We start from the raw sequence: 72,089 nt of genomic DNA, 5'->3' as shown, positions 1-72,089 counted from the left end.
TTAACATTACTCTTAATCTTTTTCCATTTTTCTCTTTCTCCTTCTCACCTCGTACAGATTAATCATCTGAAAATATCTATACCAGTTTTAGTAATCTCGAATCCAGTACACTCTCTGTGCCCCTACTCGGCCTAAAACCAGACCTGGCGTGGTCCAAGAGGTGGGCAGATTCAAGAAATGAAGAAAATAATGGTGTCACCAGAGATTTCAAAAGCTTTGTGAGGAAAGGTAGAAGAGATATACGACAGAAATTAGAAAGAACAGATGGGTCCAGTGACAGTTTCTTCAAGAGAGGAATTACCGTAGCAGCTTTAAGCTCTGGTCGGACCAGCCCTGTCTGGGAGGAGTCATTGATAGCCACTGTGATCTCTGTCAGGAGATCAGGGGAGATCATTTTCATAACAGCTAATGGGACTGCATCGGAAAGTGCACACAACTTGATCTTTTAGATGGCAGCAAACACCATCTCTTCTGAGAACCTTGGAAAAGACCACCAACCACAGTGGTATGGTGTGTTACAGTATATATAGAGGACTTTTGTCTTCCAAAGATATGGATCAACAGCCTCTTTTATTGCTTGCAAGGTAGCTGGTGGGATTTTGTGTCCCACAGAAGTAGGCTGTGTGGTTACAGTATTGGTTTAGAAAGATGATGTGGAAGAAGACAGTCTACTACTTGCTAAGAAAGGCACAATCTTTCTGAGAGCATTGCAGTAGTTGGATTTGGTGTGGCCGCACATGGAGGTGGTCCCGTAGGAGTATTGTCCAGGTAGTCTGCAACTGAGTACAAAATTGCACTCAGTACATTTCACTTTTGCAGCTTTAGCCTTTGGTACATTCCCAACAGTGGTAACAAACTGCCACACCCATAATTCTCTCTGGGTGCTAGAGGGAGGCACTTCCTCTACCTCATCTTCTTGGTTCTCTTCATTGTCTTTGGAAATACTATGCTTTTTTTGTTGTGTGGGTCCTCCAGCTGGTGGTGGTGGTGACTCTTGGGGATGAGGGATGGCAATAGCTGATGCCATTTTTAAGATAAATATCAGTTTTGCTGATATTCTTACAAGTATCTGCTCTGTAGTAGATTTTTAATGGATAATGAGTAAGAATAGGTGCAGGAGCTGTGCAAGGGTACATGTTGAGCTTGTAAGTACCGAGATCAGTAGAAAATGCAGTTCTGAACTGTCCTCGAAGCAAGGACTGGAACATGAAGTGCAAAAGCGTTCATGGACACGTCATCATGCCGCGTGCCAGCGCATGGTCACATTGCACTGTCTGGTATGTCCACAATCGCAGAGGTCGACAGAAGCAAAAACAGTGGAAAAAGTATAAAAGTGTTAGAAATGATGCTAGAAGTTTTAAGGTGAAACATTGTAAATTGGACAAAATCGTTGCTACATTGGGGTAAGTATGGTATTAGTAAGTTGTATGAACATCGCATGCACTGGTAAAAACCCATGGAATTCTTTGAAAATAACTTTGTTAAGGAGACGTTATGGTTAAGTTGCACTAATTAAAACCTATGAAATTCAATTAAAAAACTTTGTTAAAGGGACATTATGGTTAATTTGCACTAATAAAAACCTTTGAAATTCAATGAAAAAACTAAAAATGCCTTTGTTAAATGTTATGGTTAAGTTGCTAAACCCATACGAAGACCACTTTTTCGGCGGCTTATACGTTTTCTCCCCGTGGACGAATCTTCGCCAAATTTTGGGGTGAGGTTTCGTCGAGTGGGGGCAAAGTTATAGGAGGGGTCCCAACATTTATTTTCTTTCATAGACTGAATGGTTAAAATCATTGCGCACGGCTACGGGTCGAACAGCTGGACGGATTTTAACCAAGTTTGGTGGAAATCCAACCAGTACTTTTGTTGCAAAGAACTGAAATGTACCTCTCAAAATATCAGTGATATCTGGCTCCGTTCAGTGGATCCATTTCCCTGTTCACTCCACAAACAAAAGTCTCATTGGCTTGCAGTATGCCATGATGTCGGGGAACATTGAATATAGCTGGTGGTTGGCTGTGGGGAAGCGTGCTGTGTGTCAACATTTTTGGGAAAGGCTGGCATGATGTATCGGAGGATAGTGCCACGCTGGAAGGGGTTGGAAAACATGGTTTGCAGGATCGGGTGGGTGAAAGAGGGGATGAAAAGTTTGGGGGAGTGAAAAGCGGAAAATATATATTTGTTTAGGTCAAAGAAGACGGTGGTGTGCGAAGGGTGTACACGAGCAATGCAGCAATTTGCGGGTAGCTCCGCAGGCAACAACCTTCTGTGGTGAATGCATGGACGCTCCATTGGGAATGCCGAGTGCATTGCAGATGATGCAAAGAAATTGACAATGTGTTGTGCTGTTGCCTAGGGATGCCGGTGCCTATGTTGACTTTGTGGATTTCCATTGTGTTATGGTGGTGGGTAGGGGTGTTAGTGGCAGTGGTACGTTTGTCAAGTATGGTATGTGGCACCATGGTCCCATGCATGCCTGCATTGCCTTGTAGTGGTTGTGGGCAAGGCCTAGGCTTTTGGGCGCATGGGCGGAGGCCCTAGGCCTCCGCATGTACCCAAGAGGCTAGGGCTTGGCCACAGCCTTGCTTCAGGGAAGGCAGTAAGACATTGCCTCATGGAAGGACTTTTTTACCATCACAGATCCATTTTGCGATATGGATCTTTTATGCCGCTACTCACATATATTTCATTGGCGGGTAGCTGCACAGGCAACTATCATTTTTTGGTGTGTGCAGGCAGACTCCACTGGGGATGGGGAGTGCATTGGAGACAACATGATGATATTTCCAGTCAGTGTACTATGTTTTATTGTGCCTGCAAAGACCCTACTGCCTTGTGTGTATGGCTAGGGCGCTTGGACCTAAAAGTCTGGCCACTGGTTGGAAGTAGGTTTCAGAATGTTGTCTTGGTTTGGTCCATTACTGTACCCATATGTACCTGTAGTCAGAAAAGCTACCTGGCTACATGTTCCCATACATGGCTCTATTGCCTTCTAATGGATGTGTCCAAGTAGTCCTAGGAAGCCTAGGCCTTGAGCACAACCCCCACAATGCAATGCAGCCATCTATGGGACTACTGTGATATTGGTATGTGGATTACATACATATGTATAAAGAGTGCATTCCCTTTGCCTTAGCTCATTTGGATAAGTTAGTATAACCATACCTTCTGACATCCTGCATACTTTTAAATATGTAAGGGTCCTAAGGTACTGAGCTTTGCAGATTTATTGTGGAGGACATGTTACAGTTGCAGTGGTGAGACATGTCACCATTTGCCTTTGAAATGGTGTGCCTGTGAACAGAGCCTTGCTTCAGGGAGTGCACTAAGAAATTGGAACATGAATGGGAGCACTGTGATAATGGTACCTCGATTGCACACATATGTATTCAGAGTGCATTTCATTTGCCTTCTCTAACTTTGGTAAATGATTATAACCATACCTTGTTCCATCCCACACACTTTTAAAAATGTGAATGTCATTAGGTACTCACCTTTGTAGAATCATTGTGGAGAACATGTTACGCTTGCTAGAGCAGCATTGATGAGATATGCCTCCATTTGCATTTGGAATGGTGTGGCCATGAACAGAGCCTTGCTTCAGGGAGTGTAGTAAGACATTGGGATCTGAAAGGATTTTTTTACTGTCACACTTTTGCGACATGGACCATGTACACAGCTACTGACATATAACTCATTGTTGGGTAGCTGCACAGGCAACTACCTTCAGAGCCCATTGGGGAAGGGGAGAGTATTGCACATAATAACGGGATATTTCCATTCAGTGTACTGTGTTGTGTTGGGCGTGGTAACCCCCTATTGCCTTGTGTGCATGGCTAGGACCCTTTGAACTAACAGTCTGGACACTGGTTGGAAGTAGGTTTCAGAATGTTGCCTTCTTTGGGTCCGTTCCTATACTGATATTTAAGTCCAGCGTACACGCTTGGAAATATGCATGTGTCCTGTGGGTGCTCACCATTACAGAATGGTTGTAGAGGACATTTTGCAGTTGGTACACCACCAGAGGTGGCGTGAAGTGCCTGCACTTGCATATGGTGTACGTCATTGGACTTGTTGCCGTTCACGGAATGACATGCCACCATTTGTGTTTGGTATGGTGTGCCCATGATAATACCCTGTGCTTTGAGAGTGAAGGAAGATATTGCGACATGACACGAGTTACTAAGCATTACACATTTAAAGTATGGATAATGTACAGACCGACCCACATACATATGCACTGGAACAAAATCATCAACACTGTTCAATTCCACCATATACAGGATGGCAGGCCACCTGACTGTTAGCTTTCTTTTTTTACGTACTTGTTAAGATGGCCAATGAACGTGGTTGGTGTTCCTATTGTGTGCAATTTTAATATGTGCATCACCTCCATTAACTATACGTGTGGTCGGCATACACCATCACAACAGTCAATGGCATAGCTGACTTTAGTTGTGGAGAGTCGTTGCTCACGGCGTGCACTTCAGGTATTTTGGTTATGTGCATGCCAAGCATAGCGCACTCTGTCATCTGAGCACCTAGCTCCGGAAAGGAACAACAAAAACAAAAAGCAAAAGCAGACATGTGCACACAGAGTGTACGGTTTCAGAAAATTCCCATACTTTACCAACAACACTGTGAATTGTGCTTTATGTTGCTACAGAATGTTCATGAGAACGTGTAAGGTGGCTGCAATCACCGCTCTTTTATTTCGGAAACAAAATCCAGTGTGCAATGCCGTCTGTGCACTTCTTTTGTCATCTAGCAAAGTGGTAAAATGATTACTTTGTGGTCATTGGTGGGCTGTGTAGAATAACACATTTTCTTTGCAAAGTAGACAAGGTAGCAGCTGGTGCCTCTGGGATGCCTTACATCATGAACGTTTGCAGGTTGGTTCGTATTGTTGGAACAGCAAATGAACATACAGGCCCATATCGGTCAGTCCAGATAATAGCAATTGAAAACACATTGCTTATGTTAATATTGCAATGCTTGGTCCACCACTCATCTGTTGGATAGAGGAAGGGGTGGCACATGCAGTAAGGTGCAAGGTATCTGAGATGAAAGAGGAATATCAATAATTTAATTAGCCTTTGTTAGTGGGGGCGAACAGGACCTGAGTTTGTGGAAAGGATGCCGTAATAGGTGGCTGTCTCGTGGACCATGTACTGTGTGTTATTGAGTAGCGTCATATGCTAACCCACTGCCTTGCTCTGTGTTTTGTAGGTGATACTGCTCCTTGTACGGCACCATGCAAGAAAAAGGTCTTTGAAACAGAATTGTATTTTATGACCGACAATAAAGGTCTGCAAGGACCAAAAGTCTAAATGCTACCACCAAAGGTTCAAACACCAAAAGTCTGAACCTTTGGTGGTAGCATTGCAGGTAAGTAAAAAAAAAGACTGCGGGGGTTGCGGGGGTGTCCCCTGCGCAACGCCCTGCTCACTATACTGTGTGGTATAGTGAGCGGGGTGTTGTGGGGGACACCCCCGCAGCACACCCACAAAAAAGAAAAAGAAAAACAGTGGCTGCAGGGCTGTCCCTCAACAGTCCGCTCACTGTATTTCACAGTGAAGTGAGCTGGGGTTCCGGGGGAAACCCCTGCAGCCCCCATAATATGTACATGTGTTTGCATGAGAAAGGTGCAAACTTTTGGTAGTTCGCACCTTTGTCATGCAAATGTTCCTACTGCAGCAAAATTAGCCATTATCGGATCACTTAGATCCTTTGAAACCTTGCCACCAGACGCTCCTTTCATGTGTTTCCTTTTTACAAAAAATGACAGTGCTAGCGAGTGTTGTTAGACCCATCGCACAATATCTCTGTGTGTTTCCAAATAAAAAAAAATAAAAAAACAAACCTCACGGGGGTCCCATCGGATTGCAGGAAATTGTAGTAGCTGGTTTGATAAAAAATGCAACTTTGAAATGTGACCTGTCGATGTTTTTTGTGCCAGTTGACTGCTGCGTGCACCTGTGGCCGTTATTACTCTCAATACAATGAGGGTGCGTAGAACTGGTAATTATTTGAAAGGGGATAGTAAGGGCAAAACAAGAAATGTAGCACTGCTCAAGTGAGCATAATGTGTGCCGTTTCATTGCACGAGTTACATTCCCTTGTCGTCTTGCCCTTTATGTCTGCATGTCTGGGCAAGAATGGCAACAAAATGAAGTACAATCACAGTTGCAATTTACGGGGAATGGTGGAGACATGCCACTGTAAGGGCGCGTGATTAATGCCATCACAAACTCTGTACAATGTACACAGAGAAAGTGTGCGGTAAAGTGAATTTATAATTATGCATACAGAACTTCAGCTTAATACATTTTAATCGTAATACACATGTGGTGTAACGCTGTACTTACATAACTTCGTCAAATTCCATGCTTGTATTGGGTGGGCGAAAAATTGCAGTGTATGGAATCATTGCAGACTCCTTTTGGGGCACATGGGCAGAGCAGCCTCACTGTAAATTATGTATACTTTGTTTCTACAATTACATACAATATCTGCCCTTGGAGCTAAGCATGATTCCCACTCAAGGCTGTTTTACAGTGAGCATTTGTCCTGTTGAAGGAGATGTATGTTAGGTTTCGCTTTCTGGAGATGATACTGGAAAAAAAATGATTCATCCAGCAATGTGTTCCATTGTAGCATTCATTTCCGAATGTTGGTAATGGTAGTGTCATTACGGTGAAGTTAGTACAACGTATAAGTAGAGATGATGGTGCTGTACACATTCTGCCCTGAATACACAGATGGCAACATACAGTCCCTAAGGAACATTTATATGCGCAGTGTGTTACGAGGCAATTTTGGATGATGGCAGAATTTGTGTGCGCTGCCTCAGCATACGTGGGTGACTGGGGCATCGTACGCAGTTTGGTGTCTTGCAGCATGAACATGTTTGGGGCTGTCATTGATCAAAGAAAGGAATTACTGAGTATGTCCTTCAAACATTGTAAAGAGGTGATGATGTTCAAACAGTGTTTCCATTATACGAAACAGAAGTTAAAAAATATAAGGACTAACGCAGTGTTTGAAACATGGCTGCTGAGCTATGTACCATGTGCTGCAGCATAATCTGTGTTGTATACCTTCTTTTGAAATGGTGTACATAACACTGAAGATGACCTAATGGCCTAAACCTTGCCAGTGGAATGTGAAGAACCAAATGTTGCAGCTGTTAGGACAGTTGCATAAGATATATGGATGCATTGATCAATTTGCATTGCTGTGATTGTGCAGATTATGGGGTAGGTTACTGTAGTGTAGAGCATTCAATGTGTCAACTTATTATAGGCTTCGGTGAACAGTGTACATAGGAAACAGGTTATCTATTGTGTGGAAGAAATGGCAGCCAATGTCAACTGCAGTGGCTAAGGGGTAGGTGGCTGTGTTAGGTGTGGGGGTTCTGGTACGTGGATAGATGTTTGTATGCAACGTTGTATAGTGCAGTGGCAGTTGCAGGCAGGGTTTACAATATTGAGTACATGGCTGAAGCCCCTACACTGTACTTGGTGTAGTGCCGCATATAGGGTGTAGACAGATTCTGCGTAGTGTAATGTAGGTGTGCAATTGCAAATTGTGGTATTGCTATGTGCATTGCAAAAATAAGTGCACACATTGCACTGTGGACATTGTATAGAAGTATGGTACCAATAATTGCATACTTACTGTTTGGATTCGGGAGGGCCTGTGCTGTTTTTTGTGTATGGAATGTGACATGCTGTGGTAATCGTTGCTCCATTATCTTTGGGAAAAGAGAACAGAACATGTTAGAGCAGGTATTTCGTTACTTTGCTGTCCACTTCATTGCATATATTTATTTACTTTGTGGTACTCATAACTAGTACTTTATAAGTACTATGCTTTAAACCAGTATACTGTGCGATGTGCGCAGTTCCTGTGTTTCTTTACATAATCATTGGGTCTGTGAAAGAAAAAGAAAATCCATGCTGGGTTAAAAAAAAAATAAAACTTCCAAATGTATTTGCTGCTATGATGCACAATGAATTACAGTAACGTCTGGAGTGGTTATAGCACGTTTTAAGATGTACACTTGAAGTAGGAGGAAATGTAATGCTTTACAATGTCTGCCCTATACATGGTGGTAGGATGGGTGGCGTTGTATAGCACTTGGTGTTTTGTAAATGTTTACCTGCTTTTGTGGCATTGTACTGTGCTACTGCAGAATTGTTACAGTAGTTACGTACCTGTTGGCGTACTGTAACTGCTCATACTTTTGAAGTGTTTGAGGATATGTTTGTAGCACAGTCATTGTTGAAGGTTGAGTTGGGTTGTTTTAATGCTATATTCTGGTTGCAGTTAGATACCAGGTGTTGTATTCTAACTGTTTACAGTGTCCCATTCCTAAATGGTACATTTACAAGCGTATGCATTCCTGTTGCTACTTTCACATCTGTGTACATTCTGAAGTGGTAGTCTACCATTATGGGTTTACGTAGTGATAATTGCATATGTCTTGAAGTTGTATGAGTATTCTTAGAGAGCTGGTGACTCATTTGCATACTTGGTAGTTTCAGAGGTTACTGAGGATAGTTTTGAACCCTCATACTTAGTACTTTTCCTTTTATGTATCCTGTGGAAAATACTGCTACTGTGATTTGTGTACATGTACTGTTTGTGTGAGTGTACTCATTGGCTTCATTGGGGATATACTTGTCCAAACACACACTTTAAGGCTTTCTATATGCTAAGTTGCTTTCGGTTGACAGTGTGGAAGGAATTTTTTTTGTGCAATTACGACGGTACTGGTTGATGCTGGGGAGTAAGGTGTAGTAGGTTTGTACTTCAATGACTACATTTTGGCTTCAAGAATATTAAGTAGGCATTTGCAAGATTTGCAGGTAATCTCTGCTTTGGAATGATGGAAGCATCATTGCATTCCCACCATGACCATTGCTTTCTAATATATGCAGTCTAGCGGGCTCCACTGGCTGTGTGAGTATATATGTAGCGTCAAGCGATTATCAGAATTGCATGTCGTACACAATATGCTATGGTTTGCATTTTGCACCAGTTACAGAAATGGAATGGAGTCACAGTTAGGAACTGATACATACACAAAGCATTTGTTAGGGACTAGTTCCTGAATGACTGGTTGCAGAGACTGCATGTATGTTTCCACATGTAGGAAAAATTTTATTTATGAGTATGTTTTTTCCTTTCCAGTATTTGTAGTAAGTACATTAGAAATTCCTGTGTATCTTCTTGTCGGTTTAAAGTGAATTTTACCATTCCAAAACAGTAGTCCAATTCTTGTCCTATTCCTGAGACACTTGGGCCTCATTACGAGTATAGTCATGTCGCTTTTAGCGGCATGGCTACCCCCATACTGGGTACCGGGTCTGGGTTCCAGAAATAGGGAATTACCAGGCCATGCCGACTTTAGCGGGCCCGGTAATTCCCATTCTTGGGACCCGGACCTGGTACATCCCCATTCCCATTTGAGCCCACATAGGGCTCAATGGGAATGGCGACGATGCTAACAACGGGCCTGTTAATGATGGGCTGGTTGTTATCATCCTGGTCTGCTAGCAGGTCCCCCAAAGGATGCCTGGTCTGACCAGGCATTCCAGAGTGGGACCTGCTGCAGACTCCGTAATAGGGTGGCCCGGAATGAACAGTGCCGGTCCCTTACTGGCACCATTCATTCCATGGCCGCCTTCCTCGTAATGAGGCCCACTGTAAATGTTGTCAGGATTACTTACTGAATTTCTGTGAAGGACGAGAATGTGCAAACACAACTGGTCTGCACCATTTTAATGAATGTGTTCGCAATTGCTGACATTTGGAATAGAACATTCAATGTTACATTTGCATAACAAATAACACCTGGTGTATTGGAAAATTTGAATGGACCAGGTACTTCTGTTTGTTTGTTTGTTTGTTTATTCACTTTTTATGCACACCAGACCTGTGGGTAGCAGGGCACAGCAATAAGAAGATACAAGGCTTACATAGTTACAAAATAGAATAATATGCAATAAACAATAGACATCTATAAATCATGCATAGTTACAAAATATACAATATACAAGGTATAATTTACCAGATATTATGCTAAGTAGTAACAGCAAGTGATAGGTGACATGGGTCGATTAGGGGTCAGTGGAGGTGAGTTGTTGGATTACATTTTTTCTGAAGTGTAGGTAGGGTTGGTCTACTCTCAAGTCTTGTGGCAGTAGATTCCAGATTTTGGCAGCCTTTACTGGGAAGCTATTTTCACCAATCGTGGTAAGTCCATAACTCGGTATTATCAGGCAGTTAGTGTTGCCAGCTCTGGTAGCTCTGAGGGAGATTCTCCTATGAAGTGTGTCTTAACTAGAGGCAGAGTTATTGAGGGCTTCATGGGTCAGAGATAGCATCTTTAGCTGTATTTCATTATCAGTAGACAGCCATTTGTGTTGGCGTCTGATGGAGGGGATATGGGTTATTTTATTTATGCCAAGTGCTGCTCTCAAAGCATTATTTTGTAGTGTTTGTAGTCTCTGAATGGTTGTTTTATTGGCTCCAGAGTATAGCGCAATTCTGGAGAGTATTAAAGCTCTGGCCAGGATTAAACAACTGTAATTGGAGAGGAATGGTTTACCAGCTCTTATCAGCTTGCAAGTGTAAGCCGTGGTGGAGGCCAAGGATTTTACCTGTTTGTCAAGTGAAAAGTGCAGTCAAGGTAGAATCCAATGGTTTTTACTTCCTTAGAAACTTGGATGATATTCCCATCAATGTTAAAGGAGGAGAATTCCTGGCCTATTTTTTGATGTTAGCGTGGTGCCCAAAATTATCAACTCAGTCTTATCATCGTTCAGACAGAGGCCATGAGTGGCCATCCATGCCTGGATGATAAGATATTCCTTGTTCACCAATTCCATGTCCTTACTATGATCCCCAGAAAGTGGGAGGAGGATCTGTGTATCATCTGCATGATTAGTGTAGGTGATACCTAGATGGTCCAGATCATAGAACAGGGGCTTGGTGAAGATGTTATATAGAGTTGGGGAGACACAGGAGCATTGCGGGACACTGCATGAGATAGGGGTGGGATCTGTGGCTGCTGAGGGAGAGAAGACTCTCATAGTTCTTTCACTCAGGAACGACTCAATCCATCTGATGGCCTCAGAGGAGAAATGAGCAGCAGAGTCCAGATGTCTACAGAGGACTTTGTGATCCACTAAATCAAAGGCCGCTGATAGATAGAGAAGTAGCAGAAGTACTGTCCTCCCTTTATCTCTCAGCTCGTCGATTTTGGATTTCAAATCAATTAAGGCAGTTTCTGTTCCATGTAAAGGGTGGAAGCCACATTGTCTCTTTCCTGGGAGTTTATGTAGTTCTAGATGTTTTTGAATCTGGTTTTAAGCAGCTTTGTCCAGTATTTTGAGTAGAAAAGATACTGTAGTGATGGGACAGTAATTGGTGGGATGAGAGGATCTAAAGTCTGCTTCTTGAGGAGAGGGAGCACTTTGATGGAAGGGTACACGGTTTCTTTGAAGAGGCACTTTTTTGTGTGTGGAGTTGGGTTTGTCTTTGTTACTCCTTTTGTCTGTGCTTTTGGTAGTTGATGTACTATGAGTTGATTTCAATTTCTTTGGTGGTGCTGTTGCCAAATCATTTACAACTTCTGATTGAATGAGACTTCTTTTCAAACCTTTGGGTTTCTGAGCAACAGGGTACATTTTCATATGTGGTGTGTACAGTGCACATAGTCTATTGTTCTCTATGATGCAAGGAATGTCTGTGCTGACTGCAGTTGCATCAAAATTAACTAGATACAGTCCTTTGAGTTTACATAGCTGAGAAAGAGCTATGTAACTCGCGGCTTCTTTAAAGACTGCCAATATCAATCAATGCTTGATCTAAGGTTAGACCATGTAATTTATGAATAGTTACTGCATAACCCTGCGACAAAAAAACCTGTTTTCTGCATGCATTCATGTCTTCGAAAAGAAGGAATCAAGCCGTTGTGCATCCTATATTTTTAACTTCTGAAAGTTTGTCAAACTAGATGTTCACAAACTGAATGTTTTGTGTCCCGTGCGTATATCTGGAAGCAAACAACTGTACTGCATTACCTAAACCTTGCTCTATGTCAAGGTTACGCTTTAGCATTACTCTACAGTTCACACATAGGGCCTCATTACACGGTAGGCGGTGAGCCATGGCGCTATTCGCGCCATGGCTCATGCCGGTAAAATACCGGCACTGCCTTGGCGGAAAGGGGATTTACCGCCCCATTCCAAGGTTGGAGGGGCGGTAAATCCCCCTTCCGCCATTGCCTTTCCCTATTCCCATTTCTGCCCCATAGGGCTCTATGGGAATGGGGAAGGCGCTAATTATGGCACCGCAATTTTGCGGTGCCGTAATTAGCTCCGAGGTCCCTCAGCGGCTTGGATTTTAACGCCTGCAAAAAGCAGGCCTTAAATCCCCCAACCCGCAAAGGGACCTCGTAATAAGGCGGTAGGGATTTACCGGTACCGGTATTTTACCGGTACCGGTCAATCCCTACCGCCATCCGTGTAATGAGTGTCATACTGTTCAAATTTTCTAAAAAAACAGCTTTGTTGGGGATAGAGTTTTCTAAGGTATTATTTAGTCGTGCTATGCCTTGTTGACACATATGTATTGTCATAGCGTGTACATCCAGTTTGTCTAGGGCATGAATTTCCACTAGTAGTTGTTTTTCTTTTTTCAGCATTGTTGCATTGAATTGTGCACAACATGCTAGAGTTGGCATTAAAGACATACAGGTGACATTTTGTGAGTTAATTGTTCCATGACATCAGTAGCACATGTGTTACGCCCGTACAGCTCATGGATGTGTCTAGTATTGAAGGTAGACTGTGCCTCCTTTGAGAGTACACCAATACGTATGTTTTTTTAAATGTTGGCATAGGTGAGGTCTGCAGACTGACGCATGTTTCGAATTAGCTCCCTGTATTGGAAATGTGGCCAGAGATTTACATTCCCAATGCTTCCAAGACATTTACTGCACATTTTGTGTCCTAAGATTTTGAAGATAGGTTCACATTTCACTGGTGTTAATTGAAGGAGATCTCTGAAAACAATTACATGTTTCCTTCAAAGAGTTCTTCATAGTCTGTTTTGAGGACCTCTTGCAATCTGAGGTAAATGAAAGCCAACAGTAGGTTGGACACCATGCTCACCTTATCTATTAGGAGCATTTTCATTTGATTCAAATCTCTGCGTAGCTCCATAGCAGATTCTGCTGAAAGTTTATAGTACTCAAATTTGGTTTTGTGCTCTACTGAAAGGAGTAGCAATCGGTGTAGAGTGACTCCACCTATGTTGTAGGCAGCCAAACCTGTAGGGGTGGTTACAACAGCTGAAAGATTGTTGTTTGTTAATTGTTGGAGGTATTTACTGATTATTTTTATTAAGAATGTTTTCCCTGGCAGAGCTTTACCACTTAGATACAGCAGTACAGGTTTGTAGTTGTCACAAGTGCAAGTTTTACTTTTGTTCTGTATAGCATGTTTAATTTTTTCACTTACTTCTAGAAAAATGGTACACTGCTCATTGTTTATTTGGGATTTCAGTACAGCCAACTCTTCTGCAGATTGTTCATACTGATACATGGTGGTGGTTATTTCTGTCATGGATAATTCTGCGTCATTTGCTATGAGTGGCTGTCCAAGTGGTTATTGGCTGCCTGTTACAGAAGGTTCACTGTTCTCAGAAGTGTCTACATTTAGTTGTGCTTAAAGTTCTTCATCTTGTTGACATTCATTGTCCAATATTGTTTTGTACTGTGTAAACTTGTCATCTGTAATTGTACTTTCACTTGCATTGAAAGCATATTCATAGGAGGCGTGGGTGACTAATAAATATTCTTCTTTTCTCTGTGGTTTGAAAAGTTGCAGTAAAGCCATGTACTACAGTTCTTTGTGTTGAGGAGTTTATAATGACAACTTCATATGATTAATTAGGCTGCATTTGGTAAGTTTCACTAGGTTGCCTTCACAACTTTCCACTCTGTATCTACCTTTTTCCTCATCTGGTTTAATGTTATTTTTATATAAGTAGTTTTGGGCTATCTGTTACAGGCACAGTGCTTCTAAAGTAATGTTCCTGTTCAGGTAGTATGTGTCCAATAAGTTGTTCTTCAAAATGTCCTGGCTGTTGGGATCAATTATGGATATTGTTTGTATGTGTTCGTACGATTTAAGTACTCTTTTTCTGGATGCAGCAGGACCAAGGCTTAGTCACACTGTGTTTTCAGATTTCCCATATAAGGCAGTGCCGGTTAAATGGTCTGCGGCTTCGTAGCAGCCACATTCTCTATGGGACAGTATTTTTTTGCCAAACCTGTACAATTTTTGTGCCAGTGTTTTGTCAGATGATATGCCATCCCAGAGGTCTTTGAGCTCTGTTTTCTCTGCTTTGGTTAAGTAGGCTGTGACATATCGTGCAACTGCAGTGGAATTGTCTGCAATGTACTGCACATCAACATTAGCATTTCATATTGCATTGTAATCATTGATGTACTTTGATGCTTCGCTCCTTTTTATGAATTATGTGTTCTTAGGAGATTTCCCTTTCACACTGCGTCGAACCAAAGACATACAGCTGTTTACTTGCCCTGTTGTTGAAAATGGTCTAGGGAAACCAAAGCGGCATTTGATGTAGTATTTGCCTCTGTTCTTATTTTTGCATCGACAATACTTGCCACCTTGTGTCTTTGGAACTGCAATATTTGTTCCTGTAGGTGCTATGTGGAGTTTCCGAAGGGATTTTGCGAGTGACATATTTGTGAATGAACTGCAAAACAGTTTCATCACTCCCTCACCAAATTTAGGAGCATTTTTAATCCACAAAATCATGTGACTGTGTGGTGCTCCTCTGGCTTGATATTCTTTTCTCCAAAAGAAGTGTTCCTCTTCACCGAGGGCAGGAAGTGCTTTATTGCAAATGAAGTGCAGCATGGCAAGGACGCGATGATGGAAGTACCGTGAAACATTTACTGGATCAAGAGAGCAAAGTTCTCCTGGTGTTTTCATTTCTACACCTGTTTTGTTTTTGTTTGCTATGTGTAGGAAAGTGGGCAAGTCTTCCCATCTATACCCTGCACAACTTAAAGTGACAAACCATGTGGGCGGCACAGGGTTGCGTAGCATACACCACACATCAGCGTGCCGTCAGAACCAGTACTCTTTCGTACCACACATGTTTGCCAAGAGATTTGTAATACTTGACTGTAAAACTTCGGCCTTCTCTTGCACCTTTTGAAGGAGCTGTGTAACAGACATGTTTTGAAAATGGGAACCTGTTTTCAATGTGTGGGCAACTCCATAACATAGCGTTGCCAGTTCACTTTTAAAGAGGAGGTGGAATATGTACTCCACGTTCTGTCTAAATCTAGGGTCTTCAAAATACATTTGTAAACAGTAGTATTCTAATAATTCCTTGAGGCATTACCATCCAATTGTACAGACACATTGCGGCACCCGTCAACCACAAGGATTCGTCACTGTAAGATGGCTGCCGCCACAATTTCAACTTGCTTTTTACACCTTAGTATCATTGGAGTAATGTGATTGGCTGCTCAATGCTTTTTAGCCAATCACAGAGTACCGACAGGTGAGAGCCGGCCCCCGAGAAAGGCAAACGGAAAAGCTTCTGCCTGACTGAGCCTGTGCCTTCATACATACCCATCCTGAGGTTGGAGCAGGAGCTCCCTCTCCCCCTTGGCTGCAGGAGTAGTCCACCCTTCCCTCAGGCACTGCTGTGCCCAAGGTAAGCCTGGAGGCATTACCATCCAATCGTATAGACACAGTGCAATTCCAGATCTGCAGCCGTAACTGCATCAGCTGTGCCCCACTCCCATTGTTGATATTTAACTTCACATGTATCATCTTATTTGAACGAGGGCTCACCCTCGCTATCCCGATGTTTACTACTGCGGCACCCATCAACCACGAGGATTCCCTCTGTAACATAGCTGCCGCCAAAATTTCAACTTGATTTTTACACCTTAGTAGCATTGGAGTCATGTGATTGGCCGCTTGAAAGCTTTTTAGCCAATCATAGGGTACCGGCAGGCGAGAGCTACCCCCCGAGAAAGGCAAACGGAAAAAGCTCTGCCTGACTGAGCCTGACTGGCAGTGCAGGCGGTGGGCCAGAAACTCTGCTTGTCCAAAGTGCCACCTATTAGGTAAAACTCAACCCACTTACAGTCTTGGCTCTACATCCTACTCACATCCACTCTGGGTACTACACTTGATCAAGGTACTATCTCACCGTTGCACGCTGTTCGCCACACTCCCAACCCATCGTGCCAACCTACAGGACTATACTAAGGCACCCAAACATATAGCACGTTGCCTTACTTCCCCTACCCCTATCAATGGTCAGAATCTCACTTCCAGTTGTCCTCCTGCATCACTCCCTTACCTATCCCTGCGCCCTCCCCTGCGCACTGTCAGACTCCAATAATGCACGGCTTCCAAGCGTGCCTTTAAATTGTATTCTCCATCTGTTTGTATGCATTTGCACGGCTTCCATGCATGCCTTTAAATTGTATTCTCCATCTGTTTTTATGCATCTGCACAGCTTCCAAGCATGCTTTTAAATTGTATTCTCCACCTGGTTTTATGCATTTGCATAGCTTCCAAGTGTGCCTTTAAATTGTATTCTCCATCCGTTTTTATGCATTTGCCCGGCTTCCATGCGTGCCTTTAAACTATATTCTCCATCTGTTTTTATGCATTTGCACGGCTTCCATGCATGCCTTTAAATTGTATTCTCCATCTGTTTTTATGCATTTGCACGGCTTCCATGCATGCTTTAAACTGTATTCTCCACCTGTTTTTATGCATTGGCACAGTTTCCAATCTTATTTTTTTATTTCAAACTGTTTCTCGACCATCTCATGTAACTAATTTATGATTTAAAACTCTGCACGACTAATCCCCTGCACATACTGTGCAACCCTCACCATCTTTACTATCTTACTAGCCATAGTTCACACAGATCGCACCACTCCTCTACATCATCCCCACCACCCACTTCTCTTTTCTGGCACATCTTACCTTAATTTCCACATTTCTCGCTTTACACTCAGTCACTAATATTTCTCACCAAACAACCATCACCACACATATCTACACGCCTACTCCCTCCTTCCCTACCACCTCAGTGATCCCTGCTACTCACCACTCAAACATTTGTAGACCCTCTCACACCAAAGAAGACTTATGGACCACACCAACGCACCATCCTAACTGCTCCCACAGATACTCTAGAGATACAACACGTACCTTACCGCTACACCTCACTAGCCTCCCCACACCTACTAGGCTCAGAAATCTCAGACTAGGTAACCACACTACTATCAACCACCCCCGTCACATCACTAGCCTAGCCACACCCAAAGAAAGATACACACATCCTAGTGACAGCGTGCCCACTCCCATCAAACCCTCCCCCGCTACCCTAAAGCCAGCCAAACCAAACCATGCCAAGACAAAACCGCGCAGCTTTCAGACCTCAAATATGCTCTGTTAATGCTTGCTCCCTTCCCACCCATGCACTGGAAATAAATGACCTCTTACTTAGTCAAGACCTAGACATTCTAGGTATCACAGACACCTGGTTGCATGAAGTCTCAGGCCCTTCCATCACCCTAGCCGTACCATCAGGCTACAACATCCTCAGACAGGACAGGACCTCCAAAATTGGAGGGGGGGTAGCATTTATCTACAAAGAAACCCTATCCATCAAGCCAATCCCTCACGTATGGGAGGGCAGCGTAGATATCCTATCAGTAAATCTATCGCTATCACCCAATAACACAATCAATATCCACCTATTATATCGACCTCCGGGACTATCGGTAGACTTCCAGGGAAACATCATCCACTTAATAAAGACACAAGATATCTACTTCTAGGGGACCTAAACTTAGGATGTTATGACCCTAATGACAAATGCACAACCGCCCTGGCAAAAGACCTCGCAGACTTAGAGGTTTCACCCAAAAAGTTCGAAGTCCCACCCACTCTAAAGGTTGAATCCTTGACTGGATCACCGACCACAACTGTCACTCCACCATGAATTCTAACCTTGCCTACCCATGGACAGACCACAATTGCATTCAATTCACTATCCCTACTACCCCTTACACCAAAATCACCATACCTGCCCCCCCCACACTAGCTAGAACCTGCAAGAGGCTTACCACAGAGAACATCTGACCTTATCTCAACATCCCCTGCTTATCACCGACATTCTCACAAGACCCCACAATCCTAGCTGATGTTTTCAGGGACACCCTCAGTAATGCAGTAAAAACTATAGCAACACTAGAATGTAAGAAAGAAAAAAGTCCTTTCACTCTAATTCATGGTTCACAGTTAAGCATCAAAACATGCAATCAATCAAACGACAGATGCAAAAAACTTGGCAATCTAACATAGTGACGCCTCCAAAGACAACTTCAAATCAGCTGCCCCGCAGTATAAACAAGCCATCTTCACTGCCAAATCGAACGCATTCAGTTTACGAATAGCGAATGCTAACTCACAAACTAAAGAACTATTCACCATCATTAAGGAACTCACAACAACTCCAAACAGCACTGATGAAATCATCAAGGATGAAGCTTGCTGCGCAAGTATTCAAGCTGCGATGCTGGACAAAATTGACCTCGTCCAAAACAAAATCCAGGCTCATCACAAAGCCTTACTAAGCCAGAACAGACCACCTCCTACATTGCCCGATCACAAAGAACACCATCTCCCCAAATTCTCTTTCAAGGACATTACGAACCTGAAGTCATAGACCTTCTGAAACACCTCAAACCTTCCACACGCAAGTGAGACATTTGCCCTCCTAAAATCATAAAAGATTGTGCTAAGGACCTTGCCCCTCTCCCCAAAGCTTTTAGCAACGCCTCATTCAAGAGAGGCATAGTCCCTGCCAGTCTCAAAGAGGCATGGGTATGTCCTTTCCTGAAAAAAACCCTCTCTAGATCCAACCTAACCTAACAACTCGAGGCCCAACACTACTTTCCGGTTTCTATTAGAAATATTGGACAAAGCGGTTCACAGCCTGATTCAACTACTCTGGAGAATAGTTCTATTCTGGGAAAAAACAATCAGGGTTCCGTGAAGGGCACAGCACAGAAACGGCCTTATTAGATCTAAAAAACCATATCACTCAAATCATAGATAAAGGCAAGCCTGCCCTACACCTCCTCGTAGACCTCTTGGCTTCCTTCGACATGGTAGACCACAAAACTCTTACCACCCACCTAACGCAAGCAGCACAATTCTCCAATCAAGCAACTTCCTTGGTCTCCTCCTTCTTAGAAGGCAGAGCTATGAAAGTTTTCTCGAACATAGCAAATGCAGCACCTACCACCATCCACTGCGGTGTCCAACAAGGTTCATGCACTGCCGCCCCACTATACAATCTCTTCACTAAGCCCATTTTTTGGTAAACTTGATGCTTTTGGTATTGCATATACCAACTATGCAGACGATGCTCAAGTACTCCTACCTCTAACAGGCTCATATGACAAAGACGCAGCAGCACTACAGCAAATCTACACTCCCATTCAACCCTGGATGGCTGAAAATGGCCTCTGTCTTAATGGAAATAAGACAGAGATCCTTATCCTCAGACAAAAATCCACCCTATCCAAGCTAGACAACCTCTACTCTGACTTTAACATAGACAATTCCATCATTCCCGTTCTATCTTCTGTAAAAACACTAGGAGTGCACATCAACGCTATGCTGTCCATGGATAAGCAAGTCAATGCCATTGCCTCAGCCTCAGTCCTAAGCATTAAACTCATCAATGCCAAAAAATCCTTCCTAACTCAGTCCAACCACCTCTCAATAGCAAGAGCCACCATAGGTGCAAAATTAGATTACTGCAATGCTCTCCTAGCAGGCACTTCTATAAAGAACCTCAACAAACTCCAAGTCTCTCAAAACAATGCGTTAAGAGCAGCACTAAGCATTCCTAGAAGAGTGCACATCTCTGAAGCCAGACAGGCAGCTCAAAGGCTCCCAGTCAAGGACCGCATCACATTTAAAATCCTCACTATGGATCACAAATGCATCAACCTCATGTCACCCTCATACCTATCAGAAAATCTATACAGATCCACCTCAGCGCGACCCATCAGAACATGCTACACTAATCAACTCACTATCCCACACATCAACAGAACCAGAGGAGGAGGGCTAGGTTTCCCATACTTAGCTCCTAAGCTATGGAACTCACTCCCCACTTCTCTCAGAGCTGGAACCTCACTACATGCCTTTTGGAGAAACCTAAAAACCTCACTATTCAACTAACACTCCACCCTAATCCACTCCCATTAACGTCCTATCCCTCCCCTCTCCTACTCCACCCAACTCATTGTACCCTGCAATCTGTGTAAATTGTTTTTACGCCTTTATTGTAACTAAGCTTTCCTTGTTGCCTGTAAGTAGTTCCACAATGCCTACGGGCTGTTGTGCGCTTAACAAATTTGAATAAATAAATATTCTGATGCTGTTATTTATCTGCATCTTTCATCATATCTTCCACCTTTTCCAGTCGGGAAGAGTAGAGGAAAGGCTCATGCTTTTACACTTTTTGCCCATACACTGATTGGCGCTCCTTTGGCTTGCCGCATTTGATATGTTTCTAGTGCATCATCTATGGCGTCTTTGGACTACAGTGGGTGAATTGTATAGTGGTCTAAAATATTGGATGCTGTACTAGGATCTAGATGTTCAAATTGGCCAGTTGTTGAGGAGTCCTAAATTATTTTGGTTGTTTCTCTCAAGTTTTCGTGAACGTTTACTTCCTTGTAGTATTCATTGTTTGTTTAAGGTATTGCAAGGCTTCCATAACTTTGCTTAAGTCCACTAGTTGCTGACAAATGTGTTTGTCTTTGTCTTTTTTAGGTACACCATTTACCAGGATAATCAAAGATTCTTCTATTGGCCTTTGCACTTGTAGAAATTCTACATTTTCTTTGAGATCTAATGGTAAAAAAACTACTTTCCCACAAATACGTCTCAGTAATTTGGTGCGAGGCAATTTTGCAGTTTTCACGTGAAGTTGTTATATTACTAGAAATGGGTGCACTGTTTGGATAAAAAATGCTCTCATACAAATTAATCTGCTGCAGTGCATTTGGCAGCGGAAATGCTTCAACATTATTACTGATTGCCTGTGAAGGCCTTTGGTTATTGTCAAGTTTTGCATTGCAGAATGTGCACACTGTGGAGGTGTTCGTAATTTCGTATTTATTTTCAGCTATAAGGTACAGAGCTAATTGAAATGATTGGGATTCCTCCCTGCCTTCTACTGTCTGCATTATATCTATAGTTTTTGTGTTCTTTCTATAGAAGGTTCTTCAACAACACACACATACTTGGTTTGACATTTCAGCAGATGTGCTTTTGAACTTTCGTATTTCTTTTCTGTATGTGTGATATAAAAAGTTGATAGCTGCAATGTTGTCAGTACTGTTGTCTGAAAATTCTGGAGTTTTTAAGTGCTCTTCAGTTCCACAACATTTCTTTTGGCTGTTTTATATTTCTTTAGGGACTTGCTTGGCTGTACCGTGTAGGTGAATATCATGTTTATGTTGCAGTGCTAAAGCTGGACGTTTTGCATCGTAGAATTTGTAAACTAGATTTCTGACTGTTGAGTGGTGGGTTGCTAACATTTTGGTACGCGGAAGGTGCTTTTGCAAGCAGGTCCATAAATACAGGCTACAGGCTAAGGAATGTCCTCGTATTCCTGTGTAGTTGCACACTGGACAGGAGTTCATAGTTTGTAGTATTTTTATGTTTCTTTTCTCGTTGCCTTTGACATACTGATTGAGGAATTGCTGCAAAGATGTGATTAAGCATTGGCATACGTTACACATTGATGTGCAAGGCCATTTGCAGCTGAGGTGTGTTGGTTTGGTGGAATGGAGAGTGACATCTAAGTTTGATGGAGATATTTCTGTAAGCAGTGTTTTTTCTTCCATTATGGCATTATATATCTTTTCATACCCTGGTCCACTCCTATGTGAGGCAATTTGGTTTGTTTGTTCTTGTTTGTATGATTCTCCATTGAAGTATGGCTCTGTGTTGGTGGTGTGACTCCACTCACCTGTACAGATGTGGCCAACGGTATCTATGCTGACATTGCATTTGTTTCGAAGTAGTGCTTGCAATTTATCAATTATTGTTGTTAGTGGTCTCATTCTGTTCAAAATTACTATAAACAATTTCAGTTTTACGATCATTGTACTGTCTACAAGAGCTTTCAGGATGACTTTTCCGTGGTAGGTTTTGAGGGTTGAGGGTGATTTCTGGCCTCTATTTATAAAGGTTCTGAAGGACTCTGTGGTGGAACATTTTTTGCTAAATTATTTTTTTGGAATGCTTGCTCGTGTTTACTTTACCATTTGTACGTGCTCTGTTAGCAATTGTGCGTGTTGTACTGTTTTGAGTGCTTTTCCTTTCATTCTCACATTTTGACAGATGAACTATACTGCATTTACTGGTACATGCATCCGTTTTCCCTAATGACTTGATTACATCTTCTCTTTCAACTTTCTGTAGAAGTTCTGCTTGCAGTGGATGGCTACTTTCTATGTTTTTAGATTGCATGTCTCTATTTCTGCATTGCTTTTTTGGAAGGCATTGTGTAGTAGCTATTGGCGAAGAAAGGGAAGTGTGGGTGTGCAGATTTTCAAATGTATATGTGTGCAATGTGCATGAGTGAGTGTCATATATGCTGGGGAACAGGCAGTAGCAAGATGGGATAATGCCTGGCAGACTAAACACGCCTTACAGGCATCCAACATCCATTTACCACACTCTTGCACTCAGGTGCATTGCACAGTTAGCCCGGTCCCCTTTAGGGACTCTGATTGGCCCAGGCACACTTCCAGCACACTCACGATGGCCCCAGAGGGGCTTCCTGGAATCCTGTGAATACCAGGGCACGTGCCAGCCTCTGGGCGTGGTCGGCTATATAAGCCACGCCTAAAGGCAGGCCCGGGCTTCGTGTTGCTACTGTGGCTTTGAGCAACACGCTTACGGTGATCCTCGACTTGTTCCCTCCTCGATTTCATCCGTGTGCACACCCTGGATCGCAGCATCTGAAAGAGGAAGACAGCTTAAGACAAGCAAACCTGTCAGAGCCTCCTCAGCAATCCACCTTCTTGAGCGAACTTGCACGCAGTCAGCAGCATCACTTACCTGAATCTTGGAAAATCAAAAGTAGCGTTCAGATTTCTTTTGTGCGCCTCCTTGGCTGGATCCTCTCCGAGAACCTCCGAGAACCACCTGTGAAGAAACAAAGAACATGATTATAACTAGCAATCATTTGGCCTACCGCGCGCAGAACTCACCGCTTAGCAAGGGCTCTCTAAGGCACGCTGAATACCCGAACCAGTGAAGTAACTGGGATAAGAACTTACCTGCAAGTATAACCCGAACCAGTGATGCAACTGGAACAAGAACTAACTTACCTGCACTCTGGAACTAGACCTTACCTGCAAGCATAACTCGAGCCAGTGACACAACTGGACCTAGAACTTACCTTGAACTAGAACTTACCTGCAATATAACCCAAACCAGTGAAGCAACTGGAACTAGAATTTACCTGCAACCAGGAATCAGAACATCAGCAAGCACCCTGAACCTAACGGAGTTCCAAGGGTCTCAGAGATACAGCGCCCCTGGCTAGTTCAGGATGGAGGGCTTGCCCAATCTATTCTAAAGGTGAGCCATATCCCTACACATCTATCACAGTGCATACACAGGATGAGGGAAAGGGGGATTTGGCAAACTGAGCAGTTCACTTCTCTCTCAACAGATACCAATAGTACCACTCCACTATTCCAGGGAAAGGGTCAAGAAGGCTTCATCGCTCCCACGGAGACCCAGGGGAGTGTGACAGTGGGTCAATAGAAGTGTAGGCATATAAATGGAAGTTTGTCAATGTGTCAATGTGTAATGGCCTCTAACTTTCGGTTGGGGACAGTATCTTACAATGTGGGGTTTAGTCTAATGGTGGTGACATAACAAGCAGTGAACACCTCTACAGGAGTAACAATGAAATACATACTGGTGGATTGCCGCAAATCTATATGCTACATTACAACAAGACTACACTCTTCTAGTAAGACGTAGAACACTATGATGGTATTGTACTAACTTTGTTGCTTGGTGAGAGTAGGTTTATTGCAGGTTGTATTTAGAAGTGCACACACCAGTGGATTTCTGGAGAGGGGTGGGTACTGCACCTGTATGAGAAGATGGTAAGAAAATATGCTGGTTATTGGCATAGTGCTTACATTTGTACAATATATTCTTTAAAACTATGATGTCTTGGCAGGAATTGAACGTTTGTGTGTATAAATGGATGGATTATGATATGAATGGGGACTTGGGAGCATAAACATGTTTGTTAAGGGGGTAGGTGGATTATTTGGGAGTGTATTGTATGACGTCTTATTGAACACATGTGTGTAATAGTTTAGGACTATTTACTTTCAGAATGGAGTAGTTCACATTGTGGAACGATGACAAAAAGGTGCGGAAAGATGTACAGAGTGCAAAGCAGAACATTTTTGTGTGTGCATTTTCATGTACTTTTCTGCATATATATGCTTGGTACATGAGTGGAGCCATTGTTTCCAGTCTTTAATTTCCTTATGTGCATTTATGAATGTTACTGTTGTCAATGCACACAAACATCTTTTTCTTTTTTAAGTAATGTTGTAATCTATGAAGAGTGAAAGGTAAGTGGCAGGAAACTGTTGTAATGCATGCAATGTATGCACTTGGCTTAGTTTGGTGGGATACACTCTCAGATCTTTTTGTGTGTGACTTTTACAAATTTGATAGGCGATATGTTAATGGGGGAAAGCATCATAAAATTGATGGAACAAAAGAACAGAGTAACCGTTTGCATATAACAATGGCTGCTATGGGCAAATGGCAACTTTGCCATCACCTACCACTGTGGGAGCCATTTCATGGAAGGATATGTGAAAAATAACAGTATGAATTTTGAGAACGTTATGGAGATTCAGTGCCAAGTACCCTGTTGCTACGAGCTTATAACACAGTTGCAATTGTACTGTACACAAAGTAGCAATACCTACAAAGTGTGGTAATGGGTAGCAATGCTGATGTATGTGGATGCAGAACTCATAGATCATTTTACAGTACTTTCCCATGCAGGTGCTTTTGACTTAGAGGACACTTGAACGCTGCATGTTTAACAGTTGGTATGGACTGTTCAACAGAGGTGATAGTGTTAGATGCAGAATTCTTGGATGTAATTGGTGGATGCATGTCTGACCGTTTAACAGTAGCCAATGAGGGTGTGCTGGGAAAAGACTCCTGGAAAGGGAAGAAGGACTGGGCCTGCTTTACTGAGGTGCGGCCCTCGCAGTAGTTGGGGAAAGCGCACATGCTACATGCTGTCCTTCCTAATATGCTTGCCATGGAAATGGGACTACGGATTATCGAATCAGGTGTATGTATGCTTTTCTGTTCCATGCTAGGATGTGTTTCTTTGCCCATGAGAACTTTAGTGCTTCTAGTGTGATGTTTGTCAGTGGAGCTGATATTTTCCCCCCTATTGAAATTAGTTTTCTGTTTCACAATGTAAAATGTTAGTTGCAGACACTCGTATAATAATTTAAGGAGGAAAATCAGAGAGAAATCCCCAACTACTGCCACACAAAAAGGTGTTTCTTTACACATCGTTTTTCAAAAATAAAAAATAAAACACTTTTCACAACTACCAACAAAGCAGCCATTCTCTATCATGCTTCAAATGTGTGTGTGCAAACCAGCCACATAGGAGAATATGTTCGTGAGAGCCGCGTCATTTGGGGTTGTGCACATGCTTCATCTGGGTCTTTTCAGGGTGGCTGGAATGGAAATGGGACTGTGCAGGAGTTGGGATTGGTCAATATGATTTCCTTTGTGTGGTGTGTAGCAACAGATTGTGTCAGTAGGTGTGCTTGCAAATAATAGGGATGGAGATGGCTACAGGTATGGTTGTGCCATTCAGTAGGCACACTATATGGCTTTTGGGAAAGTCCTAGATACATTGGGTACAAGTTTATGCACAACGCTGTGCACTGGCAGCACACCTTAGGTTCCATAATGTTGATGTGCACTGGTACAAAATACGTGGGATGAATTGGCTCCATATGGGTCCTCTTTATGCCAGTCTGGTGACGCTTGCTCATCCAGACATTAATATTGTTCATTGTGGAGGGAACGGTTTAGGACATGTTAGCAGCATCTCACTGCAGTTTGCGATGAAGGAGACATTTTACCAACTCATGGAAATGTTTCCAAAGTCACACATCATTTTTTCTCGCATTTTCCAGAGACAGATGTAGCTGCGTTCTTCCTCGTGTGGGCCAGAAATGGGGAAAGCGCGGCGCAATGTGAACAAGGCTGTTTGCGCTTTTTTGCAAGACATTGGCATGTTCTCCTTCCACAATGAAAAAGTCACGTTTTGGACAGCAAAATTGTTCGTTCAGATGGAGTTCATCTGACTGATGCTAGCAATGAGCTGTTTCTGCGTAATATTCAAAATGCAGTACAGCGCTTCCTGCAAGTTTAGCAAGCATTTTCCCTGTGGGTGTTCACCACTTCGAACATTGCAAACACAAACAGCACAAGAGAGAGCCACCACTCGTTTTGTGAATGTGTACAATCGTCTTGACGGAGTCCTGCCACCCATTGTTGCCAATCATGTACGCTGCGCTCATAGGATACGCCACCACCTGCATGCTTTCATTCAAAAAAAATTTTTAACCGTGCAAGGTGGCTCTGAAAAGAGCCTTTTTGCCATCCCCTCTACCCCACCACACCTTCTGGTTGTGTTGCATTTTTCCTTTTGTTATAAGACACACCACTGAAGGAGAGGAATGGAAGGTGGGTTTGGCAAAGGGTACCAATTGCATGTGGAGAGCAGAATATGTTGCGTGGACCTTACTTGGGTAGGGGGTACTCCATGTCATGCTCACGGACCGAAGCCTAAAAAGCACTTAAAAATTGTTCTACCCTGCACAGTACCACATCGCAGTACATGCACTATACAGTGACCTTTGAAAGGTACGGGTCTGCTGCAGTACGTGTTGCCTGCAAGGCTGGTTACAGGATGCACTGGCCCACTGGAGTGTTCCAAGTGGTGGCAGGAGCAGATGTGGAGGATGCTCTAGAGGAAAGTAACCTACTGCCTTTTTGGAAGGGGATGTGAAAACATACAAATAATATGAGGCCGGGAAGCCCAGAAAGAAACACACCAACACAGGTTACAAAGAACATACAAGTGCTTTATTTAAAAGCTACAACAGTTACCAAAGTCAATTGACAAACGGATAGCTATTCGGCTCTCAGAGTAACATAACAAACTTCAACGAGAGTTCAATGCGTTAGTGAGAGAGACCGTACCTTGGAATATTTGGGTCTTTTATACTCTTTATCCAGCCCTTGGCCAACCCTCTCGCGGGTTAACCATTCTATGAGTCGGGCCTATGGGTTCCTTGCCAGGTCAATCCTATAATATATGCATTTTGATTAGTTACACTGATATAGTTGTACATTTACACATAGGTCAACAGTAGGACAAGGTCTCAGTTCGCGACCTCGACAAGTGGCCTGCAGGCATATTAATTATTCGTGTGTACGGAGGTCACAACGGCCAGAATCTTACTCAGAATGTCATTCGGCCTCCATTTTGATGTTCAGGGTGACTTCCATATAACAAGAGAACCTAAAATGGCAGCTTAATCCAAGATGGCGACTTACATTACTTTCTCTAAGGTCAAGACCTTGACGTGGAGTTTGTTCGCATATGATGTTTAGACAACTTGGCGTAGGCCAATACACATACAATTGTTGCGATAGGAGGCATAACATTGTTTCAATTCCGACAGGGACAACCCTCTGAACAGCTGCCTTGTGGTTCGATTTCAGGTGCCGCCGCATGGAGGTGGTGCCGAAGCTGTACAAGCCAAGTTTTCCACGACTGAGTGCATTTACCTGGTTTTCACGAGATTTGGGAACATCTCCAACGGTCATAAATAATTTCCGCACTCACGACTCACACTGGCTGCCCGCAATGGGGATTCCCTCTACTTTATCCTTGTTTCGTTTTTGATGCCCATCCACATTATCATGCCTGTTCCCTTGCTCAGGACCTTCAGAAGGAGGTGTTGGTGGTGAGGGTGTGGGTGCTGCTGAGTCAGAGGTAGTAGCAGAAGCCCTGGTGCCCATTACTTGGAGTGGTACTTTCAAGGCACAGAATTGGTCAGAAAACAATTTCTGCATAAACCAATGTGCACCGCTGCTCTTGTCTGGAAAAGCTAAATATAGATTGCAGCACAGTTGTGGGGCCTGCCCTTTTATAGGACTGTTGTGGAGCACATACAACCGGAAAGTGGCCCTAAATCTTTCCCTACAATAACTACATGCAGAAGGGAGAGTGTAGGACCTCTGTAAGGGTGCACTTTCACTCTAAACTCCACACATTGTAGAAAATTGACATTTTTCGATGTGTACGGGTCCAGATTGTGTCCGCCAAATAAGGCCCATGCGCAGCTTGGTTCTGCTCCCATGGTGACATCCCCATTGTTCTTCATTTGGAGGGCTGTCTGTGGGATTCAAATTGGGTGAAATAATTTGTTGCCACGTGCATAGGTCTCCTACTGAAACTCTTGGCATCCCCAGACTACTTAAATGTACGGCACACGTGCACTGAATATTTCTAAATAAGCTTGGTGTGTGCAAGATACAGTAGGTGGAATGTTCACATGCAAAGGTACTCGCAGGATGTGGGTCAGCACTTCCACCTACTTCCACCTACTAAAACCACATCACAGGTTTCTTTGCATATCTTGGCCAGTGGCGGTGTTACAATGCGTCACAGGAAGAGATACGCATCTGCGAAGTTGTTCAGTAACAATTTACATATCAACCTTTTTTAGCACACATTCATAGCCACTATTCGGAAAGGGAAGGGGGGCCACAAACAGATACATATACTTGGTATTTCGGCATTTCTACAAGTTAGTGGTGAGTGGTGAGTGGAAGAAGGGATTGAGGTCTCATTGAAGCGTCTCTCATGATACACAATTTGTGGGGATGGGGGTCTGGCAAATGGGGAAGGGGGAAATGTGCAGGTGGGGCAGTGGTATCTTATTTTCTCCATAATATGTTCTTGTACAGAAATGTTAAAGGCATCAAAATTGTTCAGCAATTCATCCATTTTGACGTTCTACTTTTATATTTACAGCATTTCCTTCAGTTTCTGTGGCCGTATGTTGCTGTGGAAAAAGTGCCACTTCTGCTGTACGCCTTTGTAATCCTGTATGTTCTGTTAAAGAAAAACAAATGTGTTTAGTATACATGAAGCAATATATTGTAATTGTGTTACTTTTCACACTTTATTCCCTACCTATGGGGTTACCATGTTCACTCATTTCGTCATGCGGAAAATTCTCCTCCAGCCATTCTAGGGTGCTTGCCTTTGCAGTAACTCTTTCCCTTTAAACACTGCAGCGGGTACCAATGGGTTATCGTCCTCACTCATTTCTTCATGCGGAAAATTGTCTTGCAGCCATTCTAGGGTGCTTGCCATTGCTGAGCACAAAAAGAAACATTGCGCTTTCCTACTATTCTACACTAACGGACCTGTGTAATTATAACATAAACTTTACTGTACTTACCATGTCGCAGTGCCATTCTGCTCTCAGTAGTTGGCGTCCCTAACTTTGCCTCTTTGTCCTTTGTTGCAATGTAAAGCACCTGTGGGGTAAGATTTTTGAAGGCGACCGTTACTTCTCTTGTTGGTGCATTTCATTATGCTGCATACCCTATGCATTTGTGCTGTTTGTTTCGAAAGTACAGACTTTGTACAGCTACTGCATTTTCCCTTCCCATTCACACACTTGCTTTGGTTTGTATATGTTTTTTGTCTTTGTTGCATCGTACCACTTTGTACGACTAACTCTCCCTTTCTGGGCATGTTGGACTCCATCTGATGTCTGCGAACAGACGCACTGTTCACAACCACTGTGGCTATTAGTATAGAGCCACTGGCTTCAGTATGCTGTAAAGTACATCTATACACGTAACAGTATCCTGTTAAAACATATAGAATTCAGTGAAAAAAATATGATTAAAGGGACATTATGGTTAAGTTGCACTACTAAAACCCTATAAACTTTACTGAAAATACTGTGATAAAGGAACGTTATGGTTAAAGGGCCCTACTAAAAACCTATGAAATTCACTAACAAATATCATTGTTAAAGGTACGTTATGGTTTAATTGCGCTACTACAAACCTATCCCCTTTACTGAATAAAACTAGGCTAAAGGAACATTATGGTTAAAGTGCTCTACTAAAGACGTATGAAATTCACTGACAAAAACATTAAAGGGACGTTATTGTCAAATTCAGTACAACAACTATTTCAAAAAGAACATTATAGTTACTTTGCACTAATAACAAGAAGTGATGTCATTTTTGATGTTATGGGAGTTAGCCTTAGCAGTGCACAGTGGTGGTGCAAGGTATGGTTGCTTAGCTTACCATAACTGGTGAATTGCTGGGGGTTTTCTGTAGTACTTGTAACCATAATATGGATAGGTTGTTATCAGTTCAAAGTAACTATAATGTCCCTTTCAAATAGTTGTTGTACTGAATATGAAAGGTTTTTTCCTAGGGCAACTTAACCATAACGTCCCTTTAACAACGTTTTTTGTCAGTGAATTACATGGCCTGCCATAGTGGCAATGTAGTTGTGGTTAAGTTGCTAATCCTATTGGAAGAGCACTTTTTGGGTGGCTTATAACTCCCCCTGGATGAATCCTCACCAAAATTTGCAAAAAAAGTATATGGCCCACTCTGAATTTTCCTGCAAAGTTTGGTGAGGTTTGGTCCATGGGGGGCAAAGTTATAGGGGGTTCCCAAAATGTATTTTTTCCCTTAGACATAATGGGAAAAAATGTGCTCGCGTCTACAGCCCAAATCGCTGGACAGATTTTCACCAAATTTGCGGCAGGAGTGGCGGCTTGGACCCAAAAGCGTGCTTTTGTTAATTTGGTGTAAATCCGACCAGTATTTTATTTTTTTTAAATGACCAATTTGTAAGGCAAAATAATTTGCGATATCTATGTCCGCTCCGCAGACACACTTCCCTGTTCGCTCCGCGGACAGGGCACTGATTGGCTAATAGACTTGCGTCATGTCCACGGACACACAACGTGTTCATTGATTGGTTGGCATGAAGAGTGAGGTGCCTCCGATTTTCGGAAAAACGCCCACCATCTTGGATTCACAGGCATCCGCCGGTGTCCGCAGACATTGCGGTAAAAACAGATTAAAAAACACAACATTGCACTTGTCAAACTTATCGAATAATCTCTGGGGGGGTGAGGGGTGATGAGTATGGGATGGAATATGGCTTCAAGAAGCAAACAAACAAGGTGGTTTTTGCCATGAAACTCCGCAAACAGTTCAGATGTTTGCGAGCAATCCTGAGAAGTTCGGGGACACTTCAGATGTTTGGGGACAGTTTTTGGATGGCATATAACTTTGGCACCACTCAATGAAACCGCATGATATTTTGCGATGTTATTCCCGTCCTCATTCCAAATGTGTTTGCAAAGGTCGGTGGGATTCTGTAAAGAGGGGGCAAAATTAGAGGGGGGGTCTAATTTGTGATGTCATCTTTGATGTCCTGGGTGTTAGTCTTAGCAGTGCATGGTGGTAGCGCGAGTTATGGTTGCTTAGCTTACCATAACTCGCGAATTTCAAGGTTTTACTTGGAACCATAACGTCCCTTTAACAAAGTTTTTTCACTGAATTTCAAAGGTTTTTAGTAGCACAACTTAACCATAACGTCCCTTTAACAAAGTTTTTCACTGAATTGCAAAGGTTTGTAGTAGCACAACTTACCCATAACGTCACTTTAACAAAGTTTTTTCACTGAATTTCATAGGTTTTTAGTAGCAAAGCTTAACAATAGTAACTTTGACTTTATGTACATGCAATATGGAACATACTGAACCACTTCTACTGAATGTAATGTCCGCGAACATTTTTGATGTCTGTGGACATATTCGGACAACAGTACCACTACCTAAAAAGTCTGGGGGGGGAATGTTTCATTGTTATATTACAACATGATAACATTTAAAAAATTCACAAAGTAGTACACATACATATTATATGTAGTAATACATAAGAAATGTAACCCATATATGTACCACACTAACCATTAATTTAAATACAATATATTCTAAAATGGAATATACTAAGAGAAGATAAATAGGCTTCCGACATAATTACCTCACAGACACTCCACAACTAAGACCAAGACCAGGCCTACAGAGTACTCAGAACATATCTTACCTGAAATAGTAAGTGTACATCATTTTACTCATATCTTTATAAACTTTCTGTATTAGATTAAAAAAAAATTGTATATATTTTTTTTTTCACAGAAATGTCTAGTACTCTGGAATGGCTAGAGGAGCACTTCCCACATGACAAAATGTCAGAAAATAGTGAAGCTAATGGTACACACTTTACAATATAAACCATTTAATTGTTATTATTTTATATATATTTAACATATATATTTCTTTTTGTACAGAGCATACCAAAATAGAAAATATGTCTGAAGAAACTGTTATGGAAAACCCGCTTGACAGCTTAAAAGAAAAAATTGATTTATTATAGAGCAATTTTAATAATTTTAAAACTTTTGTTGAGGATCATTTTAAAACAAAAACCTCATACCATTGTCCCACATGTACTTGTCCCCCCTCACCACATCCCAGTCAATTATCCCCAAACACTCTCCATAATCCAAAACGTTTTGATGAGACTTCCATCCCTACTTCACCTGATACCAATCATGTTAAAATCCCTAATTCTCTTGTTTTTGTTTCTGTTTCTGCCTCCCCTTCTCTGTCATAAATTATTAATATATCTGAAATAAAGTTACATTTTTATATTGTGTTGTAATTACTTCCCTTTTTGTTCTGAAATGTTCGTAAATAAACAAAAATGGAGGTGTCCCGAAGAACACTATACCTGTCTGTATTGTTCGCTAGAAAGTTGAAACTGTTCTAAGAACCCAATTGGTGTCCTGAAATGTTCCTAATTAAATGAAAATGGAGGTGTCCTAAAGAACACTATACCTGTCCGTACTGTTCGCTAGGAAGTTGAAACTGTTCTAAGAACACAAGCGGTGTTCTGAAATGTTCGTAATTAAACGAAAATGGAGGTGTCCTAAAGAACACTATACCTGTCCGTACTGTTCGCTAGCAAGTTGAAACTGTTCTAAGAACACAAGCGGTGTCCAGAAATGTTCGTAATTAAACGAAAATGGAGGTATCCTAAAGAACACTATACCTGTCCGTACTGTTCGCTAGCAAGTTCAAACTGTTCTAAGAACCCAATGGTGTCCTGAAATGTTCGTAATTAAACGAAAATGGAGGTGCCCTAAAGAACACTATACCTGTCCGTAATGTTCGCTAGCAAGTTAAACTGTTCTAAGAACACAATTGATGTCCTGAAAAGTTTGTAATCAAACGGAAATGTAAGTGTCCTAAAGAACACTATATCTGTCCGTAGTGTTCGCTAGCAAGTTTAAACTGTTCTAGAACATACGCAATCTCCAGAAATGTTTGTTTGATGTGTGACGCACTTTTAATTAATTCAGGAACCGAACACTGTCCGTAGAACATCAACGCGCATGCGCAAACCAGTGTCCGTGCATTTGGTGTTCCGCCGGACAGGAGCTTCCTTCGCGGACCTGTTCGCGAAGGGATCATGTGACCGCACCCATGCTGATCGCGTGTTCTGAAATCGGACACTGTTCATGTCCACGAACAATTAAAAAGTACATTTCCGAGTAATCCAACAATATTTTTCCATAAAAACTCATCATGGCGCAAGTCCCACATAGTAAACCTGAGTTTCTACACATCTTTTGAAACTTTTTGAACCCTTTTTTGTGTTCGATCTGTCTGCGGACAGCGCGCATGTCCGCAAACCGCGTACAAGCACCCCTATAAAAGACCATGCCCTAGAGCTTATTCTCATTGTGTTTCTGGCTATTCTTCAGAGCACAGCTATTTCTCCAGCAACTTGCTGATTACATCATTGAGATGGCATCCCTGGCTGCAGAACTGCCACCTGGTGCTGCACATGCTTCAGCACCACCCCCACCCCCTCCACCACCACCACCTTCCCAAGGACCTGAAGAGGGGAATAAGAGTGAGGATGCAGAGGAGGAAGAAGAGGATGACGAGAATGAGGTAGAGGAAATCCCTACTACACGCACTAGACGTGAGTCTTGGGTGTGGCAGTTATTTTCCATTTATGGGAATGGTCCTATTGCTCATGCGAACCGTGTTATCTGCAATGAGTGCAAAATGGTACTCAGTCGCGGGAAGCACAGTTCGTACAGCTTTGGGACCACGACCATGAAGCGACACCTGAGATCATTTCACTCTGGGGCTATTTGCAAGGTTGTACCTTGCGAAGAACGTAGTAGGTTGATTTCCTCTACTTCATCCTCCGTTTCTGATCCTGTCACCAAAAGGACCACCTCTTTGGGACAGCGTCTTCCTCAAACTGCCTCACAGGCCATACAGAATTCTGATGACCCTTATCTTTCTAGGGTCACAGTTGTATGTGTTTACTGTGACACAGTACTCTGCAGGGGGGAGCGACTTCGGAGTGCTTTTGAGACTAATAAGACCCACCCTACATCTTCCTCTCTCAGCTCACCCTTTCTTATCCCTGTGGTTGGTGTGCCCCCCTTTACCCTCCTTTCCCCTCCTCTCCTAGTGTGTCGTGTCTAAAAAACCAAAAATAAATACAAAATTACAAAAATCAAAAAAAATAAGGCTCTTTTCAGAGCCACCTTCCACAGTTAAAAAATAGAAGTGAAGATAAATAAAGCAGGGCCCTTTGTATTTCTTAAAAGTCTGTGGACAGTTCGTGAACATTAAAAAAATTGGGGTGCTACCCTATTGTTGCCATTGCATTTTTCTCTGGGAAGAAGTGGTGGCTCTGAAAAGAGCCTTTGGGAGGTGTTTGTATGTCAAAAATTATAAATACTTAACACCTACTTCAAAATGGATGCTGTATTTCTAAAAAAGGTTGCAATGCATTTTGATTGCCAGCATAAGTAAGATGGTCTCCATCTCTGCGAAAAATGTATGTGCTACGAAACATAATATTTGCATTGTGAAAAGAGGACATGACAAAATCTCTTAGAAATGCACAAAGAGCCTTTTTAACATTGTGCCTTGCTTTTTCCATTTGTGGACCAAATGAAGAAGAACAAAGCCACATTTGTCTCTGCGCAATCCGTGAAAATATTACTTGAGAATTAGGAAACATGTCCATGACTTTCCAAAGTCCTTCTTTCATAGCAAATTGCCAAGAAATTCCAGACACATGTCCTAAACTGTTCCCTCCACAATGAATTACAATGATGTCTGGATGTTGCTTTGTTTCCAAAGTAGCACAGAGAGGTAGCAAGTCCAACAACTTCATTCCACGTACGCCATGCCAGTGTACATCCACATGTGGAAATCCAAGATCTACAGCTACTCCACAGCTTTCTGCATGCACCTTCAACCAATGTATCCACGAATCTCCCAAAATCCAAACAATCTGTTTTCTGAAACACACAGCCATAGCTATCTGTTGTTCTCTCAGCAAAAAGAGTATCTGAGAAACTCTCTCCTGGCACAAAACACCCATTAAACTTTCTTGACCAATCCCTTTCACTACTCATTCTCATTTGCATGACTTCTGAACCCAAAAATTCCTGGATGTTACTCCCGATGTCTGCGAACTACCGCCATGCCCGCGGACATATCGTAACATGAACAGCCCTTCTACCATTTCCACTTCACTCTCTGTGTCATTCCCTCATTGGATGTAGCTAAGAAATCACATGACCATGCACCAATCACATTCAAGACCTCTACATCTAACTGCATCATCATAGATCAGCACTGCAAATGTACTGTGAATCTCTCTGAGTACAAGTGTCATATCATTGGCAAGCACCATCTAGAAGAAATAATGTACAAGTCTCCAAGATTTCTACTTGCAGCTCCATGCATATCCATATGCATGAACACAAACTACAGGTATGCATATTTTCTGTACAGTACATGAACAGATTTTCAAACTGACTTTTAGCTTGTGTAATCTGTAAAATGAATTTACTGTCTTTTTTCCAATTTCCTAAAATCAACTATCACTTATAAACCTTTATACTATATACTTTCTTTATAAACACACTATCAAATCATGTTAAACTAACATTTTTGAAATGAAATGTATAGACTACATATATTCAAACTAAATTGCATGCATGCACACTTTATGTTCAAATCTTAAAAAATAATACTTATACAATTGCATTTATTTATTTATTTATTTATTTATTTGATTACTTTAATTTAAGCATGACATTAAGGCACTATTACCTAGAACAGCTTAGTTACAGAAATGGTGGAATTCAGTGGTACATTATGAATTTCACAAGATATACTAAAGATATTTTGTTTGTTACAGTTACTCATTGCAATACAAATTGTTCATTAAGAACATATCATATGTATTGAACTGGTGCGACGTATCATATGTGAATAAGATAGTTTTAATGGTTTTAAGGAAGGCGCTGAGGATTTCAATTAAAAAAATCAATATCTAAATTAAAAACAATGCTATATACAAACAAAATTACTAATTTGTTTCTTTAACAATTGCAGTGAAGACCATTCTCCTGAAAAGAAGCAGCCGAATTTCAAGAACAAAGAAGAACTAAGAATTAAACAGCTTATTTTAGAAAAAAAGTAAGTAGAATATCACCATAATATTTATATTATTACTCAAACATACTGTAAAGTTAATTTATGCTGTTTCTGTGCCTAAAAATAGAGATTGTGCACCATTCTGTCCAAAAATCCCCATGTCTTAAACAGCGATTTACAGCCAGAATGGCGCACAAATTCCTACTTTTGGACACACAAATTACCCAACTCAGCCGATAGAATGTTCATATTATAGAACAAACAAGTGTTTTTATTGTATACATTAGATTTACTATTTGTACTTCTCCACACCACTAGCTTATTTTTTTCTGTCATCTGAACCTGAGTTTAGTAACATATTAATTGAAGAATACACATCCCTACAAGTCGTAGTTCCCAATGCACAATCAGCCACCATTACATACATCATTTTACTCAAACACTCATGCACACAGCACACATACATTGTAGAACACCCCAACCCATACCTTCTTTATTTTTTTCAACAGACCCTAAAGAATGGCTACCAAAAGTCAGGTCCGTAGAAACCAACGCAGAATTAGAGCAAATGAAAATAAAAGTGTCCAAAATAAGCATCCATCTCCAGCAGAATTTGTAAAAAAAAGTTGAAACAAAACAGCTAATACAGTCATTTAGTGAAACACAAGAATTTTCAAGTGCAAAAACGTTGCCTTCTCTATCAAAATGTAAAACAAACCAAAAAACATTTAACAGAAAATCAGCTATCACTACAGATAAAACTACGTCTTTAAATTTTAATATAGTGATAGTAAGCATACCAAGAAAAGTATTTTAGCCAAAATGTTCCGTCACAAAGTCCTTCAAAATCTTATAAAAAAAGGAGAGAAATCAGGTTCAATGCTTAAAATCTATCGTAGGAAATTAATTTTAGAAGCGTTGATAGTGTAATTCTTCTCAAAAGAAAGTTAATTATTTTAGTGTTAAACAAAATGAAACCACTAACAAAACTAATAACTAAATTACAAAAAAGACTTCTCAATAAACGAAATGTCAACAGAAAGAACTTCTTAAGTATCTGCGGAGGTCAATGGAGTCACACTACAAGCACAGAATCATCCTTTAATGAAGAAGCGTACAAACAAAAGCAAACAACTACAATTGCCATACATAGCAGTGGTCGAGGTTATGAAAAAGTTAATATACCATAATGGAACAAGAAGTACTCCTTACAAAAATATGCCCTGAAAACTTAGAATTACCCCTCCATTCAATTGAATCAGAACATCTAGTGTACAAATTGCCATGCACGTCAATATGTAACATTCCCAAACAATTTTTCAAGTCTTTACGTCAATTCCTCAATCAATATGTAAAAAGCAACGACAAGATCAAAATTAAACTACTGCAAAATATGGATACCTGTCCATTGCGCAAATACACAGGACTACAAGGACATTCATTGGCCTGCATGACAGGACCTAATTGTAAAGCCACCTTCCATGATATCAAAAGAATATCAACACATCATTCAACTATAAGAAATCTAGTCTATAAACTCTACTATGCTAAAAGTCCTGCTTTAGCACTAGCAAATTTAAATAATATTTTTCTACATGGTACAGCGAAAAACCTACTTCAAGAGATTGACTATATCCAGAAAAAATATGTTGGAAGTGAAAGCCATTTACAGAATGAAATAGCTTTAAACCAAATTAGCAACAATTCTACACATGGCAACCTTTTGCTAAACACATACAAAAAAGAAATACTAACATTTAAAAGTACATCAGCTGAAGTACCAAACCATGTATGTGTATGTTGCCGCAGAAAATTTCATAAAAGTAACACGAAAACTGTAGACCTATCATATAAAATAGAAGACAATGAAGATTCGAAATGGTTTTAATTAGCTCTCTACCTTGTAGCAGAAAACAAATAGGAAATAAGTGACCCCTTAATACTTTGCAGTTACTGCACTACAAAACTTGACAACAACCAAACTCCTTCACGTGCTATCACAAATAATTTTGAATTATACCCACTACCAACACCCCTACAACAACTTAATTTATATGAGAGCATCATAATTCAAACAGTTCACCCATTTCAAGCAATAATACGCCTTCAACCAAAAACAGCTAAATTACCTCCCTCTGAATTGGTAAAGGAAAATGCGCATACTCTAGGAGTGCAACGTCCAATGCAGCAATCTTTAATTATCTTAGTAAATGGAGTACCTACAAAAGACAAAAAAATATGGCAACAGCTCGTAGATGTACATAAAGTTAGACAAGCCTTACAATATCTTAAAGAGAATAATGAATATTACATAGAAATTAATATTAAAGAAAACTTGAAAGATAAAACTGAAATAATTCAAGAAACACAAGAAGCTGGTCAATTTGAGCTACTAGATCCTGCTACAATATCAAATACTTTAGACCATTATACAATTCATCCTTTGCACTCTAATGACACCATAGAAGATGAACTGGAAACATACCAAATGCATCAAACAAAAGGATCACCAATCAGCATTTGGGAAAAAAGTATAGAAGCACATGCTTTTCCTCTACTCTTTCCTACTGGCAAAGGAGGAAGGTATGATGATAGACCTATTCAAATATCAGCTTCAGAATACCGCTCATTACGGATGTATTCTGAAGATCCCAGATTTAGACAAAATGTAGAATACATATTCCACCTACTCTTTGAAAGTGAACTAGCAACTTTATGTTACGGAGTTGCACACAATAAAATCAGGATCACACTTTCAAAATATGACAGCTACACAATTATTACAAAAAGTGCAACAAAAGGATGAGGTTTTACAATCAAATATTACAAATCTATTAGCAAATATGTGTGATACTAAAGAGTACTGGTTTCGACATCATGGAGATGTACTTTGTATTATCAGAAACCTTGGCCCAACCACTTGTTTTGTTACATTAAGTTGTGCAGAATATGCATGGCAAGATTTACATGATTTCCTACGCATATCAAATAAAAACAAAACCAACATAGATATACTAACACCAGGAGAACTTTGTTCTTTGGATCCTGTAAATGTTTCAAGATATGTTCACCATCGCTTCATTGCTATGCTACATTTTATTTTTAATAAAACTGGTCCTCCCCTTGAAGAAGTGCAACACTTCTTTTGGAGAAAAGAATACCAAGCCAGAGGAGCACCTCATATCCACATGCTTTTATGGATTAAAGATGCTCCTAAATTTGGTCAAGACAGTGATGCCACTGTTTTACAGTTTATTCAAAAACATGTCACTTGTGAAATTCCATCAGAATCCACAAATAGTGATTTTCATGCACAAATTTTACAATTTCAAAGACATAAATGTGGCAAATATTCGCGTCGCAAATACAAAAAAAAAAGGGAAATGCTACACCAAATGCCGATTTGATTTCCCTAGACCAGTTACAAATACAGGTCAAGTGAACAACCTCATGTCTTCAGTTAGACATAGTGTTAAAGGTAAGTCACCTAAAAATACATATTACATAAAAAGAAAAGAAGAGAAAAATATATCAATGATTATAATGCAATCATTGCCCACTCATGGAATGCAAAAATAGATGTGCAGGACATTGCAGACAATTCTACTGCAGTTGCACGATATGTCACAGCATACTTAACAAAAGCAGAAAAGACAGAGCTCCAAGACCTCTGGAATGACCTGTCATCAGATAAAACAGTGTCTCAGAAATTATACAGCTTGGGCATAAAAATGCTCTCCCATAGAGAATGTGGATCATATGAAGCAGCTGATCGTTTAACTGGTACTGCATTGTATGATAAATCTGAAAATATAGTATGGCTAAGTCTTGGTCCAGCTAAATCAAGAAAAAGAGTTCTAAAAACATACGAAGATATAGAAACAATAGCCAACCATGATCCCAACAGCCAAGACATTTTAAAAAACAATTTATTGGGCACATACTACGCAAACAGAAGTAATACTTTGGAAAACATGTGTCTATACCACATAGTCCAAAACTACACATACAAAAATAATATAAAACCTGATGAAAAAAAAGGTAAATACAGAGTGACAAACTGTGAAAGCAGCTTAGTTAAACTCACTAAACCAAATTTAATTAATCATATCAAATTGTTATTGAAGACTCATCAACATAAAGAAATATATTACATGTCCCTGCTACAACTCTTTAAACCATGGAGAAAAGAAGAAGAAATACTAGAAAACTATGACTCTTATGAAGATGCTGTCAAAGCAAATGAAAGCACTATAACTGATGTAAACTTTACACAATACAAACAATGTTGCACAATGAACAGCAACATGAAGAAGAACTCCAGGCCCAACTAGATAAAGACACTCCTGACAGTAGTCAACCTTCTGTAACAGGAAGCCAACAACCACTTGGAGAACCACTAATAATAAATGAGGCAGAATTAGCTATGCTAGAAGTAGAAACACCATGTGTCAGTATGAAGATAAAGAAGACTTATCTATACTACAATAAAAACTAAACAACGAACAACGTAGCATTTTTGAAGAAGTAACAAAACAAACTGCACACGGTGAACAACATGAAAATAAAGAATGTTACTGCCATAATTATAAACCTATACTACTGTACGTCAGTGGTGAAGCTGGTTCTGGCAAAACATTCCTAATCAAAATCATCAGTAAATTCCTTCAACAATTGACAAACAACAAACTGTCAGCTGTTGTCACTGCCCCCACAGGTTTAGCTGCCTACAACATAGGTGGTGTCACTTTACACCGATTACTACTATTGCCAGTAAAACACCAGAACAAATTAGACTATTACAAACTTTCTGCAGAAGCTGCAATGGAATTATGCAGAGTATTGAAACAAATGAAAATGCTACTAATAGATGAAGTGAGCATGGTCTCCAACCTAATGTTGGCTTTGATTCACCTCAGATTACAAGAAGTACTGAAAACAAACTATGAAGAGCTCTTTGCAGGAAAACACATTATTGTTTTCAGAGATCTTCTTCAATTGACACCAGTAAAAGGTGAGCCTATTTTTAAAACATTATGACACAAACTCTGCCGTAAAACTGTTGGCAGCATTAGAAATGACAACCTTTGGCAACATTTCCAATACAAAGAATTAACAGAAAACATGCGGCAATCTGCAGATCACACTCATGCCAACATCTTAAAAAGTATCAGAGTTGGTATACTCTCTAAAGAAGCAGAAACAATATTGAAAGCCCGGCAAATTAATGCACTTCATGGCGATAATGCATGTGCTGCAGATGTTATGGAACAATTAGCCCACAAAAATGTCAATTGTATGGCCTTAATGCCAACTCTTGCAAGCTGTTTCAAATTCAATGAAATAATGTTACGTAAAGAAATGCAACCAATAATGGAAATTAGCGCCACAGACAATCTAGATGTACAAGGTATGACACTACCCATGTGTGACCAAGCCACAACAAGACTAAATAGTTTAGAAAAATCAATCTCAAACACAACAGGCTTAGAAAAGATATTAAAATTATCCTTAAATTGCAGAGTAATGCTTAAACGTAACCTTGCCGTGGACCAAGGACTAGTAAATGGAGAACTGGGTACAGTTGTTGGCTTTCAAACATACCCACGTGACAACAAAATTCAGTTTGTCAATATACTCTTTGACAAACTTTCAGAAGTTAAAAGGATAGGACGCTCAACAGCTCGATTCCTTCTCTTCAAAGACATGGATGTACGCAGAGAACAATTTTCTCTAACTCTTGCATACGCAGTCACAATTCATAAATCACAAGGTCTTACCCTAGACAAAGCAATGATAGATATTGGTAACACAGTCTTTAAAGAAGGCATGAGCTATGTAGCACTATCACGCTTAGGTACACTTGACGGTCTATTTCTAATCAACTTTGATACAAGTAAAATAAACGCTGATATTCCTTGCATTTTAGAATACAATAGACTTCGCTCACTATACACTCCCCATCTAAACACATATTCTGTTCTACAAAAAGTAAAACGTTATAAAAGAAAAATAAATCAAACAGAAAAGCAACAGGATGTCACTGCAACTCCTCCAAAGAGCCTAAAAGAAAGTAATACTTCATCAAGTATCACAAGCAAAAAAGAATCAATTAGGGAAAGTAAACCAGGTACTTCTTCAAAGAAGGAAGACAAACTCCAAAAATAGCAGTCAGATACAGAACTACCTGGTTCATTTGAACTCTCAAATATAGTTGGTGTAAGTTGCTATGCAAATGTAGCAATGAAAATTCTATTTCAATTACCACCAATTGTTGACAACATTTACTTACACAGTACAGACCCATTGTGTATGCAAATGTTAGTACTTCACAGAAATGCAGCAAACAACCCTGACAACACGTATAGTGTTTATCAAATAAGACAACAATTGGACTACGGTGCTGGAATGGTGAAATTCACTATGAACTCACAAGAAGATCCAGAAGAATTTCGAATGTACTTACTACAAGTACTGGAAAACAAAAACATACCTATAAATGAAATCTTCCAGATTTCATACATGTGGAAACATACATGCACCGTCTGCAACAATGTGACACAAGAAGAAATCCCCAATGAACGCTTCGTATATATATCAATACCTAATTGTGAATCCATTCCATTTCAGCAACTTGTATAAAATGCAAACCATGGTAGATTATGTTCTACCTGCAATTCAGATAATCGCTCCACGTTATTAATACAAACACATAGTAAATACGTAATACTAATGCTTCTATGTTACAATGCAGATGGTACCAAAAACAACTGCAAGCTGACTGGATTCACACATTGTCAAATGTCACTTGGTAAGAAAACCTTCACAACAATAGGTATAATCTACCACGCAGGAGCCACAACCAATTCAGGGCACTACACTGCATATATAAAAAAGAAATGTGGATGGTTTCAATGTAATGATAGTACCATTACTCTAAAGCAGAGATTACCAGCAAATCTTACAAACGCTTATTTAATGTCCTTACAACCAAAATTTGATAACTAAACTGTACTTAAACTTCAAGTAAACTTGTAGTAAAAAATATAAACTGTTAGAATATTCCAGAAGCTATCTAACTGCCCAAAGATTCAACAACAATTAATTACATAAATGAATACCACTAAATTAGAGCAGAAAATAGACAATTAGAATACTCCAATTGGTATCTAACTGTCCCAAAATTTAACAATATCCAAACAGATAAATCAATACCACTAAAATATATAAAAAAATAGACAGTTAGAATTAGCCTACTGGGATCTAACTGCTCCAAAATTTCATAATATCCAAACAAATAAATAATATGTTAGCGCTACAAAAAAAATGCAACAACCCAATGTATAAAGAATTAGCCAGAAACAACAAATGAACACTGAAAACAACCAAACAAATGAACTGTAGCATAACAGCAAAAGGTTTTTCTTTTATTCCAATATGGATTTTTTTCTCCCACAGACCCAATGATTTTAGCAACGAACACAGAAACTGAGCAAATTGCACAGTAGCCTGGCTTGTAATCTACTAAATTTGAGGGTCCAAAAAAAAAATGTTGATTATACAATGTAAAAAGTCATTACAAAATACTAATACTAACATGCTATTTTCTTTCATCACAGAAATTAACAAGAAATACATGTACTCCAGTTACTAAACCAAACAGTAAGTATATTATACACTCTATGTCCTGGTCTCAACCATCACAGCCTATCACACCCATAGTATCGTATAACTTTGTTCCTTATAAATTTGTTTTTGACCCAAAGTTATAAGCAACTATAAATGTGATATGCTGCGGTGGTTGTGGCCAGGGCATAGAGTGTTGGGTGCATGGCCAAATGCCCCCCCCACTCATGCCCCGTGTCTCCCCTGTTCCCCCCACCCCCGCTCATGCCCCGTGTCTCCATTGTGTTCCCCCTGCCCCCGCTCATGCCCCGTGTCTCCCCTGTTCCCCCACCCCCCACTCATGCCCCGTGTCTCCCTCGTGTTCCCCCCAACCTCTGCTCATGCCCCGTGTCTCCCTCATGTTCCCCCACCCCCCGCTAATGCCCCGTGTTTCCCTCGTGTTAGCCCGACCCCCTTGTGCATGCCCTGTGTCTCCCTCATGTTCCCCCAACCCCCCTCTCATGCCCCGTGTCTCTCTCTTGTACCCCCCACCCCCTGCTCATGCCCCGCATTTCCCTCGTGTTACCCCACCCCCCGCTCATGCCCCGTGTCTCCCTCCTGTTCCCTCCACGCCCCGCTCATGCCCCGTGTCTCTCTCTTGTTCCCCCCACCTCCCGCTCATGCCCCGTGTCTCCCTCCTGTACCCCCCACACCCCGCTCATGCCCAGTATCTGCCCTGTTCCCCCCACCCCCACTCATTCCCCATGTCTCCCTCGTGTTCCCCCCAACCTCTGCTCATGCCCCGTGTCTCCCTCATGTTCACCCACCCCCTGCTAATGCCCCGTGTTTCCCTCGTGTTACCCCCCACCCCCTTGTGCATGCCCTGTGTCTCCCTCATGTTCCCCCACCACCCTCTCATGCCCCGTGTCTCTCTCATGTACCCACCACCCCCTGCTCATGCCCCGTGTTTCCCTCGTGTTACCCCCTATGCCCCGCTCATGCCCTGTGTCTCCCCTGTTCCCCACACCCCCCGCTCATGCCCCGTGTCTCCCTACTGTTCCCCCCACCCCTTGCTCATGGTCCGTGTCTCTCTCTCTTGTTCCCCCCACCACTGCTCATTCCCTGTGTCTCCCTCCTGTACCCCCACCCCCGGCTCATGCCCCGTGTCTGCCCTGTTTCCTCACCCCCCGATCATGCCCCGTGTCTCCCTCCTGTTTCCCCCCACCCCCCGCTCATGCCCTGTGTCTCCCCTGTTCCACCCCAACCCCTGCTCATGCCTCATGTCTCCCTTCCATTCCTCTACCCACCACTCATGCCCCGTGTCACCCTCCTGTAACCCCCACCCCCTGCTCATGCCCCTTGTCTCCCGTGTTCCCCCCCGCCCCCGCTCATGCCCAGTGTCTCCCTCCTTTTCCCCCCACCCCCCACTCATGCTCTGTGTCTCCCCTGTTCCCCCCACCCCCTGCTCATGACGAATGGTTCCCCTGTTCCACCCCCACACCCTGCTCATGCCCTGTGTCTCCCCTGTTCCACCCCACCCCCGCTCATGCCCTGTGTCTCCCTCGTGTTACCGCCCACCCCGCCGCTCATTCCCCATGTCTCCCTCATGTTCCCCCCACCCCGCTCATGCCCCGTGTCTCCCTCGTGTTCTCCCCACCCCCGCTCATGCCCCATGTGTCTCCTGTTGGCCCCACCCCCCGCTCATGCCCCGTGTATCCCTTGTGTTTCCCCTATCCCTGCTCATGCCCTGTGTTTCCCTCGTGTTACCCCCCACCCCCTGCTCATGCCCTTTGTCTCTCTCTTGTTCCCCCACCCCCTGTTCATGCTCTGTGTCTCCCTTATGTTACCCCCCACCCCCACTCATGCCCAGTATCTGGACTGTTACCCCCAACCCCGCTCATGCCCCGTGTCTCCCTTGTGTTACCCCCCACCCCCGCTCATGCCCTGTGTCTCCCCTGTTCCCCCACCCCCCACTCATGCCCTGTGTCTCCACTGTTCCCCCCTCCCACCCGCTCATGCCCCGTGCCTCCACTGTTCCCCCCACCCCCGGCTCATGCCCCATGTCTCCATACTGTTCCACCCACCCCCTGCTCATGGTCTGTGTCTCTCTCTTGTTTCCCCCACCCTCCGCTCATGCCCCGCGTCTCCCTCCTGTACCCCCACCTAACGCTCATGCCCTGTGTCTGCCCTGTTCCCCCCACCCATGCCCCGTGTCTCCCTCATGTTCCCCCCACTCCCTGCTCATGCCCCCTTTCTCCCCTGTTCCCCCCAGCCCCTGCTCATGTCTTGTGTCTCCCTTCTGTTCCCCCCAACCCCCGCTTATGCCTCATGTCTCCCTCCTGTACCCCCCACCCCCCGCCCATGCCCCGTATCTCCCCTGCTCCCCCAACCCCCTGCTCTTGCCCCATATCTCCCTCCTTTTCCCCCCAACCCTGCTCATGCTCTGTGTCTCCCCTGTTCCACCCCACCCCCTGCTCATGCCCCATCTGTCCCCTGTTCTGCCCCACCCCCTGCTCATGCCCCGTGTGTGCCCTATTCCCCCCACATCCCGCTCAAGCCCCATGTGTGCCCTGTTCCCCCAACCCCCGCTCATGCCCCATGTCTCCCTTCCGTTCCCTCCCACCCCCCGCTCATGCCCTTGTGTGCCCCGTTCCCCCACACCCTGCTCATGCCCCGTGTGTGCCCTGTTCCACCCCACCCCCCGATCATGCTCCGTGTGTGCCCTGTTCCCCCCCACCCCCGCTCATGCCCCGTGTGTGCCCTGTTCCCCCACCCCCCACTCATGCCCGTGTGTGCCCTGTTCCCTCCCACCCCCCACTCATGCCCTGTGTCTCCCTCCCGTTCCCTCCACCCCCACTCATGCTCTGTGTCTCCCCTGTTCCCCCCACCCCCTGCTCATGCCGAATGGTTCCCCTGTTCCACCCCCACCCCCCGCTCATGCCCTGTGTCTCCCCTTTTCCACCCCACCCCTGCTCATGCCCCGTGTCTCACTCGTGTTACCCCCCACCCCGCCGCTCATTCCCCATGTCTCCCTCATGTTCCCCCCACCCCCGCTCATGCCCCGTGTCTCCCTCGTGTTCTCCCCACCCCCGCTCATGCCCCGTGTGCCTCCTGTTGCCCCCAACCCCCGCTCATGCCCCGTGTCTCCCTTGCGTTTCCCCCATCCCAGCTCATGCCCTGTGTTTCCCTCGTGTTACCCCCCACCCCCTGCTCATGCCCTGTGTCTCTCTCTTGTTCCCCCCACCCCCTGTTCATGCCCTGTGTCTCCCTTGTGTTACCCCCCACCCCCCGCTCATGCCCAGTATATGGACTGTTCCCCCAACCCCGCTCATGCCCCGTGTCTCCCTTGTGTTACCCCCCACACCTGCTCATGCCCTGTGTCTCCCCTGTTCCCCCACCCCCCACTCATGCCCTGTGTCTCCACTGTTCCCCCCTCCCACCCGCTCATGCCCCGTGTCTCCACTGTTCCCCCCACCCCCCGCTCATGCCCCATGTCTCCATACTGTTCCACCCACCCCCTGCTCATGGTCTGTGTCTCTCTCTTGTTCTCCCCACCCCCCGCTCATGCCCCGTGTCTCCCTCCTGTACCCCCCACCTCCCGCTCAAACCCTGTGTCTGCCCTGTTCAACCCACCCATGCCCGTGTCTCCCTCATGTTCCCCCCCACTCCCTGCTCATGCCCCCTTTCTCCCCTGTTCCCCCCAGCCCCTGCTCATGTCTTGTGTCTCCCTTCTGTTCCCCCCAACCCACGCGTATGCCTCATTTCTCCCTCCTGTACCCCCCACCCCCGCCCATGCCCCGTATCTCCCCTGCTCCCCCCAACCCCCCGCTCTTGCCCCATGTCTCCCTCCTTTTCCCCCAACCCCGCTCATGCTATGTGTCTCCCCTGTTCCACCCCACCCCCTGCTCATGCCCCATCTTCTGTCCCCTGTTCTGCCCCACCCCCTGCTCATGCCCCTTGTGTGCCCTGTTCCCCCCACCTCCCACTCAAGCCCTGTGTGTGCCCTGTTCCCCCCAACCCCCACTCATGCCCCATGTCTCCCTTCCGTTCCCTCCCACCCCCCGCTCATGCCCCGTGTGTGCCCTGTTCCCCCACCCCTGCTCATGCCCCGTGTGTGCCCTGTTCCACCCCACCCCCCGATCATGCTCTGTGTGTGCCCTGATCCCCCCATCCATGCCCCGTGTGTGCCCTGTTCCCCCACCCCCCACTCATGCCCGTGTGTGCCCTGTTTCCCCCAACCCCGCGCTCATGCCCTGTGTCTCCCTCCCATTCCCCCCACCCCCTGCTCATGCCCTGTGTCTCCCTCCTTTTCACCCCACCCACCGCTCATGTCCCTTGTCTCCCCTGTTCCCCCACACGCCGCTCATGCCCCGTGTCTCCTCTGTGTTACCCCCACCCCCCGCTCATGCCCTGTGTCTCCCTCGTGTTACCCCTCACCCCACTCTCATGCCCCATGTCTCCCCTGTTCCCCTCACCCCCTGCTCATGCCCCGTGTGTGCCCTGTTCACCCCACCCCCCGCTCATGCCCCGGTTGTGCCCTGTTCCCCCCACCCACTGCTCATGGCCCATGTCTCCCTCCCGTTCCCCCCACCCCCCACACATGCCCCGTGTGTGCCCTGTTCCCCCCACCCCCGCTCATGCCCTGTGTCTCCTTCCCCTCCCCCCCACCCCTCGTTCATGCCCTGTGTCTCCCTCCCGTCCCCCCATCCCCCGCTCATGCCCCGTGTGTGCCCTGTGTTTTCCCTGTTCCCCCCCTGCTCATGCCCCGTGTCTCCCCTGTTCCACCCCACCCCCTGCTCATGCCCCGTGTCTCCCTCCTTTTCCCTCCCACCTCCCGCTCATGCCCCGTGTCTCCCCTGTTCCACCCCACCCCCTGCTCATGCCCCGTGTCTCCCTCCTTCCCTCCCCACCCTTCGCTCATGCCCCATGTCTCCCCTGTTGCCCCCACCCCCCGCTCATGCCCCGTGTTTCCTTCCTTTCCCCCCCACCCCCTGCTCATGCCCCGTGTCTACCTCCGTTCCCCCCCAGCCCCCGCTCATGCCCACGTGTCCCCCCTGCTCCCCCACCCCCCGCTCATGCCCACGTGTCTCCCCTGTTCCCCCACCCCCCCTCATGCCCACGTATCTCCCCTGTTCCCCTCCACTCCTCGCTCATACCCTGTGTCTCCATACTGTTCCCCCCAACCCCCGCTCATGGCCTGTGACTCTCTCTTGTTCCGCCCACCCCCTGCTCATGCCCTGTGTCTCCCTCCTTTTCCTCTCCAACCCTCGCTCATGTCCACATGTCTCCCCTGTTCCCCCCCACGCCCCGCTCATGCCCACGTGTCTCCCTTGTTCCGCCCCACCCCCCGCTCATGCCCACGTGTCTCCCCTGTTCCCCCACACCCCCCCTCATGCCCACGTATCTCCCCTGTTCCCCTCCACTCCTCGCTCATACCCTGTGTCTCCATACTGTTCCCCCCACCCCCCGCTCATGGCCTGTGACTCTCTCTTGTTCTGCCCACCCCCTGCTCATGCCCTGTGTCTCCCTCCTTTTCCCCCCACACCCGCTCATGCCCCTTGTCTCCCCTGTTTCCCCCAACCCCTGCTCATGCCCCGTGTGTGTCCTGTTCCCCCCACCCCCCGCTCATGCCCACGTTTCTCCCCTGTTCCCCCCACCCCCGCTCATGCTCACGTGCCTCCCCTGTTCCCCCCACCCCGCTCATGCTCACGTGTCTCCCCTGTTCCCCTCCACCTCCCGCTCATTCCCCGTGTCCCCCTAGTGTTCCCCCCACACCCGCTCATGGCCCGTGTCTCTCTCTTGTTCCCCCACCCCCTGCTCATGCCCCGTGTCTCCCTCCTTTTCCCCCCACCCCCGGCTCATGCCCCTTGTCTCCCCTGTTCCTCCCCACCTACCGCTCATGCCCCGTGTCTCCCTACTTTTCCCCCCACACCCCGCTGATGCCCTGTTGTGTTCTCTTTATACACCCCGCCTTCCCTTTCCATGGTGGCCATCTTGGTAAAAGATTTTCCTTCCTACACCGGGACGCCACAGGCGTCACGGTTTGGGGAGAAAAATCTTTTTTTTACCACCCGGGGTTCCCACTTTGCGGACCTAAGATGCTAGTGGTCTTCCTCTTTGAAAAGGATGTTATAGTGATGTTGCCTAATAAAAACCTATGAAATTCAGTAAAAAAAAGTGTTACAGGGACATTATGGTTAGGTCGCACTAATAAAAACCTATGAAATTCAATGAAAAAACGTTGTTAAAGGGACGTTATGGTTAAGTTGCACTACTAAAAACCTATGAAATTCAGTGAAAAAACTTTGTTAAAGGGACGTTATGGTTCCAAGTAAAACCGAAAAACCATTGAAATTCGCCATTTATGGTAAGCTAAGCAACCATAACTCGCGCCACCACCGTGCACTGCTAAGACTAACACCCACGACATCAAAGATGACACCACAAATGTCATTGATGACATCGCTGATGACATCACATGTCTGGCTCACTCTTTTTTCTTTTGCTGACATATCTAGGCCACATGGTTTTCTTCAGTAACAGTCAGAAACTAACAATTTTATTTTATTTGTAGACATATCCTTCAAGTAGGTTCTTACAGTAATTCCCTTAGAGTCCAGTCACATCATATGAAACATATACATAGGGGAAGACAAAAGCTTGAAAGACATCAATCCTTTTTGTGCATAAAGATAATCAATAGACTTATCAGCACTTTCTGATAGTTCTGTTGTTTTTTATGGCTGTACTTTCCCTGTATATGGTCATATTTGTATACATTGTACTCACACTACTTTCCTTAGGGTCCAATCACATCAAGTGATACATATAGATAGGGTAAATAGCAGCTTTAAAACAGAGCAATCATTTATCTGCATGAAAATAATCAGTTAGCTTTTGAATTGTTTCTGCTACTACTTGTGCTTTTTTGCTAACTTCACTTTCCCTGTATATACTCATATTGGTATGTGTTCTTGTGTCTTTGTGTTTTGTCTATAGTAATGCAATTATGTAATACATGGGTTTTATTAGCTACTTATTACATATTTCACAGTACACAAAAATCTATTAAGAAAACAATTATCATTTCATTATTCAACGTTACGAATATTATACCTTCATCTTGTACGCTGCACACAATGCTATGTTTCTGCATGAGTAGCTTAGTATACTCGATAGAACCCCATAATAGAATGCTATTTATATCAATGCATCGTTCAATGCACTAATTAGGGTATGATATGTATTGCAATTATCCATGACACTTTTTTCGCAACATTATAATAAGAATCCCTTGTACACATATTTCATGAAAAGTACATACACATGTGATGTCATCAGTGATGTCATCAATGTCATTTGTGATATCATCTTTGATGTTGTGGTTGTTAGTCTTACCAGTGCACGGTGGTGGCGCGAGTTATGGTTGCTTAGCTTACCATAACCGGCGAATTTCAAAGGTTTTTCGGTTTTACTTGGAACCATAACGTCCCTTTAACAACGTTTTTTCACTGAATTTCATAGGTTTTTTGTAGCGCAACTTAACCATAATGTCCCTTTAACAAAGTTTTTTCACTGAATATATATATATATATATATATATATATATATATATATATATATCAGTAAAAAAACTTTGTTAAAGGGACGTTATGGTTAAGTTGCGCTAATAAAAACCTATGAAATTCAGTAAAACAACTTTGTTAACGGGACGTTATGGTTAAGTTGTGCTACTAAAAACCTATGAAATTCAGTAAAATAACTTTGTTAAAGGGACATTATGGTTAAGTTGCGCAAAGTTTGGTGAGGATCCGTCCAGGGAGAGCGAAGTTATAAGCCGCCCAAAAAGTGCTCTTCCTATGGAAACAGCAACTTTACCATAACTACATGGCCACTACTGTGGCCATGTAATGTATTTATTTTATTTATTTTTTTTAATGAAAAAAACTTAGTTAAGGTGACGTTATGGTTAAGTTGCACTAATAAAAACCTATGAAATTCAATGGAAAAACATTGTTACAGGAATGTTATGGTTACAGATAAATCTGAAAAACCTCAGAAATTCGCCAGTTGTGGTAAGCTAAGCAACCATAACTCACGCCACCACCATGCACTGCTAAGACTAACACCCAGGATATCAAATATAACATCACACATGTCATTGATGACATCACTGATGACATCACATTTGAAATTAATGTTGATGAAAAGTTCCTACCTACAAGGGATTGTTTTTATTATGTTGGTAACAAGATGTCAGGGGTGATTCTGTAATGTTAAACATGTAATAACTAGCTAACAATTCAAGACTTGCTGCACATTTGTGCTAGTACAAACAATACATATGAAGACCCACAATGCATATAAATCAGAGGCACATACAGGGAAACTAAAGTAAGGAAGAAAGAAACAGCATCATCAAAAAATGTTAATAGCATTAAAATGTATCTTCCTGTATACACATTAATTGTGTGTTTGAGGCCTGCTATTGCCCCACGCATGTGTACCATGAGCTGAGACCAAAACCTAAGGAAAGTACTTTAAGAACATACAACAAGGTTAACGTTTTGATATACAACACCTTTTAAATGTAAATATTCGGATTACTAGTGAATAAAACCAGCTGGCCTACATTTTTCAGTGAACCAAAATAACCGAGCCAGATATGTGATGTCATCAGTGAGGTCATCAATGACATGTATGATGTCATCTTTGATGCCCTGTGTGTTAATCTTAGCAGTGCACGGTGGTGGCTTAGCTTACCATAACACGCAAATGTCTGAGATTTTTCGCTTTTACCTGTAACCATAACGTCCCTTTAACAATGTTTTTCCATTAAATATTTATTATATGTCAGGAATAACACACATTGGGAATAGGCTATTAGGTTGTTTGAATTAATTTACCAGGTACAACAGTAAAGTCAGCTTCATGAATAATGTGCAATTACATCTAGTGGTTACAAGGAAGGTGTTCAAAAATGTATATGTACTTGTATGTGATTTTTTGTAAATAATAGATTTTTGAAAATATTTTCGGCATAATTTGCATTAAAGGTGTTAATAGACACAGATGTTTCCCATGCACTCTTGAATGACCTGCAGAGACACATTGGGCCTCAGTTACAAACATGTTTTCAATGGGACTTTCATATTTGAAACCATGTGTGTAAATCAGGCCCATTGTCCTCAAGGTAAGCTTGTGTTTAATGAATTATGACGTGTCCGAGTTGCTGCACCAGGGTGTTATAATTTCAGACTGCTCTCCGGTTGAGTAGCCTTTTCCAACCCCTGCACGATACTTATGGTGCAGTATTGCAAGGGGTGTAGAATGAAGGCACAAATGAACGGTGTGCTTCAATCAAGAACAAAGATTGTCTCCTGTATCACTCCACAGGATTCCCTGGCAGTTCATATTCGGATTCCCCTCCAATGCTATGTCACCACAATTCCTTTTGAATACCATAACCATCTTCCAGGGTGCCGCTTTAGGCAGATATGTCGTTCAGAAAGAGGCACAATAGTGCTCCCCAACACATCATTTACATATTCCATCTGGTGAATCTTCATTGCTTGCAAAGTATGCTCCGATTCTCTACAAAAAAAGTAGTTTTCGGCTCTGCTGCTCTCGTGCTGGGTCTGTGCTTTAAACAAACAAAAAATAAGATGAACATAAAATAACTATGAAGCAAGTGCGTGTGGTGTCGTATACTTCATACTGTGCAAGGCATATCCAACTTTTAAGAAAGAAGATGTTTAATATACTTCGAAAATAAGGCTTCTTCAGGCGATACTAAAGCACCACAGCAACGGCAACAGAAAAGCACCAGTTTATCCATCAAGCAGACGCCGTGTATTAGCTTGGCGCATGATAACAGGTGCATAATATGTCCTGCTAGGAAGACAAACCAGCCACAGCCTGACGGAATTGTCTGCCAATTTCCTCTGCGTGAAACATCGCCTGGGTGCCTTCACAGGCCCAAGGTCAGTGTTCTCCTCACAAGGCGAATGACCTTGTCATGTTGAAGACATGAATACTTTGCTTTCACGTCGCCTGCTCGTTCTTTCCACCGTATGTGTTCAGGCGTTTTTCTCTGCTCCCCTTATAATGCGGAATATTAACTACATTGTTGAAAACAGACAACACATTCAGTACACATCACCGCTCTTTCCAATTAATATGTACCACTGTTTTACTGTAGAATTGCTGAAGAAGACAACTCCATATAATCGTTAGATATTAACAATGTAGACGCTTTATATGGAACACATAATGTTGGCCTTTCCCAGTACGGCCTTACAAATATTTTTGAAACATAACTTTTTTCTTTTTTTGTTTTTGTTTACAGGGACACATTCTTCACAATCGACCTTTTTTTTTTTTTTTTTTTTTAACAGCGTTTGAACTTTAATCTCTGCTCCATGGATGATGGACATAGTGGGACATTGGTTAAATCTGCTGATGCCTCATGTGGCAAACAGTGTTTCTCTCATCCTAGAAGCAGCGGGGACTACTTTCTAGTCCCATCATTGGGCCAGAGGCAAAAGAAAGCGCACAGCAGGGGGTGGGAAAATGCGTTTTCAGATATGTCTTCACTAAAGAATGACAATGTCACGTATTGGGCAACGTTGAATCGTATTGCTTACCCGAGGGACCCTGAGTGGATTGAGATGGCTTACACTTATGGAGACCATGTGGAGTGATCCATTTAGCTTGCTATTCTCCCCAACCCAACTGCTCTTAGAATAAACTCCTTTCTACCTCACAAGGGTAGTTTTAATGTGGAAGCGACAAGCATCAGAAGTCAGGCGAGAGTCCTTTTGTCCATTTCAATATTATTTTGCCAAAAACACCACCATAATTGGAGTAACATGTGGCCCTGTTCCTGGTCTCATTTGACAGGCGAAGAAATAATTAGAAGTCCAAACTTCCCGCTGACTCACTGGTGCAGATTTGAGGCAAACACTAGGCCTCATTCTATGGATAGTTATAGATATATTTACTTGTTCCCGCCACTATATATCCCTATTTCCTGCCAGCATTGATGGGTCCTATACTCCTCCTCTTGTGTCTTGCCCGTATCTAGTTTGTGTTAATTTCTGTACAATATTTGTCATCAACATGCTTTCCCTACCGAAAACATTGACCCCAACAATTGTTATAAACACACACTTCAGTCCACACAGCCCACACTCATCTTCCATCCGGGCCCTTCATGGCACCAAATCAACTTACAGCCAAAACGCAATTTAGATGACAGTGTGCACTACCCAGGAACACTCATCCATGTTTACGGCCCATCAGCTTCTTGTAGGACTCTCCAGATGTTTTGAAATTTTAGAATCTCTAGTAATGGATTCTTCCTTGAAAGTCAAACATGCTGAACAGTTTTGCTTTGAGGCAGCATGCTGTGTTTAAAAATACTGCCGAAAAATATGTGTGCACGTGTATTTCTGCTTGAACTGTCTAATGGCAAATTCCACAACTGCCATGCAGTTTGGTAACATGGCAGACACAGATGGCATGTGCATTGCAGTAAAAAGCCTGATGGAAAACAAGTTTCATCTGACAGCGGGCTACCCGTGGGCACCCCTGACCCACATTAACTCATAATTGTAGGCCCCTGAAACATTTTGCAAATGACAAATCTAAATATAATCCATGTCTGGTTATCGCATGTTAGTCTCGGAGGATTCACAATTATGCTGTCCAAAAGTAATACATGTGATTTTATTATCAGCTTGGTTTCTTGTGACCTTCAGCCCCAGCTTCAACATTTATTTTCCCTGGGATAGAGTAATCACCTTTCTGAAAGGCAGGAATTCCCCCCTCCGCTGCCTCCCCACCCCAGAGTAGGGAGTGGTTCAGTGTCCAATAGGGCCAGGATCTGTCAGACCAAAGGAATTCATGCAAGGTTAGTGATACCTGGGGCCCTTCTAAAGTAAGCTGAACAAGGAAGGGAATAGTACTAGAGTAGAACAATAGAGGGGCCAGTTCATAAATATCCCTCTCATCACATCCTGCAGATGAAGCACTCTGGATTCAACATCACAAGTCATTGCAGCGGTAAGGATTGAAACCCTTACGGAAGGCGAGGAGGTAATCCATCCACTGTGGACTTTTGTCTATAAAAGAGAGCAGACCCTCCACATAGTTGCTTTATCTATAGACTATGTAAGAAAGACATCCACCTGAAACTATGTTGGGAATACAGTCTGCTCCAAAGTCCTTTGACATAGAGGTGAAGTCAGAGAGCTCACAGGAAGCTTCCTCCTAACGATTGCAAGGGAAATTCGGGGTGACTTTTTGCTGAACAAGAACTACTGCATCTGATACTACTGGTTACCAAGACAGTGATCCTTAGTGGTGACAGAGCCCTGCAAGTGTTCTGTAAAACCTTCTAGACTGGGAGATGCAGATTGAAAGATCCACCTTGCCCAAGAGTCACACAACTGGGTCTCCCAGCAACCAAACAAACAGGGTAGTGACTTCCTGCATCTCCAAAACGGCCTCAGCACTAGCTTGGTCACCTTCAATGATGTCCAAGCTGCACCAAGGGATCCACCATAGTCATCTTTGATTTCGACACATGACTGCCCCTGGCATCTCTGAATTTGCTCAATGTTAATGCAAACTCAACTCTCTCCACATTTGAGACCCTCCTAGTCGTCTAGCTTCACCAACCTGACAATGCCTGTTTGATTACCAACCTCTTCACGGTCCAAGCCATCACCACTGCAGTATCTAGTGCTAGTGGTGCCTGCTAGCTGCTGAAGGCAGTCTCCACTTCTCTGCACCCTAGGCCACCACATCTTCAAAATGCTGCCGACCAACATAGCCTGACAATTTTCAGAATCTTCAACCAACAAGCTGGCTCTCTTTTCACTTCCTTGTTTGTGAATCTACATTTGAAAATTAAAATACATCATGTTTGCATGGGGTTTGTACCTGAGATGCACTGTGGCTTCCCTTTTTGGTGACATTCTTGATGTCATATGTGTTGTGCATGAACATGTTAAAGTGAAAATATATGATCTGTAGGTGGGCTGGGAATTTGAGATGGGGTACTGATTCTTGTAGTATGTTATAATTATCACTATTATTATTATTATTATTATTATTATTATTATTATTATTATTATTGATAATAATAATATTCTTATATGTATTATTATTTATTACTATTAGGGAATTTAATGAGCGTGGACCTTTCTCAGGAAGCAACAGGGCACTTATTAATTATAGGAGGAGGAACCAAGTGAGGGAATCAGAGAAACAAGTAGCGCTGGCAAATATATCAGTGGGTGGATTCATGTGAGTGTGGGGAAATGAATGTGTCTAGGTACTTAAACAGGATTGCCAGTTAATGACTTTGAAAGGTAGTTTGTATATATGATTTGTAGTAAGATTATGTTTCTATTGTGGATATTTATGTATATACCATTAGCTGTTTTCGGTGGTGGTTAATTGGTACAGGTTATGAAAGGGGAAGCAGAGAGCAGGGGAAAAGAGCGTGTATATGAGCACTTTGTAGGAATACATTATATTCAGCCTATTTTCTGTTCACTCATTTGTGAGGTGTGCATCATTATAATCAGGGCCAACCAATAGTGGGTGTCGGGTGTAGTTTCAGGGTAGGTAATGGGCCCTCTTTTCCATGGCCCTTTTGTTGGTGTGGCTTAAGTACACGTGTGACGTTCTTTGTTGTAAGCTTCACTATTTTAGGACACTGATGATGTGATTGCTGTTATAGTCTTAGTGGTGTCTTGAACTAAACATTTTTGATAATGATTCATTTTCAGTATGTCTGTAAAGACAAGAGAACATAATTAGTTTTAGAAAATGACGTGGAAAAATAACAAATATGACATTTGTGGATCCTCAAAGTTGGTTGTTTTGTACATGTATGTACATTACTTTACTGATGTATTAACATATTATTTATCATTGAGGCATGGGGAAAAGAAAATCTAAGGAGGATTGAAAAAAGCCATATTTTACTTTGGAAGACAATGCCCTGTTTGAGAATTGTTGGTATTTTTTATGTGAAGTAGGTTAAAGTAGTTAAATATCCAAGGGTGCATTCTGACTGTAATTTGTTTAAGAAATACAGTCTGTAATTATACGTTAATATGTTTGCTTTATTGAATAATTTGGTTACACAGTTAGATGTTGAAGAAAAAATAGGTTTTAGCATTGGTTAGAATACTTCATGGTTTAAATGTCGTTCATGGCAAATAGAAACATATTCAGTAACATCTAAAAAGCATGATTTTCCAAATGCATTATCATAATTGTTGTTGTTTTTTATTCAGCATCGAAGACTCTTTGGTAACACTTAATTTACTTCATGTTATAACCCATGTGATGAATCACCACCAAATTAATAACAGCAATTCAGATGGCACTTTTGACCTGTTCCTGAACAACTGCATGTGTGCGTGGTCATTGGCAGAGATATACATTGTATTGTTGTGAAGGGTTATGACCCATGCTGAATCAATAGACTGGGTAAATGTGGGGATGAGCTGTCGCCATCCATCATTCCATCCCAGAGTCCAGGAGAACCGCACAGTTGTGCACATACCAAAAGCGCCAGGGGTGAAAGGTGGTGCCAAAGGAAAAATAGCAGCACCTGTCAGAGCAAAAGCGCTTTTAAATCACCTCTGCTTCTTTGAGTGCAAGCTCCAAATGTCCATTCCAAACATTGCAAGATAGCTAATACCGGAGACCTTTGTTCAAAAAATCAGTTTTACTGATGTCAAAAATTTGCTGAAATCATGGGGACAAGACCACTCTAAAGATTCAACCTTCTTGTGGTAGGGTTCCACATAACCACTCAAATGTAAGGATGCCCATCAAAACAATAGCAAAAATCTCCTGTCAAATTCAAGACAACTAAAAAATGGATGCAATACCGGTACTCACCACTATCAGAAAGCCGGCGTTTTAAAACCACCAGACTTTTGTGTAAAACTGAACAGATGAACAGAAACCAGGCCAAGAAAAGACTTGCTAAGAGGTGGATACAATGTAAAACTATATTCTGAAATGACTTGAAGGAAGTAATTATTTAATGTATATGTAAAAATTGTAAGTTTGATTTAAACTGGGAACTAAAGTGACATTCAGCTGAATTCTGCCTGACAACTACCCCCGACAGGAGAAACCTGCTCAGCCACTCTTCCCATGCCTAGCTGCATCCTGCTGCCCCTACCAAAAGGAGATGACACCTCTCTGATTAGATTAGGGCAGAGACACAGAACAATGCACTGTCCTGGGCTCAGGCAAATGTTATATTGGGGGGGTCGTAAAATAGCTTCCTCTTGGGAGAAGTGGGAGGAGAAGTGCCTCTGGGAGCCACCTGAGCTGGAGGCGGGGACAGACAGAAGCTTCCCCCATGTGCTTTGGAACCTAAACCACACCCATCTGGGCCAGAGCATAATTTTAAAAAGATGGATAATTCAGAGTACGGACGTGTCATAATTATATAATTAATACCATTATCCTTGTGATTTTTCTGTGCACATTTTAAGAGGTGTTGGGACCCTGTGGTATGTTCTGGGGGGTTACTGGCGGAAAATAGGTTGTTACTCCAAATGTCTGCATGTTAAAAATCTGACACTTCATCAATTAATATCCATACTCCTTGCGCACATTTGTGTAATGTTTGATAAATGTCCGATATTGGTAAACCGACCAAAAAGCACAAAATGTTGTCATTTTTTAATGCAAGCCCCCAGGAAGATCGGAGGCGGACAAGCATGGACCATAAGGAATATATAATGTGTACATCTAATTTCAACAAATTGTGTATCTGGGAAATATGTATTTGGATCACAAATAGATTTGTGTGCAATTTGACAAGGGGAGGTTCCTCTGACCCATAAACAGACCTCATCATGATGACAATCCATTTCCTTCCCCCAATCATGGGAGAGGGGAGGATTGGGCCAATGACAAGTAGTGAGGGGCAGGCTTAGTGATGCTACGCACACAGCCACTTTCAAAACCCATAAAAGGAACATTGAAACCCAGGTAGAGATATTCAATTCCATTTGCTGCGGAGCGTGCTGACCGACGACTTCACATCCAGAGATCCAATACTTAGACTTCCAAGCTAAACAGAGACTACAGAACTTTGAACCAAGAAGGCCCACTGCAAGCAAAAGTATTTCTCAGCAGGCCTCAGCATCCTTAAAATCATTTGCAAACTATTCAACAGCCGGGTGAGCTGTTTGAATTCTTTGCCAAGAACTTTTGCCGGAACCGCAGACCAGACCCAGACCGCTGTGAGCAGACCCAGAGATCCGGATCGCTGTGAGCAGAACCGGTGCCTGATTGACCCGCCGAGCAGAGAGAACCGCCGCTAGACGTGTTGACCAGATCCGTGACGAGGCCCATTCATTTCAAAATTAGGAGTGAGTATCGCCCAGAACTGTGCAGAACCCAATCTCTTAGTTAAAATAATCTAATCCAAACTATTTTAACTTAATTATAACAGCCTCCTAGAAATCGTGTCATCTGTCATTTTTAAAGCTGCACAACTGTCACCTCTCAATTCTGCAGCTGCAAGCTGTCACCTGTCATTTTGAGTTTACTTTAAATCCGAACAACTACCTTCACAAAATCGTCCGTATCTCTGGAACCATTTGTCCTAGGAACGAGATTTAACTTTCCTCTGAAAGCTTAGAATCTAAGAACCGGCATCCTACTCCTTATACTTTTATCGCTATCGCGATTTACGCACTCGCAAAATTTACCGCGCTTTGCGATTTGGCCTGATTTCGTCATCTGTAAAAAGATAGCTGCTTTTGCCTGAACTGCTAAAATTTGTTTGCAATATAATAACCATCCCTGAACCATTGTTAGGGCTGACCTGAACTGATTTAAAGTGTCTACCATTCACCCTGAACCTCCTATAGGGAATTAAAAGCAATTTTAGCATTTTTCACTTCCTTGCCACCACTTTACAAAGCACTCTTGCCCGTGTTTTAAAAAGCATACCTGTTGTCTAAGCTTGCAGGGGGGGGACTGAATTCCGTATTGTATTTGATTGTATTCCTGAAGACTGTGTGTGTTACTTCCATCTCCTTGCATTGCATATAGGGGGGGTGAATTGCCAACAGGGGAAAAGTGAACATATTATCGCTTGTGAAACCATATCAGTTTATTTTCTGTACTGCATTTATTCCATGATGGACATAGTGGGACATTGGTTAAACCTGCTGATGCCTCATGTGGCAAACAGTGTTTCTCTCATCCTAGAAGCAGCGGGGACTACTTTTTAGTCCCATCATTGGGCCAGAGGCAAAAGAAAGCGCACAGCAGGGGGTGGGAAAATGCGTTTTCAGATATGTCTTCACTAAAGAATGACAATGTCACGTATTGGGCAACGTTGAATCGTATTGCTTACCCGAGGGACCCTGAGTGGATTGAGATGGCTTACACTTATGGAGACCATGTGGAGTGATCCATTTAGCTTGCTATTCTCCCCAACCCAACTGCTCTTAGAATAAACTCCTTTCTACCTCACAAGGGTAGTTTTAATGTGGAAGCGACAAGCATCAGAAGTCAGGCGAGAGTCCTTTTGTCCATTTCAATATTATTTTGCCAAAAACACCACCATAATTGGAGTAACATGTGGCCCTGTTCCTGGTCTCATTTGACAGGCGAAGAAATAATTAGAAGTCCAAACTTCCCGCTGACTCACTGGTGCAGATTTGAGGCAAACACTAGGCCTCATTCTATGGATAGTTATAGATATATTTACTTGTTCCCGCCACTATATATCCCTATTTCCTGCCAGCATTGATGGGTCCTATACTCCTCTTCTTGTGTCTTGCCCGTATCTAGTTTGTGTTAATTTCTGTACAATATTTGTCATCAACATGCTTTCCCTACCGAAAACATTGACCCCAACAATTGTTATAAACACACACTTCAGTCCACACAGCCCACACTCATCTTCTATCCGGGCCCTTCATGGCACCAAATCAACTTACAGCCAAAACGCAATTTAGATGACAGTGTGCACTACCCAGGAACACTCATCCATGTTTACGGCCCATCAGCTTATTGTAGGACTCTCCAGATGTTTTGAAATTTTAGAATCTCTAGTAATGGATTCTTCCTTGAAAGTCAAACATGCTGAACAGTTTTGCTTTGAGGCAGCATGCTGTGTTTAAAAATACTGCCGAAAAATATGTGTGCACGTGTATTTCTGCTTGAACTGTCTAATGGCAAATTCCACAACTGCCATGCAGTTTGGTAACATGGCAGACACAGATGGCATGTGCATTGCAGTAAAAAGCCTGATGGAAAACAAGTTTCATCTGACAGCGGGCTACCCGTGGGCACCCCTGACCCACATTAACTCATAATTGTAGGCCCCTGAAACATTTTGCAAATGACAAATCTAAATATAATCCATGTCTGGTTATCGCATGTTAGTCTCGGAGGATTCACAATTATGCTGTCCAAAAGTAATACATGTGATTTTATTATCAGCTTGGTTTCTTGTGACCTTCAGCCCCAGCTTCAACATTTATTTTCCCTGGGATAGAGTAATCACCTTTCTGAAAGGCAGGAATTCCCCCCTCCGCTGCCCCCCCCACCCCAGAGTAGGGAGTGGTTCAGTGTCCAATAGGGCCAGGATCTGTCAGACCAAAGGAATTCATGCAAGGTTAGTGATACCTGGGGCCCTTCTAAAGGAAGGGAATAGTACTAGAGTAGAACAATAGAGGGGCCAGTTCATAAATATCCCTCTCATCACATCCTGCAGATGAAGCACTCTGGATTCAACATCACAAGTCATTGCAGCGGTAAGGATTGAAACCCTTACGGAAGGCGAGGAGGTAATCCATCCACTGTGGACTTTTGTCTATAAAAGAGAGCAGACCCTCCACATAGTTGCTTTATCTATAGACTATGTAAGAAAGACATCCACCTGAAACTATGTTGGGAATACAGTCTGCTCCAAAGTCCTTTGACATAGAGGTGAAGTCAGAGAGCTCACAGGAAGCTACCTCCTAACGATTGCAAGGGAAATTCGGGGTGACTTTTTGCTGAACAAGAACTACTGCATCTGATACTACTGGTTACCAAGACAGTGATCCTTAGTGGTGACAGAGCCCTGCAAGTGTTCTGTAAAACCTTCTAGACTGGGAGATGCAGATTGAAAGATCCACCTTGCCCAAGAGTCACACAACTGGGTCTCCCAGCAACCAAACAAACAGGGTAGTGACTTCCTGCATCTCCAAAACGGCCTCAGCACTAGCTTGGTCACCTTCAATGATGTCCAAGCTGCACCAAGGGATCCACCATAGTCATCTTTGATTTCGACACATGACTGCCCCTGGCATCTCTGAATTTGCTCAATGTTAATGCAAACTCAACTCTCTCCACATTTGAGACCCTCCTAGTCGTCTAGCTTCACCAACTTGACAATGCCTGTTTGATTACCAACCTCTTCACGGTCCAAGCCATCACCACTGCAGTATCTAGTGCTAGTGGTGCCTGCTAGCTGCTGAAGGCAGTCTCCACTTCTCTGCACCCTAGGCCACCACATCTTCAAAATGCTGCCGACCAACATAGCCTGACAATTTTCAGAATCTTCAACCAACAAGCAGGCTCTCTTTTCACTTCCTTGTTTGTGAATCTACATTTGAAAATTAAAATACATCATGTTTGCATGGGGTTTGTACCTGAGATGCACTGTGGCTTCCCTTTTTGGTGACATTCTTGATGTCATATGTGTTGTGCATGAACATGTTAAAGTGAAAATATATGATCTGTAGGTGGGCAGGGAATTTGAGATGGGGTACTGATTCTTGTAGTATGTTATAATTATCACTATTATTATTATTATTATTATTATTATTATTATTATTATTATTATTATTGATAATAATAATATTCTTATATGTATTATTATTTATTACTATTAGGGAATTTAATGAGCGTGGACCTTTCTCAGGAAGCAACAGGGCACTTATCAATTATAGGAGGAGGAACCAAGTGAGGGAATCAGAGAAACAAGTAGCGCTGGCAAATATATCAGTGGGTGGATTCATGTGAGTGTGGGGAAATGAATGTGTCTAGGTACTTAAACAGGATTGCCAGTTAATGACTTTGAAAGGTAGTTTGTATATATGATTTGTAGTAAGATTATGTTTCTATTGTGGATATTTATGTATATACCATTAACTGTTTTCGGTGGTGGTTAATTGGTACAGGTTATGAAAGGGGAAGCAGAGAGCAGGGGAAAAGAGCGTGTATATGAGCACTTTGTAGGAATACATTATATTCAGCCTATTTTCTGTTCACTCATTTGTGAGGTGTGCATCATTATAATCAGGGCCAACCAATAGTGGGTGTCGGGTGTAGTTTCAGGGTAGGTAATGGGCCCTCTTTTCCATGGCCCTTTTGTTGGTGTGGCTTAAGTACACGTGTGATGTTCTTTGTTGTAAGCTTCACTATTTTAGGACACTGATGATGTGATTGCTGTTATAGTCTTAGTGGTGTCTTGAACTAAACATTTTTGATAATGATTCATTTTCAGTATGTCTGTAAAGACAAGAGAACATAATTAGTTTTAGAAAATGACGTGGAAAAATAACAAATATGACATTTGTGGATCCTCAAAGTTGGTTGTTTTGTACATGCATGTACATTACTTTACTGGTGTATTAACATATTATTTATCATTGAGGCATGGGGAAAAGAAAATCTAAGGAGGATTGAAAAAAGCCATATTTTACTTTGGAAGACAATGCCCTGTTTGAGAATTGTTGGTATTTTTTATGTGAAGTAGGTTAAAGTAGTTAAATATCCAAGGGTGCATTCTGACTGTAATTTGTTTAAGAAATACAGTCTGTAATTATACGTTAATATGTTTGCTTTATTGAATAATTTGGTTACACAGTTAGATGTTGAAGAAAAAATAGGTTTTAGCATTGGTTAGAATACTTCATGGTTTAAATGTCGTTCATGGCAAATAGAAACATATTCAGTAACATCTAAAAAGCATGATTTTCCAAATGCATTATCATAATTGTTGTTGTTTTTTATTCAGCATCGAAGACTCTTTGGTAACACTTAATTTACTTCATGTTATAACCCATGTGATGAATCACCACCAAATTAATAACAGCAATTCAGATGGCACTTTTGACCTGTTCCTGAACAACTGCATGTGTGCGTGGTCATTGGCAGAGATATACATTGTATTGTTGTGAAGGGTTATGACCCATGCTGAATCAATAGACTGGGTAAATGTGGGGATGAGCTGTCGCCATCCATCATTCCATCCCAGAGTCCAGGAGAACCGCACAGTTGTGCACATACCAAAAGCGCCAGGGGTGAAAGGTGGTGCCAAAGGAAAAATAGCAGCACCTGTCAGAGCAAAAGCGCTTTTAAATCACCTCTGTTTCTTTGAGTGCAAGCTCCAAATGTCCATTCCAAACATTGCAAGATAGCTAATACCGGAGACCTTTGTTCAAAAAATCAGTTTTACTGATGTCAAAAATTTGCTGAAATCATGGGGACAAGACCACTCTAAAGATTCAACCTTCTTGTGGGGGGGTTCCACATAACCACTCAAATGTAAGGATGCCCATCAAAACAATAGCAAAAATCTCCTGTCAAATTCAAGACAACTAAAAAATGGATGCAATACCGGTACTCACCACTATCAGAAAGCCGGCGTTTTAAAACCACCAGACTTTTGTGTAAAACTGAACAGATGAACAGAAACCAGGCCAAGAAAAGACTTGCTAAGAGGTGGATACAATGTAAAACTATATTCTGAAATGACTTGAAGGAAGTAATTATTTAATGTATATGTAAAAAATAAGTTTGATTTAAACTGGGAACTAAAGTGACATTCAGCTGAATTCTGCCTGACAACTACCCCCGACAGGAGAAACCTGCTCAGCCACTCTTCCCAGGCCTAGCTGCATCCTGCTGCCCCCACCAAAAGGAGATGACACCTCTCTGATTAGATTAGGGCAGAGACACAGAACAATGCACTGTCCTGGGCTCAGGCAAATGTTATATTGGGGGGGTCGTAAAATAGCTTCCTCTTGGGAGAAGTGGGAGGAGAAGTGCCTCTGGGAGCCACCTGAGCTGGAGGCGGGGACAGACAGAAGCTTCCCCCATGTGCTTTTGAACCTAAACCACACCCATCTGGGCCAGAGCATAATTTTAAAAAGATGGATATTTCAGAGTACGGACGTGTCATAATTATATAATTAATAACATTATCCTTGTGATTTTTCTGTGCACATTTTAAGAGGTGTTGGGACCCTGTGGTATGTTCTGGGGGGTTACTGGCGGAAAATAGGTTGTTACTCCAAATGTCTGCATGTTAAAAATCTGACACTTCATCAATTAATATCCATACTCCTTGCGCACATTTGTGTAATGTTTGGTAAATGTCCGATATTGGTAAACCGACCAAAAAGCGCAAAATGTTGTCATTTTTTAATGCAAGCCCCCAGGAAGATCGGAGGCAGACAAGCATGGACCATAAGGAATATATAATGTGTACATGTAATTTCAACAAATTGTGTATCTGGGAAATATGTATTTGGATCACAAATAGATTTGTGTGCAATTTGACAAGGGGAGGTTCCTCTGACCCATAAACAGACCTCATCATGATGACAATCCATTTCCTTCCCCCAATCATGGGAGAGGGGAGGATTGGGCCAATGACAAGTAGTGAGGGGCAGGCTTAGTGATGCTACGCACACAGCCACTTTCAAAACCCATAAAAGGAACATTGAAACCCAGGTAGAGATATTCAATTCCATTTGCTGCGGAGCGTGCTGACCGACGACTTCACATCCAGAGATCCAATACTTAGACTTCCAAGCTAAACAGAGACTACAGAACTTTGAACCAAGAAGGCCCACTGCAAGCAAAAGTATTTCTCAGCAGACCTCAGCATCCTTAAAATCATTTGCAAACTATTCAACAGCCGGGCGAGCTGTTTGAATTCTTTGCCAAGAACTTTTGCCGGAACCGCAGACCAGACCCAGACCGCTGTGAGCCGACCCAGAGATCCGGATCGCTGTGAGCAGAACCGGTGCCTTATTGACCCGCCGAGCAGAGAGAACCGCCGCTAGACGTGTTGACCAGATCCGTGACGAGGCCCATTCATTTCAAAATTAGGAGTGAGTATCGCCCAGAACTGTGCAGAACCCAATCTCTTAGTTAAAATAATCTAATCCAAACTATTTTAACTTAATTATAACAGCCTCCTAGAAATCGTGTCATCTGTCATTTTTAAAGCTGCACAACTGTCACCTCTCAATTCTGCAGCTGCAAGCTGTCACCTGTCATTTTGAGTTTACTTTAAATCCGAAAAACTACCTTCACAAAATCGTCCGTATCTCTGGAACCATTTGTCCTAGGAACGAGATTTAACTTTCCTCTGAAAGCTTAGAATCTAAGAACCGGCATCCTACTCCTTATACTTGTATCGCTATCGCGATTTACGCACTCGCAAAATTTACCGCGCTTTGCGATTTGGCCTGATTTCGTCATCTGTAAAAAGATAGCTGCTTTTGCCTGAACTGCTAAAATTTGTTTGCAATATAATAACCATCCCTGAACCATTGTTAGGGCTGACCTGAACTGATTTAAAGTGTCTACCATTCACCCTGAACCTCCTATAGGGAATTAAAAGCAATTTTAGCATTTTTCACTTCCTTGCCACCACATTACAAAGCACTCTTGCCCGTGTTTTAAAAAGCATACCTGTTGTCTAAGCTTGCAGGGGGGGGGACTGAATTCCGTATTGTATTTGATTGTATTCCTGAAGACTGTGTGTGTTACTTCCATCTCCTTGCATTGCATATAGGGGGGGGTGAATTGCCAACAGGGGAAAAGTGAACATATTATCTCTTGTGAAACCATATCAGTTTATTTTCTGTACTGCATTTATTCCACCTTGCATTTCCTTGAAACCATAAAGCATTTCAGCTACCTCATCCTCTATACTACTTCTAAGTAACCAAATCAGTTTACCAGTAGAACATTATCCATTGTTGATCACTGTCATATTTTAAGTGTGATATCCAATATTAATTTATTATAAAAGTGTGATAGATATATATGGTTATATTTCTCAAATAAACCTTTTAAATTTGCAAAACAGACCTTTTCTTGGCTCAGTGGGGTCAGGGGGATTTTAAGAGAGGGGTGTTATATAAGGGTTGTCATCCAGAGTACATGAACTGGACCTAAAAATATATCAATAAGGGTTTCCCTCAGCATCCCAGACTAGGCATTGACTTAGCTGTAGTGTTGAAGTGAAGCCGCTTAACATGGTCGTATTGCTTATATATGTGCAACTCACTCTGCTTGGTTGCATTCGTGCAGTTACTGGGTTGTCTAGCCATCATATTCACACGAGCTAATCTAACATTCTCAGTTCAGCTTAACTTTTCAGATGTGTCTTTGAACTCTAACAGTGTTGCTTCTCAAACTGATTTTACAAATGTGTACAGCTATTGCATGTAAGAAGACATTTAACAGGTGTGTTTAAAACAAATGTTGAAAAATAAATAAGGGCCTCATCACGAGTTGGGCGGTAATGCCAGCGCTATTACCGCCGGCGCTATTAGCCCTACTGCCAAACGGTTAGTGCCCATTCCCCATTGGGCACATTCAGGAATTCCTCATTCCCCATTGGGCCCAATGGCGAAAATTTGCGCTATTATCAGTATGGGCTGGCGGACTAACCGATTTATCAGATTGTTCATTTAAGTCTTCCTCATCAGCAGGACATCGGTCGTACTCCCGTTCCCTTTCCTCCTCACCTGAACTTGAATTAAACTTCTTTCTTCTGGCGTGGAGAGTGGGAAGACTCTTCTTCTGTAGAAGGTAAGGTCTGCCTCGAAAGGAAGCCACCGCGGCTCCGATAACAGGAGGCACGGTGACCCCCCTCCGCGACGGACTAACAACAGAGTGAGGGGAAAAGCCCGAATGGCATAAAAACCCCTCTGGAGTACTTCAGCAGACCGGAACCAGATAACCGGGAAACTCGGGGAGCACAATCCGACAAGTATCCAACGGTAGAGATAGGGTACACGAGGGACCAGTTGAATAAGTGAAAGGTGCAGAGATAGAGACAGCCAGGGAAAGGAGAGAAATTGGATACCAACTGGGAAGAGAAAACACAAGGATGACTGAAAGAGAAAGAGCACCAGGGAAAGAGCAACTAGGGCCAGGGAGCCCCTAACAGCTAGGGCGGAGCACCGCCAAGGAGAAAACAATAAGGGAGCGAGAGGCAACAGAGGGAAATCCGAAGTTGCAACGCGCCGAACTGCCTAGCGTGTGGAAGTAAATACGCATAGGCAGCGGCCATGTTGAAAAAGACTAGACCGATAATACTGTCAGGGAGAAAACGTGGCGGCACAATTCAATGGCGGCCTCGCTTCCACCTCTCCCACAGCCGCCAGTGCCCAGCGGTCGTGACAATATGCCCCCTTCTAGGGCGGTACCCCCCCGGTTTGCCGGGATGTAGGTTGTGAAACCGGTGTAGCAAACGGGGTGCGTTAACATGAGATCGGGGTTCCCAGGAATCCTCGGACGAAGGGAAGCCCTTCCAGTGTATAAGATATTCCAGGCGTCCCTTATGGTACCGGGAATCCCTGATGTGGGAGACTTCGTATACTTCAGAGTTAGGGTCGGGCGGAATGTGAAGTCTGGGAACTCTCTGCCTTCTCTCATCAGCCACATAAGAGCGGAGCTGTGAAGAATGAAAAGTCGGATGTACACGGCTGAGTGACTTAGGTAACTTGAGGCGGTAAGCCACTGGGTTGATCTTGGTCAGGATGGTAAAAGGTCCAATATACCGGGGGGACAACTTGGATGGTCTGACCCATCGGGGTAGAAACTTAGTAGACAGCATAACCTTCGTACCTTTTTCCCACATCGGTACCTGTCTCCGGTGGCGATCTGCTTGGTCTTTGTATCGAATGCTTGCCTCTTTAAGACTCTGTTTGGCAGATAAGTGAGCTTCTCTCAGCTGTGCCAAACTCGACTCAATCGACGGAATAGGTGTTTCCTTCCAGAAAGTGGGTATAATAGATCTGGGGTTATATCCATAAGTACAATAAAAAGGGCTCATACCTAAAGAAGCATGTATAGCATTGTTGTACGAGAACTCGGCAGTAGGGAGAAGAGAAACCCAATTGTCCTGGGACTGGTTTACGAAACATCTCAGATATTGTTCAAGGGTTCCGTTTAACCTAACCGTTTGGCCATTAGTCTGAGGATGGAATCCTGAAGAAAGAGCCCTCTCAATACCCAACAGTTTGCATAAAGCTGACCAAAACTTAGAGGTATACTGGCTACCCCGATCGGATACAATCTTTTGCGGGAGTCCATGCAATCTGAATATGTCTCTAAGAAAGACTTCAGCAGTGAGTGAAGCAGAAGGTATGCCTGACAGTGGGGAGAAATGCGCCAGTTTGGAATAGGTATCGACTGTTACCATAATGCATGTACACCCTTGGGACTTAGGTAAGTCGACGATGAAGTCCGTAGAAATGTTAACCCAAGGACCTGGAGGGATCGGACTGGATTGAAGTAACCCCAACGATTTCTGGGTGGAATGCTTGTTACGTAAACAAGTCAAACATTTTTGAATATAGGCCTGAGTGTCTGCTCGCATCTTGGGCCAAAAGAAGGTTCTTTGGAGCAGTTCAAGGGTACCGCGTAAGCCGCGATGACCCGCCACCTTTGAGTCGTGACACCACTTAAGAGCTCGTACTTGAAGGTCGTGTGTGGGTAGGATTAGTCTTCCTTGGTTGAAATACAATCCATCCTTTTCCTCGACAGGTAAATTTCTTAGAGTGGGAGTGGGACCTTTTAAAGGAGTATAAGCCCCCTTAACCTCTTCCAGAAAGGACGATACCACCAGAACGATCTTAGTACGGGGAAACATGAGTTCTTTCTGATCTGACTGGTGTACTTCGTTTCTTCGAGACAACGCGTCAGCAACTTGGTTTTGAGAGCCTGGAATATACGTGATGGTGAAATGGAACTGAGCAAAGAAGTGTGCCCATCTGGCTTGTCGGGTGTTATAGCATTCCTGTTGCCTCAAAACCTGCAGGTTTTTATGATCAGTACGTATCTGAAAAGGGTGTTTACTTCCTTGAAGTAAGTGTCTCCATTCCAGACAAGCCAATTTCATAGCCAGTAGCTCTTTCTCGATGACTGAGTAGTTTTGCTGACTGGTTGTTAAGGTCTTGGAAAAATAGGCTATCGGATGTTCCATGCCGTGGTTGATCTGGAGAAGAACGGCACCTACTGCAGCAGCAGAAGCGTCGGTCTCCATAATGAATGGTTTCAATTGATCTGGTTGCCGCAGAATGGGAGCCGTGCAGAATTTTCCTTTGAGACTGGTAAAGCTGTCTTCAGCTGCTTCATTCCAAAGAAAAGGTTTAGAGGATTTCTTAAGTAGAGACGTGATGGGCAAGATAAGTCTAGAAAATCCCGGAACAAATTTCCGATAAAAGTTTGCCAGACCTAAAAACCTCTGGATATCCTTCACCGAGGAAGGAGATGGCCATGA

Source organism: Ambystoma mexicanum, chromosome 6q (genome assembly GCF_040938575.1).
Source record: "Ambystoma mexicanum isolate Mex_15411 chromosome 6q, UKY_AmexF1_1, whole genome shotgun sequence".
NCBI lineage: Eukaryota > Metazoa > Chordata > Amphibia > Caudata > Ambystomatidae > Ambystoma > Ambystoma mexicanum.
The sequence above is the reverse complement of the archived record's forward strand: the minus strand, read 5'-3'. Positions refer to the sequence as shown.